This window comes from Chrysochloris asiatica, unplaced genomic scaffold, assembly GCF_000296735.1.
Source record: "Chrysochloris asiatica unplaced genomic scaffold, ChrAsi1.0 scaffold00087, whole genome shotgun sequence".
Taxonomy (NCBI): Eukaryota; Metazoa; Chordata; class Mammalia; order Afrosoricida; family Chrysochloridae; genus Chrysochloris; species Chrysochloris asiatica.
In genome coordinates this window covers 7,235,844-7,297,965 of record NW_006408605.1, presented here as the reverse complement: position 1 = coordinate 7,297,965, position 62,122 = coordinate 7,235,844, and the positions used below count along the sequence as shown (strand labels likewise).

At 42.1% G+C, this 62,122-nt stretch overlaps 1 protein-coding gene and 1 pseudogene across 1 annotated transcript; one reads left to right on the top strand and one right to left on the bottom strand.

The window, feature by feature from the left end:
• Positions 1 to 4,830: 4,830 nt before the first annotated feature.
• LOC102827905 lies at positions 4,831 to 5,338 on the bottom strand (annotated as a pseudogene).
• Positions 5,339 to 9,359: 4,021 nt separating this feature from the next.
• ETF1 (eukaryotic translation termination factor 1) lies at positions 9,360 to 35,016 on the top strand. The gene is made up of 11 exons (XM_006866123.1): positions 9,360 to 9,563; positions 9,724 to 9,827; positions 26,214 to 26,389; positions 26,669 to 26,808; positions 30,537 to 30,675; positions 31,009 to 31,199; positions 31,901 to 32,030; positions 32,608 to 32,763; positions 33,404 to 33,468; positions 34,309 to 34,456; positions 34,648 to 35,016. The coding sequence occupies exons 2-11, from the start codon at positions 9,742 to 9,744 to the stop codon at positions 34,728 to 34,730; spliced, it is 1,314 nt and encodes a 437-aa protein (XP_006866185.1). The 5' UTR covers positions 9,360 to 9,563; positions 9,724 to 9,741; the 3' UTR covers positions 34,731 to 35,016.
• Positions 35,017 to 62,122: the final 27,106 nt, after the last annotated feature.

Below are 62,122 nucleotides of genomic sequence, written 5' to 3'. Positions count from 1 at the left end.
AATACTGTTAACTGATGGAACATGGAGGGGATTATAATCAATGTAATGAAACAAGGTATACGATTTGCTGAATGTAAAACTGATGATATGCCCAGTAAACTTTCACTCAATCCACAATAAAAACCTTAAAAGAAAAAAAAAAAACTAAAAATTAAAAAAAAAAGTGAATTGACGAAATGAAGCAATAAATGAACTGGACTTAAAGTTTCAAAAGCCATCTTGAGAGAGCAAAATCAAGTATAATAAAGTGTGCAAAGACCCAGAATTAAAAAACCAAAAAGAAGAAAATGGTTAGCATCTTTCAAGCTGAAAGAATTGAAGAAAAAATTCAAACATTAATTTACAATATTGAAGGACTATATAGGCAAAATTTTGAATGGCCCAGAAAGCATCAAAAGAAGATGGAAAGAATACACAGAGTCACTTAAAAAAAAAAAGTTATGTTCAGCCATTTCAAGAAGTATAATATGATCAAGAATCAATGGTACTAAAGGAAGAAGTCCAAGCCATACTGAAGGCATTGGCAAAAATCAAGGTTCCAGGAATTGATGGGATTAAAATTGAGATCTTTCAACAAACGGATACAGCACTGGAGGTGCCCATTTATGCCAAGAAATTTGGAACACAGTTACCTGGCCAAGCAATTGTAACCTACAATATGCAGATGATACAACCTTGCTTGCTGAAAGTGAAGAGGACTTAAAACATTTACTGATGACGATCAAACAGCACAGCCTTCAGTATGGATTACATCTCAATGTAAAGAAAACAAAAATCCTCACCACTGGACCAATAAACAACATTCTTATCAACGGAGAAAAGACTGAAGTTGTCAAGGACTTCATTCTTCTTGGATCAACTATCAACATTCGTGGAAGCAGCAGTCAAGAGATCAGATGACGTATTGCATTAGGCAAATCTGCTGCACAGGAAGTTTTTAAAGTGTTGAAGAGGAAAGATGTCAGCTTGAGAACTAAGGTGCACCTGACCCAAGCCATGGTATTTTCAATAACCTCATATGGATGCGAAAGCTGGACAGTGAATAAGGAAGATTGTAGAAGAACTGATGCCTTCAAATTGTGGTGTTGGAGGAGAATACTAAAAATGCCATGGGCTGCCAAAAGAACCAATAGATCTGTTTTGGAAGAAGTGCAGCCAGAGTGCTCCTTGGAGGCCAGATGGCTAAGCTTCGTCTTTCATACTTTGGACATACTGTCAGGAGGGAACAGTTGCTGGAGAAGGATGTCATGCTGGGTAAGATGGAGGGTCAAAGAAAAAGAGGAAGATCCCCAACGAGATGGATCGGCCAGGTGGCATCATTGATGGCATCAAGTGTGGCAGTGGTAGTGAGGTTGGCCCAGGATCGGACATTGTTTTGTTCTGCTGTGTGTGGGGTCGCTATGAGTCAGTTCTGACTTGATGGCACCTAACAACAACAACAGCACTAAATAAAGCCCTAGCCATAGTTCTACCCCTAACTCTTTACTTCTAATTCACCCAATGCCCCCAAAACTACTGCCTTATAAACCCTTGGGATAATTATGCCCTGTCCTATACAGTCACTTTGAGTTGAAATTGACTCAGTAAATGGTCTGGTTTGGCATTTAATGTAGTTTAGGTATGTAAACACCTAACATTTTGAATCCTAAAAAGCCATACATTGCTAACAAAGTTGTTACTAAGCTAGGTCTAATGGTAAGTGCCGTCGAGTCAGTTGACTCATAGTGACCCTTTATAGAGCATTTAAGTGGCTGGTGAGCTTGAACTGATGACCTTGTAGTTCAAACCAACTTGCAGTCCAGTGCATTAACCCACAGTGCCACACCAGGACTCCAATTATTAATGTGCCAGCCACTAAAGCAGGATACTGGTTCCTCTTTCCACCAAGAAAACAAATATCACGAATTGTATTTTGGATCTTTTCTACCTTTAGTTTCCCAACTTCATTTTCATTCTGGAGAATGAAGTGAATAGTTCCTCAGTTCTCAATATATGAGCATATACAAAATAGCAGAAGAACTGAAAAACCAAAAGGAAACTAAGAAGTTAAGGGAATAGTCTGATGACTTCTTACAACTCACAACAGGAATACTACTAGGTCACAGTGTTTTTAATCCAACAGTAGTCCCCAAAAGTACCTGTAAAATGTCAGTGGTGTCAGACCTCATATAACTTCAAAAGATAAAACAGAGTGAATCAAGATCAACGTCAGCCCAGAGATGATTCCTATGCCTTGGAAGTTAGACACACCTCCTCTCTTCAAACTTTTTACCAATTTGGACATCAGCCATCCCTCCCACAGCATTCTACTTACTCTGCTGGGTGTGATAGTTGTTGTTGTTAAGTGCCGGCGAGTCAGTTCCGACACATAGCGACCCTGAACAGGGTTTCCAAGGCTATAAATCTTTACAGGCACAGGAAGCCTCATCTTTCTCCTGCGGAGCAGCTGGTAGTTTCCAATTGCTGACCTTGTGGTTCACAGCCCGATTCGTAACCACTACGCTACCAGAGCTCCTTTCCTTACAATGGCCTCACAGAACTCAGAGACCACATTCAGAGTTATGGTGTTTACAAGGGAAGTAAAGACTACAATTCAGGATTAGGAATGACTCAAAATTGTTTTTCAATCAAGACAGCTTCTTCTCAGCTGTGCTAGTAGACAGCCTCCTCTCTGGTCCAAGTCCCTTAGCCTGGACTCTGCCCTGTTCAGGCAGTTTTTTAGCTCCACAAATAAGTGCCTGGAAGGCATCAAGGCAAGAAAAGTCAGCCCATCAGGGAAAATCCCCTTCTAGGACTGAAATTTAAAGGGAGTTTAGTATGCTCATTGGTGACCACCTGGGTCTACTTACTAGCCAAAGTAGGGGAAATACAGCAATGAAGACATGGCTGTTCAACCATGTTCCACTGGCACTCACTGACCTTGAGAAAAGATGAAGGGTTGGCTGGTTTGAAGTTTAGGAAGATGTGTGAACTCCGGAGCCCATGAGTCCTGACCTAGCCCGTGGGTCTCAAGGCTGAAAGTGAGACAGTCAAGTGGTCTGAAGTGCAGGGAAGTGTGCATGAACTCCCAAATTTGCAGGTAGTACCCAGTGGTTAATGCACTGGACTGCAAAGTTGTTTGAATAGCAAGGTCAGCAGTTCAAGCTCACCAGTCAATCCTTGGAAACACCCCCTAAACAGGGTTGCTATGAGTTGGAACTGATTTGATGGCACTTAACAAAATTCAACCTAGATTGGTTAGTTGACCAGAACTCAACCCAAGAAAGATAAAGATGTTTGATGCTGTGAACAAGTGCAAATTGCTACAATGTAATGAACTTTTGCAGTGACTCAAAATTCCAAATGGAATAAGGACTTTATTATACCTTGTTTCCTGAGTGTATTAGGTTGATAGGGATGAGAAATTTAGACAATAGCTATCAAAAATGGGGAAGGGGCTATAAAGGCATGAAGTGGCTGACTTGGTAAAGCTTTCATGAGTGTGCTTACTTTCAGAATGAGAGGGATAAGGTAAAATTCCCACTGAAGTTTCCATCTTTTCCAGATGTATCTGGTGAAAAGGGATGGGGGATGAGAGCAATACGATACTATGAATCAGTTGTAATTGTCAGCAGGATTAATTGCTATTGTCACAACTCTAAGGAGCTCTGGTAGTACAGTGATTACAAATTGGGTTACTAACCCAAGGTCAGCAGTTAGATACTACTAGCTGTTCCATCGGAGAAAGTTAAGCCTTTCTGCTCCTGTAAAGATTTATAGCCTCAGACACCATGTGTAGGGTCACTATGAGTCAGAACCAACTCCATGGTACTCAGCAACGACAACTAAAAGGGGGAATAGTTAATTTTGCATTTCAGGAACAGAGAATCCCTGGACCATCAAGAAGAGTATGAATAGACTGTGAGATCCCTACCTAGAAAAGTGGACAGTAACAGCAAAGACTGGCATGGAGAGACAGAACATTTGCAGGCTCTAGGCCCATGGACTGAGAAAGACTATGTACCTGTGGGTAGGAGGCTGACTGGTAGAATGTGCTCTTTGGGCATTTAAATGAATATATACTTTTTGTGGCAACAATAGTGAGGTTGGCCCAGGATCGGGCAGTATTTTGTTCTGCTGTGCATAAGGTCGCTATGGGTTGGTACCACCTTGTTGTCACCTAACAACAACAAAATACTTTTTGTTTTGTATGCGTACATCAACTGTTTTTGCTTTGTTCATCTGTCAAAGATAAAATGTAAACAGAGAGCCCAGGAAGGAAGTATGATACTGTTGTTGCAATGAGGGGATTGTAATCATTGAGATGAAACAGTAATTTGCTGAATGTAAAGCTGATCTTGTCTGTAAATCTTCACTCAATTCACAATAAAAAGAAATTTTTTCAAGTGCTCGGAGGCATTCTACTTTGCCAGTAAATTTTGGCCCAAAGTCATGTGGTGGATTAGAGCCCCTAGTTGCCTAAGGCACTCAGTTCACTAACTTCCATGTGTCAGAAAACTCAGTGTGTGTTCTCACACCAGTCCTAATATTGATGACATCAATTCTCCCCAACTTGCACTATCTCCAGTGTTACAGCTCTCAGCTCTGTCTAGTTCTCAGCCAGTGGTCTCAGGTCCAAAGAATGTGCTCTACTCCTTACTTTCTTTCTGTTTTTGTTGTAAAAAGCAGCTTTATTGTTTTCATTTGGCCCTTGGCTTGAGAGAAAAAAGGGCTCCACGGTGTTGACAATACTGCCTCTGTGGCTGGAGAGCAAGCTTCATATAGAAGGTCTGAGGAGAGCCGGGGAAAGCTGAAGGCCCTTCATGGGTTGCCGGGCTTCACAGGCTCTTCCTAGTAGTGCTTGAGGGTGATGATATTCACCAGCATTACCTGGAGACCCGCCATCCTGCTGAGGTCAGTTAAGTGGTTGCATATCTTCTTGATAATTTTCACCTCCTCACTGAGGAAATGGTTCTCCAATAAGTCACAGAGGTGGTGGTCTGTGTGGGTAGCATCCACAGCGTGCAGATCCAGAAGGGTCTGGTTCAGGTTATTTGCTAGGGCCAGGGCGGCTTCCATGGCATCCAGGGTTCCTCCCCACTCATCCTGGGACGGCTTCTGCACATCCTGGAAGAGAATGTGACCACCGTGCTGGTTTTGAAGTTTCAAGAGACACTTGGCACCCTCGCACTTCTCCTTTGCCAACTCACGGAAAAAGTGTCACACCTTCCAAGACCACATTATCACGATCGAAATAGAAGGCCAGAGAGAGGTAGGTGTAAGAGGCCTGCAGATGAACCAGACGGGTGACGCCGGCCTCCACTTCAGCAGAACAATTCTGATGGATCTGAGAGCTCATGATTAGTCAATGATTTGGACCTAACCACACACACACAAAAATGGTGCCTAGCTGATCCTGGTATAACAGGGAATGGCCAAGATGGTCCTGGAGAAGAGATTGTGCCTAAAGAGGATTTTAGAGGTGGTCCGAGGCTGGAGGTCGGGGAGTCACTGGATCTGTCCAAATACTGATGAAGCAAGAGACAGATCCAAGGGACCGACCGCAGAACGAACTTCTGACTCTTCTTTCTTGGGATTATTGTTGTTGTTGTTAAGTGCCATTGAGTTGGGATGGCTCATTTTAATTCTAGAAGGATGACAAAACCAATCCCCTTGTTAGGGTTTATGATAGGTAAAGTTTTGTGTCACCTTGGCTGGGTCAGGATTCTCAGTGGGCTAGTAGTTAAGATGTAGTTATCACCTCCAATGCTTAGATCTACTTTGATACAATTAACCCCATTATGTTATCTGATGTGATCAGTTCTGATCTATGTAATTATCCTATGTGTTTTATATCCTCATTTCTATGATACTAATGAGATCAGATGCAATCTACAGGATTAGGTTATATATTGAGTTAATCTCTTGAGATTATAAATAATAAAAGGAGAGAGAAATGAACAGAACTCAGAGGGACCTACTACCATCAAGACAGAAGAGTTGCAAGTGGCGTGTGTCATTTGGACCTGAGGTTTCTGCACTGTGAAGCTTCTAGACCCAAGGAATGATTGATGCCAAGACACATGCAAAGCTCCAAGGAATATTGGGTCAAGAGATGCTGAAAGCAAACAAGTACCTTTCCTCAGCGCCAACAAAGAGAAAGCCTTCCCCTAGAGCTAGCACTCTGAATTTGGACTTTCAGCCACCCAAACTATGAGAGAATAAATTTCTGGTTGTTAACGCCATCCACTTGTGGTATTTCTGTTATAGCAGCATTAGATAACTGAGTACTTTTTCAAGGTACTGGCCCAACAAGGGCTCCATGTACTTCATTTGCACTGTTAGCAAGCTGTCTAATTTCCTTGGTGGATCTCAAGCACCTTATTTGCATAGTCTCATCCAATCATTTTGTGGGATGCACCAGATCATGAAAAAATCATTATTAAGTGCTGTTGAGTTAGTTCTGACTCAGCAACTCTGTATAGAGTGGTTTCTTATAAGCAGCTGGTGAGTTTGAACCACCAACCTTGTGGTTAGTAGTCCAGTGCCATATCAGGACACCGGAATGGCTAGAAGGGCCATATAAAGGAAGCATAGAGTGAGAGCATAGGGAGGATCGTAGAAGAATTGATGCCTTTGAGTTGTGGTGTTGGAGGAGAATACTGAAAGTGCCATGGACTGCCAAAAGAACCAATATATCTGTTTTGGAGGAAGTGCAGCCAGAGTGCTCCTTGGAGGCCAGGATGGCTAAACTTCGTCTCTCCTACTTTGGACATATTGTCCGGAGGAAACAATCGCTGGAGAAGGATGTCATGCTGGGTAGGGTGGAGGGTCAGAGAAAAAGAGGAAGACCCCCAATGAGATGGATCAGCCAGGTGGCATCATTGATGGACTCGGGTGTGGCAGCGGTAGTGAGGTTGGCCCAGGATCGGACATTGTTTCGTTCTGCTGTGCATGGGGTCGCTATGAGTCGGTTCCGACTCGATGGCACCTGACAACAACAACAAGAGTGAGAGCCACTTAGGTACCAAATGTTTCAAGGAGTTTACAGCTCTGTTCTGGTTATTTCCCACACAAATTCCAAAATCTGTGTTCTTCAAAGTCTGTAGCCACCCCTCAGCCCAATTGGAAGACCATTTACCGTTAAGACAATTCATTACTAAGTACTGTGAATGCCAGACAGAAGTCATGTAAAAGTAAACATATGATAAAAACATACAAAATGAAAGCTAAAGAAATTCCATACTGGGAAATTCACTTCCCATGTGAGAGAAGACGTCCTTTAAGAAATCTGAGCCCCCACGCTATGGAAGGAGTCCTGGTAGAGGGCTACAGAGTAACGCTCTGGACATAAGTTCAATTTGAACTGCACGGTCTGTGGTTCAAACCCATCAGCTGCTTTTGGAAACCCTATACAGGGTCGCTAAGAAGCTCTGGTAGCGTAGTGGTTACAAATCGGGCTGCGAACCTTAAGGTCAGCGGTTCGAAACTATCAGCCGCTCCGCGGGAGAAAGATGAGGCTTTCTACTCCCGTAAAGATTTACACCCTCGGAAACCCTTACGGGGTTGCTATGGGTCGGAACCGACTCGACGGCACTTAACAACAACAACAACATACAGGGTCGCTATGGGTCAGAACTGACTCTATGGCACTTAACAACAACAACCACAACCCTATGAAAACAACCTAACAAGATGGAGTATGAACACCAAACATGGAATCTGAAAAACCAAATGTTGCTGTGTGGCTCTGTGCAAGTCCCTTTCACCTTTCTTAAGACTCAACTTCCCCATCTATGATATAAGGGTAATATCCCTCCCCCATCTCCAAAATGTTGACAAAGTTGAGATCACATGCAAAAACGCCTCAAAGTCTATACAGATCCACTTGCCTGACATTACCACTTGCATATAACATCAATATTTACCCAATAAGCAAGGTTGTTGTTAAGTGCCACTGAGTTGGTTCCAACCCACAGATGAATTTATTAACCTGTAAAAAACAATTTCACATTCTCTCACATCAATGATTCTATTTCTAGGTATGGCTGGCATCTGCTGCTCCCAATTAATTCTACAGCACATGCCTACATCATCAAAGCGTCTTTTTAAATTGCAATCCCTAACAGCGACAAAGTATCCAGTAAGAAAGGTGAGTACAGGTTTATTTGTCCTTACTTACTAATCCAAGCCCTGGTGTGGCACTGTGGGTTAAGGTGTTGAATCGCAAGGTCAGCGGTTCAAGCTCACCAGCTGCTCCTCGGAAAGCCTATACGGAGTCATTATGGGTCAGAACCGACTAGATGGCACTTAACAAGTCGATAATGCACTAGATCACATAGTCGGTTTGAACCCCAAGGTCAGCAGTTCAAATTCACCAGACACTTCTTGGAAGCAACTTGATGACAATAATTCACGTTTTTCACAACAAAGATGCAGTTAGTACCATCAGTCAGTACTGGCTCATAGAGACCCAGCACATGATTTCCAAGGAGCGGCTGATGAGTTTGAGCACCACACCTGGACTTCGGATTTATACAAACGTATAAAATCACCAAGACACCCAACTAGGTAAGACTACAAGCTCCGTGAAGGTAGACAACTGTTGTTTGGTTCTTCCCTGTATCCCCAAGAAACAGTATGTAATACACAATTTGCACTCAAATATTTGATACAAATCAACTGAAGTAGGTGAGGGGAGCCATAAAGTAGTCAACAAAAAAACCTAACTCACAAAAAGAAAATTCTACTTTATAAAGCTGTCCATTTAACTTCAACACGCTCTTTCAGCCATTTCCCCCCCCTCCCCCCCATCTCTACTCCTAACAGCTCAGGTCTCCAACCTCAGGAAGTCCCAGCCTTAGTCCATCCCACAAAATCCTAGCAATGAGGCGTTTGCCTCTTCGGCCCAGGGGGAAAGGGTCCCGACAGGGCACACTGATCCGGAATCTGAACGTCGCGCAGCTGTGACAAAAGAAGGCCAGAGAACTTCGTTATCCAAATAGCGGAATCAAATAGCTTCAGGGTCCGACTACCCAGCCTCATGTCGTCGCAGAGCTTTAAACGTCCACTCCATCATGTAGGAGGACTAGAACAAACGAAGACCCTTGAGCCTCGCCCTTTAAGAACTAACCCCCACTCCCACCCCCAACCCCCTTTAGAGCCAAGCTGGGCCCTGAGTAAATCGTCGCGATATCCATTGGCTTCCGCCCGCTTCCTTCTCCCGGCTTGCCGGGCCGGAAGGGAAAACGATACTCCCGCCCCCGTGATCTACCTCACAAGGCAGCGCGGCTCCAGCTGTGGCCAATCGACGGGCCCATTGTAGACCACGGCTAAAAGAGCCAATGGAGAGTTGCGGCGCTCTCAGAGCTTTCCCACTCCGCACCCGCCGGCCTCTCCCTTCCGCCTGCCGCCTTCCTCTCCGCCCCTGGCGGAGGAAGTGATGTCACAGGCCCCATGTGAGCGGATTGCAACACATGCAGCTGCCTGGAGAGAGGGAGCCGGTGTCCTACGTCAGAGCCGCCGCCGCCGCGGAGCCGCCGCCGGGGAGGAGCTGCCGCTGCCGCCCAGGACTGGGCCCTTAGGTAAGCCAGGGGGAAGGAAAAGCCTGCGACCAACGCGGCGGACCGCGCGGGGTGGGGAAAAGAGGGCATCTCTGGGTGGCGAGGAAGGGGGCCGCTCTGCCCCAGCAGCGGCGCTAACTCTGTGGTCCTGGTGTCTCCGGGCCCCGCCGGGCCGCTCTAGGGAGGAGGAGGCGAGAAGATGGCGGACGACCCCAGTGCTGCGGACAGGAACGTGGAGATCTGGAAGATCAAGAAGCTCATCAAAAGCTTGGAGGCGGCCCGCGGGTGAGCGCCGTGTCCGGCACCCCCCCTCGTCCCCTGCTGCTTCTCGGACCTCTCAGGATGGCCGCCCCCGCGCCGCATGGCCAGATGAGGAGAATCAGGCAGTAACCAACTCCCGCCTTCTAGACCTCTGGGTAGTAGTCCCTAACTCAGGGGTGAGGGTCTCCGCGGTGGTCTTTAGATTTCCTTCTCCAACCTGGGGATAAAGGTCCGCGCTTCTGGGTCTCTTGACTACTCGACCCCCTCGTGGTAGTCCACCGCTACTTTACTTTCCGCCGAAGCCCCGGAATCTCTCTTTACTCTTCGGGCCCCAGGTGCTGCCACCCGACTTGGGCGCTGTTCGGAAGAGCCGAGCCTTGCTTTCGAAGCTCTTTCCCAATTTATTTTTTCTCTTTTTCCTTCCTTTCACGTTTCTAAGCCTTCATTAAAATGGCCTCCCCCTCCCAGGCCTAGATCTAAGGCCCCGGTGGATGAAGTTTGGATGGGGCAGGAAAGAGAGGTGGCCAGAGACAACCTCTCTCTGACTCCTCGATTTATCTGGGTCTTAATCTTCAAGATGAGCCCTAAACCCTCTAATTATTCTGGAGCTTTCTGGTATTCGCTGTTCAGGACTCACCTGTACTGGAAATGCCAACAGCGTGAATGGTGAGGGGAGGGAAGGTTTTGGTTGACGTATCTAGGTCTTTATATTCAGAAGATCGGGATTGTAGGATCCCTGTTGACTTTTCTCTGGCACAGCACTTAACAATAGCAGCTATTGAAGTGCCTACTGTACTAATATTTGTTGAAATTCGGATCTGAATTAAGTGGGTAAAGAGTTTCTTGTAAATTTTTGTAAGAAATTGTAGGTGTGTCAGTTGTGGATATAATAAACTAGATTAAAACTAGTCACCTATCCTTTCCCCCCCAGTGTTCATTTGAGAAAGGTGTGCCCCACGTATTTCTGTTTGCTTGATTTATTTGTGTTTTATTCCCGGTGATAGAAACTTTTTATTTACAGGAAATGGCAAAAACAACAACAACTTCTTGGAGCATTGCATGTTGATGTGTCTGAGCATTCTTAAAATAGCAGGGTGGCTTTCCCCAGGCCATGAGGAAAGTTGATTTCAGCACAAGAATTAGACATTTTGGTTTCCAGCCCAGGTTTGTCATTGACCACTAGATTTGCTGTGATAGGTTGACCATTCTCAAGCTTTTCATTGTTACTGCCATATGAATTGAATGTACGAGCTTGATTCCATTGAAGGCTCAAAGTTAGCACACTGTTTTATGCCATGGTGTTTTGTTAATAAATTAGTGACAGATTTGTAGTGTCTTCTGAAAGTTGACCTCATTCAGTAACTTGGACTTCGGCTTACTCACTAGGGCACTATAGAAACAAGTGATTATAATATGAATTGAAGGAGCAGCTATTTTTTTATTCCTGCGGTTTCGTTTTCTTTGAACTTAATAGAATAATCAAGCGTTGTTAATGATCTTATAGGCACTTGAACACAGATGGTCGGTCCTGTGTCACATTGTAAAGTGAATAATTATCCCCCAAGCGTGAGACTACTGTATTGGGGTGGGGGAGTGTAATATAAATCTTGACCCATTGTGCACCAGGAATTAACCAGACTCTTCAGTTTCACTGGAATTTCTACTGGGTTACTGGAAGCCTTCAATTGAGCATTGGCTTTTGTCGATTTTTTGTTGTTGCATTGTTGTTTAAGTTAGATGTGACCTGTACATTTTTTCTTACTCATCTGGAGCAGGTTAGATGACAGTTTATTTTCATAGGCAGATTTGACATCAGAATTGCATACATTATTTTTCCTAGAGGAATCTAAAAAATAAATTCACACCCTTAATTTGTCTGTTATTTGAGTGGAGTAACATTGAAGATAACACTGCTTAGCAAGTAACAGCATTCTTAAATTTGTTTCTGAGCTCCTTTTTAAATCTTTTAAAGGCTTCACCTTCTTTTTTAAACAAAGTTGAGTATAAGGCTTGCTAAAAATGACGTTCTTGAACAGTTTTCTCCTGAATGATATATTTAACGTGAACATTTTAGACAGAATTAAGCTGTCTGATATACCTAGGAGGGAGTCTTTTAGTCAAAATCTTGTTTTTTCTTAATCCCATGAAAATTTTAAGTCTTGGTTATATTAAGGTCAGATGTTTTGGATTTTTTTATGATTGCTTTGGAGATGAAAGGTCTCTATCCCCAGTGGTGTAGAATTCTGGATGTGAAAGTCAGGAATTGATTTATATACAGTAGCTATCAAGATAAACTGAAATAAGTGTAGTTTTGAAATTGAGGTAGTATGTGAATTATTTGATACATGGCCCACGTATAATATGTACCATGAACAAGAGTAAGCACAGTTTATTGAATGGTTAGTATGTTATACATACTATGCTAAGAGATACTTTATTTCGTTTAATTCTTACAATAGTATTGCTTCCATTTGATCTATAAGGGATTGAGGTTGAGAGGTTTAGTAACTTGCTGCCCAAACGCTGCTAGTTGTTGTTATTAAGTACTATTGAGTTAGTCACCAACTCATAGCAACCCTGTATAGGGTTTCCTAGGAGCAACTGGTGTATTTGAATTGCCAACCTTCTTGTCCTCAGTCCAATGCTTATCCTGCAGCACCATACCAGGAATCCAGATTTTTAGTACTTCCCTGTTTATGAGTACTACTGGTTGACTTAATGAGGACAAATGTGTACATAAGCCAAAGCTGGAACCAGGGTTGCAGGTATCCTGAGTAAGGAACTAAAGCAGGTGAACATATGTTACAAGAAAGGTAGGGGACATTTAGGAGGATGGGTGGTGTATGGCTTTTGCCTAGATTGTTTTTTGGTATCCTTTGGTGTGTTTGTTCTCTGTTTTGTGTATGGACAAGAGGTGGTCCCAGAAACTGTGTTGAAAGCTTTTTGTTTTAGGGTGGTAAAATCATAACCAGAGCTTTTCTAGCCAAGAACTGTCAGTGATGAGTGTGTGACAGAGGCACAGACAAATTAATTGGGCTTTTGTCTGTTCGAATTTTTTATATATCTTTAACCAGGAACCTTGTGTATTAGCTATAATGAGGGCTCAATCAAATAACCCTCAAGGTCTTCCGCCTGTGCTTGTAAAAGTTCTCACATTCTGTTCATTAAAAGTTAGAAGTATTGTGAAATTATTGAATAGATTATTTCTTAAATATTATAGATCAATGAGCAGCACAGTGACTCCATATGATAAGCGCTGGACTGCGAACCACAGTGTCGACAGTTCAAGCTCAGCAGCCACTCATTGGAGACAGATGAGGCGTTTATGCTCCCTCAAAAATTTAAAGAGCCTCAGAATCAGAAACCCTTCGCTATGAGTCTGAACTGATTCTACAGCACTGAACAACTACAATATAGATAAACATAAGGGGGCTTCAAAAAGTTCTAGTCTTGACAGACTTTTTATTGTAATCGCAGATAGACTTATCCTTCCAAGGGAGGAAGGCTTACTCTGGACACACTCCTAGGTAGACAAAAGTACCTAATTGGAATACCATTTAGGGAGAGTGCAATTAAAGTATACTGCATGTGTTGAAGTACTTTTCCCAAGGGAAATTTGTTGATTAATAAAACATTAAATATGATAAAAGGAATGTTCTCTATCACGAGATTTCAGGTACTTTTATTATTACTTTAGTTCTCAATATCCTTTAAAGGCTTCTGTCTCCATAGAACAAACTATAAAGGCCTTGTCTTGGTGGCTTCTCAACACCTACCAAAGGCAAGTTATTCTTTCTAAGTTTTGGTTCACACTTGTAATTACTGACAGTAAGCTTCCAGATGGATAGTGACAGTTAAGTGAGATTATGCAGGTGAAAATGCTTAGCATCACGTTTGCTGCTTGGGAGTGCTACCTTGATGGAGAATTACATGGTTCAGGATTAGGATACAGATGCCACCACCATGTCTGTGCCTTGAGAAAAGGGAGAAAGAAATGAGAGCAGAGAATTGGTAAATGGAAGAGGAGAGGTGAATGCATGTGGGAGAGTACAGTCCTCTCTAAGTGCCTGCCTCAACTCAGAACTAGTACTAACAGCCCTTGTATTCTATGTAGCATGTGTTCTGTGTATTGTGAACCTAATGAACAATCATGCAGTCTTTGAATTTCAAGTCTTAACAGACTTCTTATTGTAATTGCAGATACACTTATCCTTCCAGGGGAGGAAGGCTTACTCTGGACACACTCCTAGGTAGGCATGAGTACCTAATTAGAATACCATTTAGGAGTCCTGGTATGGTGCTGTTGGTTAAAGGGGTGAACTGCAAGGTCGATAGTTCAAGCTCACCAGCTACTAATTGAAAACCCTGTACAGGGTCTCTTGAGTCAGAACCAACTTGATGGCAATTGATAACAACAACAATGTAGGTTATAGGCTACCTCTCCTGCCCCTGAACCCCAAGTCCCAAACATACACACACCCTAATTGGACCCTTTCGCAGAGAACTCTTTGTTTGAGATCGGAGTTGTGTCAGCTTTGCAGCCAAACTAAACAGTTAAATCCTTTTTGGAGAGTGAGAAGTAAAAACTTCTTTCTCAGGACTCACAGTTGAAACTGACCAATTGAAGACCTGGACAGCAAAAATTTCTCTATATCCTGAATATTCTCTAGGGATTTCAGAATGGAACCTTCTCCTAGGATACGTTCTGTTAGTCTCTTAATTCTTCAGCAGTCTGCTGTCTTAGTGATGGGGAGTGGGGAAGTTTAGAGCTCTTTTCTCCAACAGATTGAAAAGATCATGAGACTACAAGGTTTCTCATTGGAGCAGTGTTGTTGGAGACCGTGATGACGTTATCTCTGATAAAGAAAGAACTTTGACTTATACCATTTGACACACTTTGAACCCTTGCCTACTGTCTTCTATTTTTGTCACTTTCTGAAAAGGTAACCTTTTTCTTTCTTTGAATTAAGTTTTTAAAAAGTAGTAGTTTTATTTATTTGTCACCTCCCAAAACATAATTGAGTTTGATTCAAAGGTGTGGTTTCATAACTATAGTTGCATAGTTTTCATCCTATATATTTTTTACTGTCTTTATTTTTTGTTGCTGTCCTTCCTTACCAGGTTCTAAGTAAGGACTTGGCATTTTCAGGTACCTGGCATCTGCATCTTGTCATGCAAATAACCAAGGGTTGCTGGGCTTCTACTTTTCTGCTGTACCATTTTCATTTGATCCTCTAAGGCAGGCTTGTTGTTAAGTACTGTCAAATCAGTTCCGACCCATAGTGACCCTGAATAGAGTTTCAGAGGAGCAGCTGGTGAGCTTGAACCACTGACCTTGTGGCTCAAAACAACTTTGAATTCCAGTGCATTAACCCATAGCACCCACCCAAGTTTAGGAGCCTTTTTTCTACCTAAATTAATAACATCATTTGTGTGCCATGCAAAATTACCAACTTGAAAATTAGCCTGCTGTATTTGGTCAAACATTTCATTAACGCCGCTCCTCGGAAACCCTATACCGGATTGCCATGAGTTGGAACCAACTCGACGATGCTTAACAAAAACAAGGTGATGAAGTCCTGGTGTAGCGCTGTGGGTTAATGAATTGTTCTGCAAGGTCCATTTGGAACCACAAGGTTGGTGATTGAAGCTTACCAGCTGCTCCTCAGAAACCCTATACAGGGTCGCTATGAGTCGGCGCTTAACAACAACAACATGATGGCTGAAACTGGTTGTCATGGCAGGGCCAGATCAAATGATTTCATGGGCCTTATACAGCCCGCAGGCGGGTCGTTCCCCACCCCTGCTCTTAAGGTCTCCTTACTGTTAACCAGTAGCCAATAAGCTTCATCGAACATCTGTGGTGAGTTGGGTAGTAGACATTTATGGAAAAAAATGTGAAATAAAATGAGGATGTGGTCTGAAACACAACTCTGGAGTAATAATAAGAACCATCTCCCACCCCATATTCCTAGATGCAGAATAACGCATAGTACATGTTTAAGAAAGGTGTGGTATGAGCATATGATTATGGTCTAGCCTCTAAAGGGAATTGAGTCTTAAACAGGATTTTTTTTTTTTTTTTGGAAATAGGATCTTAAATGAAGTGTTGGACACTTCACACAAAGAAAGATTGTGTTAGCTGCCATTGAGTTGGTCCTTGATTCATGGCAAACCCATGTGCTTGCATAGTAGAGCTCCACAGGATTTTCTAGGCTGTAATCTTTACAGAGGAGTCCTGGTATGGCATTGTATAAGCATTGGACTGCTAACCATAAGGTCGGCAGTTCAAACCCACCACCTGCTCTTCAGAAATCCTGTATCTGGGCCCTGTGAATCAGAACCAGCTGGATGGCACTTACCAGTAGCAAGCTTTACAGACGCAGATAGCCAGGCCTTTCTCCTGTGAAGCTGCTGGATAGGTTCAAATCCATCTGCCTTTTGATTAACAAGCAATCAAAAACTTTGTGTTAGGTACTGGCAAGTTGATTCTAACTTACAGCAACCCAGTATGACAAAATAGAACTTGTCCCACAGGGTTTTCTAAACTGTAATCTTTACAGAAGCAAGTTGCCAAGTTTTTTTCTCCTGCTGAGGTGGCACTGTAAGATCAGCAGTTTATCAAACCAACTTGCTACACCTTGGAAACCCTATACAGGGTTACCATGAGTTGAAACTGACTCACTGGCCCTTTAACACGCCATTGAGTGGATTCTGTTGGCAGTGAGTTGCACCAGGGCTCCTTTATACCGATATATAGTAGTCTAGTCCAGGGAGACTGTTACTTAGAATATTATTTGACTGATACTGTATCTTTGTTGCTATGTTGAAGTGGAACTATAACTGATTTGCAACTTTGAAATTGTAACTGAAATTCAGTCTTGGTTAAAAGCCAGTTAGCCTAAAATTAGATTCAAAAGCTTTGTGTTGGTTGATGGTCAGTGAGCTGTCACAGTGTTGAAATGGTGCAGAGCTTTTATATATGTGTGCCACGTTGGCATGACCAGTTGTCCCAAAATAAGCTTGTCTTTCAATCTTAAGTAAACTTTAGTGTGCAAGTAATGAAAATATTCTTGTATTTATTCCCAAACATTAACTCCTTAATGTCTGTGACGTTTTCCACTTTTTACTGAAAAAATTCTTTCAGGCTAGTCCCATTTTCTGGCATATTCTGGTTTTATGACTCTATCTAAGGAACGATTCAGAATTAGGGATTTATGACTGAAATGTGGTTTAATCAAGTAATGGGCCAAATTTTCTGAAAATAGATAAATTGCGTGCTTTTACCTCTTTTACTCACAAGCAGCTTATTTCATGGATGAAGAAAATGAAGGAATCCTGGTAAGGTGCCATAGGATAAGTGCTCGACCTCAAGGTTGGTTTGAGCCGAAAGGTCAGTGGTTCAAAGTCACCATCTGCTCCTTAGAAGCTATATACAGGGTGGCTATGATCGGAACCTGCTCGACAGCACTTAACAACTATAGAGAGATGAAGTCGTTTACCTAATAATCAGTCTACTAAGGGGTAGTGCAAGAATCTGTTCCTATTTTTCGAGCTTCAGAACCTGTTAACACTGTCTGGCTCTTTGGTTATCTTTTCTTTTGCTAAAGAGAAACTTTTCCCCTTCCATTCTGAAAAGATAGCTCTTGTTCTAGGAGATTCGCAGTTTATTAGAGGAAGCAGGTATGCTGAGACCCAAGAGCAGAAATAAAAGGGAAACAGGCATGCTATTTGCAAATACACTTAAGGAAGAACATGGTGTAGTACTAAGCATGTTTGTTGTTAAGGAGCATTGATGGTGAGGGAAATAACTTTCTGTTAAATCTCTCCCTAAAAGCTCATTTGTGTATTAGGAAGATTAACATGAAGTGTGCTACTTTGCTTTATTTGAGAAGTATTTCCATAGTGATCAAGAAAGATAGGTGGACTTCTAAGTCCAAGTGCTGTGACTCTGTTACCTAGCAAGGACTCCATTATTTACAGGGTTTTCCTTAGAGGCTGGTGTGGCACTGTAGGATAAACACTGGGCTGCAAGGTCTGTTTGAACCACAAAGTCAGTGGTTCAAATTCACCAGCTATTCCTTAGAAACTCTATAGAGGGTTGTTGTGAGTTGTAACAACGTGACGGAACTTAACATCTAGAACTTGGGAGTCCTCATGCTCCTTGGAAACCCTATACAGGGTTGTCTTGAGTTGGAACCGACTCAACTGCCCTTAACACAAAAACAGTATATAGAACCTTATTGTCAGTGATGATGGGTCCCTAACACAATCTTTTCTCCCATCTGCTAATGGCATCTGACCAGGTCACTTTCACAAATCCAATTTCTGATAACTTTGTCTAGACACTTTAACAGCCTCCCAAGGATTTACCAAGTTTTTAACTGAACTGGTTTTCTGTTTGGTAGATTTGAATCAATTTCGTGTGTCTTTTGAGAATAAATAAGGAAGACCTTATATTTTATGCTAGGAATTAACCATTTGCTCATTCATCCAATGTCTGAGGTCCCCAAACACAAAACCCCAGCTATTTTTGTTGTTAAATGCCATCAAGTCAGTCCCAGCCCATAGTGACCCTGTTTGTTTTAGGGTTTTTGAAGAGTGGCTGGTGAGCTTGAAGCTCTGACCTTGCAATTAAGCACATTTACCCACAGCATCACACCCGGACTCCAATAACAAGGAGCTTTGTTGGTGGAGTGGTTTGACTGCTATTTGAAAGGTTGGCAGTTCGAACCCAGTGCTGTTCCATAGGAGGAAGCTGTGGCATTTCTGCTCTGTCCTATGGCGTCACTATAAGTCAGAATTCATAGTTGTGGGTTTGGGTTTGGGTAAACCAATAATATAGTGAAACTGAGGTCCAAAGGGACTTATGTAACTCTCCCAAGGCCCACACACCCTTTAAAATGGAGGAATTAGGGACATGAGTGATTTTAAGCTGGTGATACATGTCATCCTGGTAGCTCATACTTTCATAGAAATGATTTGGCTGAGATTTGAGGTTGAGTTTTTTGAGCAGTGAATGTGAATTGGACAGGAGACCTATGGTGGAAACCTTGACCCACCCTCCATTTCCTAGGCACCACTCAGTTCACAAACAATATCAAAGCGTCTTTGTGGATATATACTCAAAGTCAGTTGGGACTCACAGCTACCCAGAATAGGGTTTCCAGGGAGCTGCTGATGAGTTTCAACCACTGACCTTGTGGTCCAGTACATTAAGCACCGCACCAGGACTCCGGAGAGATTCTGGGCAGTCTTAAAATGTTCCTGAAAGTAGTACTGTTACTTAGGGGTGGGTGGGAAATGAATGGCAGGGCATTTGATGGGGAGTGGGTGTTCTGCCTGATAAAAGTTGGGTATCTCCGAGCTGTCAGAATTCAGTGCAGTTGTCTTATTGCTCGAGTAAATGACAGGAGCTTGCCTGTAGCAAGTGGCCTCTCTGGGTTCTTCTTGTGTTGGTGGGGGCAAGGTCTGGAAGCCCTTTTCCTTTAGCTGGCCTTGGTTTTATCCTTCTTTAAGGCACAGAAAACAAACCAGACACAGTGGTTCCTAACTCTTAATTATGCATTTTATAATTGTTGGTGTTTGAAAATTCACATATCGCACCCCCAACCACCACCACCCTCTATTTAAGAACTTGAGTGGGGGAAGGGAGGATCTTTTGTTTGTTTGAGCATTTATTTTTGTTTTGGTGTTTTAGAAACCTCTCCAAGGATTCTGGGATTCTCGTACAAACTGGTCAGTGGCATTTTTTTCCAGCTTTTTAGTCTTCCTTTCCGAAAGGTTCTCAAGCGTTGGCAACAATACACATTGGTAAGATCTTTGCAAAGCCTGTTTACTGTTCGTGTTTAGTTTGTTTACAACTACTACTTCCTCCTATCTCCCAGTAGTTTTCTTTCTCAGGAGTTTGTGTTCTGGGTTGAAGATTGATGCATGTTTTTTTTTTATAGGAAAACTGGTGAGAGCAGAGACCCTGGTAACTTTGCAGGGCACATTGTTTCATGTTGTGTCTTATTATGTCCGGTTTTTCCCACCTGTATGTGAGTCATTGCTGTACCTCATGATTCATTGGAGCTACTTGAAAGAGAGCCTTTTGATTTGGGAAAAGGCAAATAATAAAGCAAAAGAATGGGTGAAAACCATTAAGTTTTTTAAAGGTTAGAGTTTGTGTGGCCAGCAGCTCCTTCCCCCAAATATCCATTGAGTTGATTTAGACTCCTCAGTACAGAGTAGAACTGCCCCCATTGCATTTTCAAGGCTGTGATCTTTCTAGAAGCCGACTGCTCCATTTTCTCACAGAGCAGCTGGTAGGTTCAAAAGCAAACCTTTTAGATGGAGGCAGAGACGATGATGTGGAGAGATGGAGCAGCGGGGGACGTTAGTTAGACCCAGAGAGGGAGAGGGGCTGTGTGCTGACGACCGGGTGGCAGGCTTGCGGGGTGGTATACCCTTTGGTTGGTTGATGATGCATGGAGGGGATTGTAACCATGGCAATGAAATGATATACAATAGGATAAATGTAAAACTAATGTTCTCCCATGTAAACTATCACATAGTTCACAATAAAATATTAAAAATAAAATATATATATTTTTTAAAGTCATCCTTTTGTTTGGCAGCCAAGTAATTAAACCACTGCACCACAAGGACTCCAGCCACTCCATGCTGCTGCTGTATCCCATCAAGTCAGAACCCTGTACAGGGTTCCCAAGGCTGTACATCTTTACAGGATCAGAATGCCTCATCTTTCTCCTGTGGAGCAGCTGGTGGATTCAAACTACTCTACTCACCATGCAAAAGCATAACCCACTTTAGCCACTCCTTAGTGTGAACTTTTTATCTCAATCTCCACTGAGGGTTATTCTCTTACTTGAACATAAAATTTTTAGTTTCCTTATTTTTATTTCAGTGTTTACACAAACTGGTCTGACAACTTTGGGTATATATTTTAATCAGATTCAGACATCTCACCCCCAACCACCACCTCCCTCTATTCAAGAGGAATAGAGGGAGGAAAGAATGGAGGAAGGGAGGATCTTTTGTTTGTTTCAGCGTTTATTTTTGCTTTGGTGTTTTAGAAACCTCTCCAAGGACTCTGTGGTTCTCTTGGTAGTGGGGGTTGAGGGGTGGATAAGGCAGGCAAGTGTGTCTCTTGGTTGAAAACTTTCCTGGAAAATCTTTAACCTGCTTGTTTTAAACCTAACATATATGAAATATAAAGAGTTACAAAGTCTCCTTTTAAATTATAAAGAAGCATCAGTCTAATAATTTTCCCTCCTCCCTATCAGGTGTCTTAAAATTAAGGTTGATTCAGTAACTTAAGGTTTCCCCCACAATGAGTAGGGAGAGGAGATACACAGGGAAAGTGTTGACAGGTCATCTTTTATACTGTAGTTCAAGATTAAAAAAATAGTAAGTGGCCAAGAGTAACTTTTGAGTAGTAGTTCAGATTTACCAACTTGGTAAAAGCTTACTATACAAAACTAAGTTTTTGTCAAGTTACACTTGTATTTTTAAAATGGACTCTTTTAACAAGGTTATGTTATTAAGTGTCTTTGCTACTTTGTCCTTTCTGGAATGTTACGTGAGTGTGAGTGTTAACTTGCCCGCATGATGCTATACAGTAAGGGTGCTTAATAAAGGTTTATCTTAGCCTATCTGCATTGGAAAGTAAATAGCTGCTTACGGGCACAGCTTTGCCCTCCACATCATCAACTTGCTTTAAGGATTTCCTTCAGACATTCTGGATTCACTCAGTTAATTTGTTCCAACAACTTCTTTAAACCTCAAACTTTCCATCCTTTGGGGTTTGATGCCTGGTCACTTCTCAGCTCTGAAATTTCACCAGTTACCCTAGGGCCCCTTCTATCTACTCCCTACTGGTTGCCTCTTTGCCAGTTCCATCTCTTAGGAAACTACTTTGTAAGTCAAAGTATGTCGCTTTTTATTAAAAAAACAAAAAACTGAGTCCTTTAAGAAATAACTCCATTGGTTCCTGAAGATTCTTAGCACCTCTAAGATGTTGGCACCTGGAGTTGGTTCACCTTAAAATGAGCTGTTGTTGTTGTCGTTGTGAAGTGCCATAGAATTGATTCCTACCCATAGCGACCCTGTATAGGGTTTCTGAGGAGCAGCTGGTGAGCTTGAACCGCCGACCTTACAGTTCGAACGGCTTTGTAGTCTGACGCATTAACTAGTAAAATCAGTATTTGAACTTTTTTTCTTCCCACCTCATGTATTTTTTCATGTTTGCACAGGCATAAGTTGACAATCCTCGCATGGAGACAGGTAGGTGAGCACCTATAATCTAAACTATTTGCAGTTGAAATTTACTTGCCCGGTGCTTCCAGTCCCTCCCAGAGCAAACTTTTTCTCCTCCTTGGTGTATTGTTTGACATAACTTCAGACACACTCATCAAAAAGACTGCAGGAATTCCACTTTAAAAGCCTACCTATAGCCAGATAAATGATTGTAGAAAGCAGTGTGCTGTGTTTGGTCACTTAAAAATAGACTTCAAAAAGCAAACAATTAAAAAAAAAGTTATTGTTATTGCTCTCTCCCCTTTATTTCCTATAATGAAAGAAGACGTCTGTATGTTTCATTTGGGAGTTCTCTTTCCATACAGTTCAGAAACTGGAACCTGCCACAGGCAGGATTATATATTTTTTTGATCTTGTGATTTCTGAGTACTTAGTCTTTGCGTGGGAAAGTTCCTTTTGTATAGTTATGCCATGAAAATTAAAACTCAAATCATGAGAAGCCACAAACGAGTGGGTATGGCTGTGTATAAGCAAGTATTCTTACTGAATCACTCTAGTTTTTGTTAGTAATGTATTGGAAATTTTAGCTGATTTAAATAATGGTAACAGAAGAGGAGTCCTGGTGTGGCGCTGTGAGTTAATGCACTGGACTGCAAATTTGGTTTGATCCGCAAGGTTGGCGGGTTCAAACTCACCAGCCATTCCTCAGAAACCCTATACAGGGTCGCTATGGGTCAGAATCGACTCGACAGCACTTAACAACACAATAATAGAGAAGAGGTGGTGTTTTATATGAAGTGTATCTTGAAAGTGACTTTGTTTTACACTCATTCTGCTTGTTTGTGGGGACTACCAAAGCTGCATGTCATAAATTTCCTTTTCTGAAGCGGCAAGGACACTTACTTCCCTATCCAAGGGGTGGCAGCAGAGCACACACCATACTCTCCAGTATACTTTTGAGCAACTTGTCGTTTATTGGGGAAAGTATCCAAAAGGTTATGTGTCAGACACCCAAAACAAAAATAACACTGGTTTTTGGAGGTGTTAGTCCACTGACTGCTGAGAGTGACTGTTTTAATAATGAAAGGACTGGATAGCCAACTTGTCTGTAAAGAAAACAGGGAGGACCTGTGATATTTTATCACTAAGAGAAATTTCTAGAGGGCAGGGTCTCATGTAGATGAAGTGTCTTTCCAGTACTGAGGAGAAAATGAGCAATGACGTGTGTTTGTTAACTTTCTTTTGCCATATTAATCTATGTTGCCAAGGACCTGGTTTCAGATTTTCAAACATTAAACATTTTTAGCTACAAAGCTGGCATAATGTTTTCTGTGCTTTCATTTGTTTCACTCACTGTGCCTGTTCCCCTTTCTTAGTAGTTACTTGGAACATAAGCCCATTTGACTTGATATTGTACTCAGCTTTCCAATCTCTCTCTTTCTTGCCAGCTTCTATTGAACTCTGGATATGTGAAATTATCTATTAAATTTGGCATATTGGACTGCTGTGACACTGTTTAAGCTCAGTAATTAGGGGAAAGTTGAGACTTCTTGGCAGCCTTCCCATTTACTCTTTTCTTTGCCCCTACTTGTTCTCCCATGACACTAATAATTATAGCTATTAAACATGCCATGACCCTCAAGGACCTGATCTATAAAGTAACCTCAGAAAGTAGCTTTATTACATTGTAGACTTATTAAGCATCAGGTAGAAACGGTTTGTAAAGTGACATCACATTTCTTAAGGTGCCTTGGCGCTCATACCAGTTCCTTTGCCTGCAAGATCATGTGTGTGCTCACACTTGTGTTTAATTTGCCAGTTGCTTTAATATATAAAATTTGTTGAAAGTTTTTTGATTTTTTTTACACAATAAGTTGACTTTTTTCTTAACTTACTATTTTGTGACAAAAATCAACACTTCTCAGGAAAACATAACTTACTGGCATTTCTAGAGTAAGCTATCTGGTTGAGAGAAATAAATACAAGAAATAACCCATTACATATTTTCTGTAGATACCTTTGTGTTTTCGCTTTAATGGCTTCATTGAGATGTGAATTAACTTACTTTCAAGCTTTGTCCAAGTTGTAGCACATATCATGAAGTACATTCTTTTTTTATGTTATGGTTAAATTTTATTAGATTGTGTGGCTACATCGCATTTTCTTTGAATAATCTGGTATTCATGTACACGTTTTTGTAGTGAGCATGTTTTCATTTTCTTGGCTGTATAGCTAGAAGTGGACTCTTTCAAAGTGGCTATGTCTTTGTTTCCATCAATGATAAAAAATTGCAGATTCTCCATCTCCTTACCAACACTTGTTATCTGTCTTTTTGATGATTATAGTCATACTAGTGGATGTGAAGTGATTTCTCATAATGGCTTAGTTTTTATTTTGCTGATGAGTAGTAATGTTGAGCATCTTTTTATCTTATGCTTTTTGGCCATCTGTTTATCTTTGGAGAAGTGTGTTGTGATCTTTCACCTTTTATTAAATTAGGTTATTTGTCTTACCGAGTTGTAGGGGTTCTTCACATATTCTAGATACAGGTTCCTTAGTGAACTATGATTTGCAAATATTTTGTATTCTATGTGTTATCTTTCTTGATGTGTCCTTTGAAGCACAAAAGAGTTGGGGATAATGGACAAAAACACATGTTTTTAAAAAACAGTGAACTTCCTGGATAATTTGGACACTTTATTAGGAAAAAAGAAATAAACTCAATATTGCTGAGTGTTTTTAATTTTTAACACAATTGCTTCAAATAGAGTTAGGAATAGTGAAATGAAGTGTTTAACTGATGGTGCTGATAAATACCTTGGTAGTAGTGTGCAGGTGAAAAGATACATTACTTACTTGGCTACCTAAAATGGGGGTAATAAAGGCTCAAGAGGGAGTATAGTTTAAAAGTGTGCAGGGAAAGATAGAGTCCACACTGAATAGTTTTTCATCTTGTCTGGATGGGTCTGGTGAAAAGAGATGGGGATAAGATTCTTATGATTCAATACTGAGTAATTGTTATAATGACAAATTGTGACTGTCACAGTTGTAAAGGTGTAGAAGTTTTGTAACAAAAACGGGAGAGTAGTTAATCTTAACAGTCTGGAATCAGAGGACCGTAGGACCAGCAAGGGAGAAGAGCACAAGTGAGATCCTATCCAGAGAAGCCGCAACACCAGAGATATAGGTGGAGAGAAGGAGAAGCTTAAGAACTCTAAATTCATGGAAACAGAGGGACTTGAGAGCTGGCCTTCGGGAGACAGTTTTGCAGAATGTGCCTTGGTGATGTAAATTGTTACATATGCCCGAGTGTTGTTGTTTTTAAAAAAACAACTAAAATGAATAGAGAGAAACACTGTTTAATTGATGATACATGGAGGGGATTATAATATTTGTAATGAAACAAAGTATATGATTTGTTGAATGTAAAACTAATGATGTGCCCTGTAAACTTTCACTCAATTCACAATAAAACCTTTTTAATTAAAAAAAAAAGTGGGGGAAAACAAAGATACGTTGCTAGCTTCCTTACTGTGTTTAATGAGAAAGACTAGTGCCTGCTCAAAAGAGTCATCGGTCATGTGTGTGTGAGAGAGAGATAGAGATTTTATAACTAATATTTGTATGCATTTCAAGGCTCTCCTTTTCCATTACTAAGGTACTTAGGATGCCAATCAATGATTACAGGTTTCTTGGTGTGTCTGGAATTTTAAGCAAAGTGAGGAATGTTGATGATAGTAAGTGCTGTTTCATTTGGAAAGATAAATTAGGGAGAAAATTCTGTCTGACAGATTCAAGAATTCTCATGCTTCACTTTATGTATCATCCTGCTATGATAACTTGCACTGAAGAGCCCACTAGATTATAAATCTTCACCGAGGATAGGACTTTCTGTCAGATACCAGCCTTTTGATGCTCCCTTACCAAAGCTCCTTACTTTATCCTTGTGAGTGAAGTATTCCCTAAGCATCCCGTCAAGTGCCTGTCTTCTTTATGTAGCCAATCCCCTTACTGCTTATTCAGATACTTGTTGAGCAGCTAACAGCACTGGTCATCTCATTCTTGCTCCCCTGACTAATGAAAAGCATGTAACTTAAACTATATTTATGTGGTTCTTGGCCCTCTAATGAGTTACTCTTTCTTCCACAGCAATGGCACAAGCATGATATCGTTGATCATTCCTCCCAAAGACCAGATATCACGAGTGGCAAAAATGTTAGCAGATGAATTTGGAACCGCATCTAATATTAAGTCACGAGTAAACCGCCTTTCAGTCCTGGGAGCCATTACATCTGTACAACAAAGACTCAAACTTTATAACAAAGGTAATCTGCAATTTGATAATATCCTTTCTCTACTTTGAAGTGTTTTTGTTGAAAGTTAAGTGGTATTTCCTACACTTTTTAAAGAGAGATAAATCCTACCTGAAGCATCTCAGGAAATTTCAAAATTAGGGAGAGAATTCTAACTGCAAGATTTAGAAATTCTTATGCTTTGAATTATGATATAGATGGGCAGGGATCATAAGCTGTGGAAACGTATTCTATTAATTCAGGAAAATTGGCTTTGGGTTTAAGTAGAGATATTGTTTATATTCTTTGCAGTACCTCCAAATGGTCTGGTTGTTTACTGTGGAACAATTGTAACAGAAGAAGGAAAGGAAAAGAAAGTCAACATTGACTTTGAGCCTTTCAAACCAATTAATACATCATTGTATTTGTGTGACAACAAATTCCATACAGAGGTAAGAAATTCAAACACAGAACATTTTCATTACCCCAAAAAGAAATACCCCATTTCCCCCGGCTACCCAAGACATAATTGACTATTACTACTTTACTCTTTGCCTGGGCGTTTCATATCAATGGAATCATAAATGTGATCTTTTGTGACTTTGTTCCCTTAGTATAAAGCTTATCTGTGTTGAAACATGCATCAAGACTTGATTCTTTTTTATGGCTGCATAAGCTGTTGTGTGGATATGCCACAATTTAATTTACCCATTCATCAGTTGATGGACATTTGTTTTGTGTCCCCTTTTTGGCTTCTCGGAATAGTGGTGGTATGAACATTTGTGTCCTGGGTTTTTGTGTGGATATGTGTTTTCATTTCTCTTCGGTATATACCTACGAGTGGATTGAATTGCTGGGTTATATGATGCCCTCTGTTTGCCCTTCTGAGAACTGCCAGAGGTTTCCAAAAGTGGCTGCACCATCATTTCCCACCAATGATGAAAGTTTTAATTTCTCCTTACCCTCACCAATTATCTGTCCTTTTTAAAATTATTATTTTAGCAATCTTAGTGGATGTGTGTGGTGGTTTCTCAGTGTTTTTGATCTGTGTTTTCCGAAAGACAAATGATGTTGAGCATCTTAATGTGCTCAGTGTGTTTATTGACCATTTATCTATCTTTGGAAACTCTTTATTCCAATCTTTTGCCCAGTATTAAGTCAGGTTGTCTTTTATTTTTATTATTATTATTATTATTATTATTGTTGTTGTTGAATTATATAAATCTCTTATCAGATGATATGTGCAAATATTTTTCTTCTATGCTGTGGGCTATCTTTTCACTTTCTTGATGGTGTCCTTTGAAGAATAAGATTTTAATTTTGAGGAAGTCCAGTTTATTTTTCTTTTCACATATGCTTTTGGTGAATCCTAGTATGGTGCTGTGGGGTAATCACTGGACTGGTAACTGCAAGGTCAGCAGTTTAAACATATCAGCCACTCTCAGAAACTGTATATATCTGAACTATTCTAGCTCTTACATATTTAGACCTATGATTATTATTGAATTGATGCTATTGAGGTATGGGCCCACCTTCATATTTTGAAGATGAATATGCCGTTCAGCCCCATTTTATGGAAGGGATATTCTTTTCCCACATTAAACTGACCTGTTAACCTTGTCAAAAACCAATTGAAGATGAACGAGATTGTTTATTTCTGGACTTCCTAATTAAATTTTTTACATGGTTTTAACTCCAGAATCCCAGGTCACTAGTACTAAAGTACTTGAGAAAAGCATGTTTTGCAAGGCATCTATTTGAATGAAGGTGTGCGTGTATGAGAAAACCTTGTGTTTGTATTGTAGGTGTGTAGAACTTTCTTAAGGAGTCCTGGTGGTGCTATTAGTTAGGCATTGGGCTATTAACCACAAGATCAACAGTTCAAACCAGCTGCCCATAAAATCTTCTTTGTCAGACCCTGGAGTGGGGAGAGTGGAAACTCACAGGGCTGTGCAGATGCAGGCTTGGCACTTGCACAACCCCAAGAGTGAGTGCTTCCTTAAATTTTGTAGCCTTAAGCATCTCCTTTGTGTTACGCTGGTCTTGGCCCTGTTGCTTAACAAAGGAGAGGTTTTCTTGAGTTTCAATCTACTTTTTTACTAATTTGTTCCTTCTCAGTTTGTGTTTAAACTGGAGAAAGCCCCATTATTGTGTTAGGGTTGTCAATATCCCATTCAAATCCCTAGGTGAAATAAGGGAGGAGGTCTTTGAAAGAAGTTTCAGTAAAAATGCCATTTGCTAGAACATTTTCTCCAACCAACTCTTTGGGAGAACCATGTTTCTGTGATCTTATTTAGTCTGACACCCATTAGTCAGCAGGTTTGAGGAGAGTGCTAAACTTGATTTTGGAGCACTAATTAGACACAAAGAAATGGCTACTTGATCACCATCTCTGTATACCTTTATTTCTTGTACCCTTGGTTTTTAGCTCATAAATAATAAATCTTTAATATGTTGTTAGTGTCATGAAGTCTTATGACTCGTAATGACCCTGTATGGGGTTTCCGAGGCAGTATCTGTGAGGAAGTTGAAAGTCTCCTCTTGCTCTCGTAGAGCAGCTATTGGGCTTAAACCATTGGTGTTGTTTGCAGTCCAGTGCTTATCCTACAAGAGTCACTGTGCTCCTAAATCCTTAATGTTGTTGTCAAGTACAGTCTGTTCAGTTCTGGCTCATGGCGACTCTGTATAGAGTTTCTGAGCAGTGGCTTGGTGAGTTTGAATAGCCAACCTTGCAGTTCAAACTGACTTTGTGGTTGAGCACTTATCCTACTGCACCACATCAGAATATAATCCATTTTCTTTGTTGTTGATTTTTGTTGGTTTTTTTCCTAACCAAACTTTTGAGTGACAGAGCCGCCATAAGGTGAACTTTAATGCTGGAAAGGAAGCCTCATTAGAGTGACCTAAATCAGTCAACAGTGAACAATTGGGAATTCATAGCTGACTCCTAGTTCAGTCTCTTGCCTTTCATCGACTTAGGGGAAAACTTCTACAGTGGAATTAGAACTGATATTTGACACAGTTTACAATGGATAATTTGTGCTGAATTAACAGAAATTTTGATTCCAGTTGGATTTTAGTCTACTACATAAAAGATTGAGGTTGTTTTTCTTTTGGCTACCACAACCTCTTCCTGATACAGGCTTCGTTGGAGACGCTCTTAGCTCCTCTGCTGCATTTATGTTTTATTGTGAATTATGTGATAGTTTACATGGGAGAGCATGAGCTTTACATTCATCCTATCGTATATTGTTTCATTGCCATGGTTGCAACCAGCCAGAGGGTATACCCTGCAAGCCTGCCCCTCTCTCTCTCTGGGTCTAGTGTCCCCAGCCACTCCATCTCTCCACGTCATCGTCTCTGCCTCCATCTCTGGCATCACTGCTTCTCTGCGTAGGGTCTTGCACTCCATCCACTCTTCTCCCTTGATGGGTCCAGGGACCTCTGCTCCTGAACTGCATAGTCAATCACTCCCCTCCTTTTGCTACAAAACGTCCACCTTTACATTTCCAACCCTTACATTCAGTCCTCATAACATTTATTCACCATTGTACCACACCTTCTCCTTTAATCAGCCCCGCTTAGACAGATTGGATACTACTCAGTGGAGAATCTACCTTTCTCCGCGCCCTCTGGATCTAGGCGCCCTCTTGAAAGCTTGCAAGCCAGTCACTTCTTGCCTTTGTAGGCTCCCTCCCCCGTTTTGGGTAGCCAATGTCCAAGTTGCCCATCCCTGTCTACTACTAGAAGACCTTTTTGTAGACTTTCTAGTGTGGTTTTTGTACTTATACTCTATAGAGTTGATTCATAAGATATTCTGACTTACTGTAGTGGATAGCACTGAAGGGTAGACTCAATTTGAATTTTATGCTCCATATAAACTATCAAATCAAGGACTAGAAAGAAATTGAGCACTATGATTTTGAATCAGGTTTGTATTTACTTACATGCCCTGGTCAGGTATAATGAAGGACTTTATATAAGTGACATCAGTTATTTTTCTGCAACTGGCTTGAGATCTCCATATTTATAGCTGTGACACATATAAATTATTTCACAAAGTGGTTTTGTCATAGTGCTTATGAATGGGTTGAGATGGCTTGTATGTATCCTTTTGGGGGGTTGTCTTGACCTTAGCAAAAAACCTTTGGGACTTACTGTACATATGTTCGCTTTTCAGGCTCTTACAGCACTACTTTCAGATGATAGCAAGTTTGGCTTCATTGTAATAGATGGCAGTGGTGCACTTTTTGGCACACTCCAAGGAAACACAAGAGAGGTCCTGCACAAATTCACTGTGGATCTTCCAAAGAAACACGGTAATATAGGAGGAGAACATGTGAACCCACTTGTGTTTAGTAATGATGAAACAAATACATAGGGGAAAGTAAGCCCAGATGATGTGAAGAGAGCATCATAGAATGACTCACGCATGAGTCAGTGATGTTTGTGGGTTTTCTCTTGACATCAGAATTGGTGGTCACTCTCTGAGAACAAGTAATAGTTTATGCTAAACATTTTTGTTAAGGGAATAATGATGTTTCCATTTAGCCTTTTCTTGGGTAACAGCATGGCTTGATTAACTTATCTTTTAATTAGGAAGCTCTCTTGTACTTAATAACTTTTTGTCTCGCCACTTTTTTGTGTCAAAGGTAGAGGAGGTCAGTCTGCCTTGCGTTTTGCCCGTTTAAGAATGGAAAAACGACATAATTATGTTCGGAAAGTAGCTGAGACTGCTGTGCAGCTGTTTATTTCTGGGGACAAAGTGAATGTGGCTGGCCTTGTTTTAGCTGGATCAGCTGACTTTAAAACTGAACTAAGTCAATCTGATATGTTTGATCAGGTAAGTGAGAAACAAGTGCTCCGTTCTCTGAATCTACATGGGAATAGGCAAGTGTGGCCTTTACAGTGGTGGATTCCTGTGTTAAAAACCTAGCTTTGGAGGATTTCCAGGTTTTTACTAGAAAATATTCCCCATGCTTTTGTAGCCATCTTTTCAATCAGCTGTTTTTAGGTAGGATCATTCTGAGCCCTGTGGAGGTCCCCTGGTTCCGTAGGTTGCTATAATTGACTTAAAAATGGAACTTGATTTCACGGAACGGAGAAAGAAAGTAGCTTTCCTGTCTTTTTCTGGTTTGTTCATGAAGCAGTGAGCCTCTTAGCACTATGACACAACTGATTAAGCCTAACGTGTTTAATACCAGAAAGATCTTGTGGTTTATGACAGTTTTAGCCATAACACATTCCCAGAGTGTTCATGTGGAGGAGGTGGCGTTATGTGGTAGAAGGCACATCATAGAAGAAGCTGTTACCTTATTTGGCAAGAGCCTTTCCTTTGCAGGAAAATTATTTTTGCTTGTGTTTAGTGTGGTATTTACTCACTGAAAGAGCAGTGCTTGAATAAATTGGGACTTCTTTCTCATATTCTCTCTTGTCAGTGACTGTGGTATGCTGGACTTCGCATGCCATTAAGAAGTAGTGGGTCTTGGCAGAGGTGTTTTTAATGTACTAATGAGACTTTCTCTTTTTTTTAAATTGTGGCAGAGGTTGCAATCAAAAGTTTTAAAATTAGTTGATATCTCCTATGGTGGTGAAAATGGATTCAACCAAGCTATTGAGTTATCTACTGAAGTCCTTTCCAACGTGAAGTTCATCCAAGAGAAGAAATTAATAGGTATCAGTGAAATGCAGCTAATTTATCCTGTGGATGTTTTTATGTCTATATGATTGTGTATGAAAGTGATGAATAAACAAGAGTAAGATGTAGCCTATATGCTAAAATCTTATCACTGTGTAGTGGCACAGTGGGTTAAGTGTTGGGCTACTAACCAAAAGGTCATCTGGCAGTCCAAGCCCAGCAACCAGCTGCTTAATGGGAGGAAGATGGGGCAGTTTGCTTCTTTAAAACTTATCGCTAACAGAAATCCTGAAGAGCAGTTCTACTCTGTCTTATAAGGGTCTGCTTTGAGTTGGAATCTACTTGATGGCAGTGGATTTATTTTGCTTTTTGGGGGGCGGGATGGGGGTAACAAAGATTAATGTGATTTTTATGTGTGTCTTTGTTTCTGATTTAACTGAACATACACTCATCTCAAATTGGTTGCACATTTAGTACTAACTTTTATCTCTTGGGAATCAGCTTTTGGAACTTCAAATAGTGGTATGGTTTTTCTCTGGTTTTGAGTATGAGACTCTTACCTGCATGAGAAACTTCAGTACATAAGTTCTTCTTGCCCTCTCTCTAATCACAGGACGATACTTTGATGAAATCAGCCAGGACACGGGAAAGTACTGTTTTGGAGTTGAAGATACACTAAAGGCTTTGGAAATGGGAGCTGTAGAGATTTTAATAGTCTATGAAAATCTGGATATAATGAGATATGTTCTTCATTGCCAAGGCACTGAAGGTATGAGAATTAGAAAAGAGGTTGTTATTTGTTACTGAACTGTGCATTCAGGATTACTAGGGTAGGAAAGGGAGGGTGGAGAGGAATGGCAGGTTTCTGGTTAATCAGGAGGTAGATAGATCTTACCCTTTGTTCCCCCCACTTCTTCAGTCTGGGTTTTTCTGCTCACACTATTAGATGTCTGCTTGTGATGTTAGTTGTTGTTGAACAGGCTCATGGTGACTATTGTCTAGTCCTGTTCCAGCTCCATGATCTTTGATATGTTTTCTGTCTTATTCATCTTAATGAGGGTTTCCCTCATTTTCACTGGCCCTCTACCAAATGTGATCCTTTTTAAATGATTGGTCTTTCTTGGTGACCTGTCCACAGTGAACAAGACATTTCACCATCTTCACTTCTAAGAAAGGATGCTTAAGATACTCAATTTCATGAGGTCCAGAACTGTACCATTAGTGACTGGTGTTTTCTTATGATAAGGAGCAGTGTGCTTGGTAGATAGCACACAGTGCACGCTGACTGACAAGCTTACAAAGGTTTCTAGGATGAGATCAGGAGCCCTCTCCCTAACCTTGTCTCATGGGGCTTACAATGCTTAATATGTAAGAACCAAGTTAACATGTTTTTCCCCCTAATACTACAGAGGAGAAAATTCTCTATCTAACTCCAGAACAAGAGAAGGATAAATCTCATTTCACAGACAAAGAGGTATGTGATTATTTTCTTGGTTTGGTGATATATGCAAGCAAACATAAATTTTATGTGTTCTAGCAGTGTAGGTAGAGTATATGCTTCGGTAAACCAAATAGCACATTTGTTGGGTGGTCGGTGGAAAGGGGCTTAACTCATGCTTATTGCAAACCCTTGAAGTTTTGAAGTACTGGAGTACTCATGTACTTGTGATGCTATAGTGTGAGCACTATACTGAACGTTGGCGGTTCAAACTCAACAGTTGCTCCTTGGAAACCATGTATAGGTTATATAGGTTCACTATAGTGTCACAACTGACTCAATGGCACTTGACAACAGTGTAGTAAACAAAGGACAAAGTATTTTCATCCTTTAGTAGGGAGAAAGGTCTGATTGAATAGTGCCTCTCTTCTGTTCTGCAGTCTCTCCACTAAAAATGGCTCCTCTGGGCTTAGCCTAAATGTATCAGTACAGATACATTTAAGTGGTTGGTTCCTCAAATTCTGAGTAAAAAGGGGCTTAACTCTAACTAGGCTACTTCAAAGAACAGTTCTGGCGTTCGTTCAAAGAGCTGCTTGAATGAGTAGTTACAGCCATCCTTACTATTAAGAGTCAACAACAGAAAGCTAAAGTTTAAATTTCATTGTGCTGATATTTAATAATTGAGGCTAGAGCTTTGAGGGTGGTACTGTTTGAAATAATCAGAATTTCTATACTGTTAAAATTATGTCACCAAAAACCAGAATTCACTGACAGTTTTACACACACATGCATGAGAATGGTGACTGGCATAGGAGTGAGCTAAATCTTGGGGTCTCCTAATCCTGTTGTTTATGTATCTCATGGTTATCTCTGCAGACAGGACAGGAACATGAGCTGATTGAAAGCATGCCCCTACTGGAATGGTTTGCTAACAACTACAAAAAATTTGGAGCTACGTTGGAAATTGTCACAGATAAGTCACAAGAAGGATCCCAGTTTGTGAAAGGATTTGGTGGAATTGGAGGTGAGTAGCAAGTCAAGGTGCTGAATTTAAACCAGGCCAAAAGCTCTGATGATCAAATGAGTTGCTTCAAATGAGAATTGCTTGCCATCTTTTAAACAGGCAGCACATGGCTTCAGAATTGGGGTTTTTTGGGTTTTTTTTAATGATCATTGGACTTTTTCATTAGAGCGACTCTTGGTTTGTTTTCCCAGGTATCTTGCGGTACCGAGTAGATTTCCAGGGAATGGAATACCAAGGAGGAGACGATGAATTTTTTGACCTTGATGACTACTAGGTAGTCGACATGGGTCCGGCAATACGTGCCTCACCCTCCAGCATCCAACCCAAGGAGCATACCCGTGGTGGAATCCAAACAGATCCCTGCCTTACAATTGGAACATTCTCAGAACTTAATCCATGAGCATTGGATATTGAAAAGAAAACCGAAACAAAACCAGACCCAACCCTACACTTTGGTTTGTCATGGTGTCAGCGAAGCAGCCTACAACTAAGTACCTAAATGCCACTATGGACTAATTTAACAGAGAATCCCAGTTTTTACTTTTACTCAATGGTGAAAATTGGTTGCTCTTGTATTTTATGGGGAAAAAAAATGATTTTTTTAACCTTCATACATAGAAGCAAAAATACTTTAACTGCTGTAAACCTTCAAAAGTTAATAGAAGTGACATCATACTGGTTTGTTTCTTATTTTGATTGGAGAAAAATTAAATTGCTGCATTTCGCAGTGACCCATTTACATGGCATTCTCAGCTTAGACTGCATAAGAAGAAATATAAGTGGTGAAATGTTGGAACCATTTCTCTCTTGGTCTCTGTTTAATGTTGAAAAGGTGAACTAATAGGAGACATTTTCAACTTCACTCCCTTAACACCCCTCCCCCTCCAGACTGCCAGTTTCAAGAATGCAAATTGCATTGCAAAGTCAAACTAACTCCTGAAGCAATTGGGCCAGTGCACTGTGTCTTTCCATCTGTTTACCGATGCATTTGTGCCCAGGTTTTGGGAGCCCTCAGCATCAATTGTTTTGACAAAGGTTCCTATCATTTTTGCCTACTAGAAACCAGTTTGGATGGGTATGATGCGGCTTCTGTGCTTCTGCTGGGATTGGGAGAAATAAAACATGCAATTTAAGTGGAAGCAAAGATTTAAAGAAACTTTTATTTTGCTTGGGTCTATCCTTGGTAAAAGGGAGGTGGTTGTGTTTTCCTTGTGTTGGATGGCATGAGATTATGTGAATGTTTTGATTTTAATAAAATGAACTACAAGGTTTTTCACAGGAACGATGACAAGACATGTATGACTGTGCATGTAATTATAAACCCCTGACCTCCTGGTGGGGTTGGAGCATCTGTTTCACATATGGGACTTACAAGCACCTCTCATATGAGAAATTATAGGAGTGGGTGGGAAGGGCAGGGGCGGGAAGGGATGGGACACAGCTTCTGGCACCAAGGATTAACCATGTTGGATCCAAAAGTGGGCCTGAAAACCCTGAAGTTTATGCTTCACAGCCGGGCTATAGATTGGGACTTGAACCCAGCTGATGTGCAAGGTCGAGGCGTGCCTGAAGTGGTGACAGTGAACAATGTGTAGGACGTGCCCAGTGGTAGCAATGGAAAAAGAAAAAAAAAAGCATACTAAATGGACTTTGAAGGACCAAAGGTTTCAAAAGTCGATTGGTATCACCCCCACGCTGACTAGGGTGGCCGTGGGTACATTTGGTTTTCAAATTGGGTACTTTTAACACGTAGTGCCTGACTGCTGATCTTCACTGACTTTTGACTCAGTCACTCGTAGCTTTATTGGTCTGAACCAGCTCCTTGTTCCCAGGTTACAGACCTGCCTATCTATCGTTCCAATAATCCTGTTTCACTTGAATGAAGGGAGTATGTTTTTAAATGTAAAGTTTCTGGTTCTCACACTGTACTCTGAGGTCCAAAATGACTGTCAATGTGTAACTTGATGTCTCAACCCCCAGTGAGGAGAGTCAATTCTTTCTTTGGTGTTCACCGACGGAGGCTTCACCAGAACAGGCTTTTGCTTTGGGCTCTGCTGTTTGTTTGCAGAAAACCCAAGAGCGAGCACACATGCTCTCTTCGCAGCAGTACCTTAGGGTTTGGCCATTGTAAATGGGTCTAATGTGATATGACAAGACCAGAGAAATTGGATGTAAATTTACAGTTTTTGAATATGCTTGTTATTTCACATGATACATTTAGGGTATGCAGCTCCTTTTGTAGTTTTTATTTTTACTATTTAAGTTTGGAAATGATGCCAAATTTTTGTATTTCTTTAATCAATGTGTTCTCTTCAGTGATATATATTGCATTATATATTGATGTGTGTATCAATATATACTGATATGTATTACACTTCCACATAAAAACACATAAGAGGGGTGGAAACCGTAGCCTTCGCATTCTCTAGAGCCTCTGCAGAAAGATCCTAAGCAGCAAAATCTTGGTGTTGTGATGTACAGAAATGGAGAAGAGTATTAAACCATATTTAAGAATATCCTTTGTGTGTTTGAGATTCTTTAGGGTTGCCTGGAAAGGCCTGCGCTGTGGAGACTGAGGCGTGTATATCAGTTTAGGGGCGGGTAACAAACCTCAGATTTGTGTTCTTTTTAACTACATTTGCCTATGAAAAGTGGGGTGGGGGTAATATGCAAAAGCCTATCAGAGGTCATGATCCCAAAATTAATGTGAGGGGAAGGAGTTTTAAGCTGCTGGCCCTATCCTAATTTGTATATGGAGTTGGGGGACTTCAAAAAAATTCATGGGGAAATCCCATTCTCTCCATTTTTCCACAAATTTTTGAAGCTCCTCCTTATGAGGGTAATAAGGCAAAACACATTATTGCTAGGATTTCAATTCATACATGCACCACTTTAATCCAAAACAAAGTGTTTAAACCTGTCTCCAATCAGTGGATGGCTGCAGACAGTTCTCAGTAAACAAAACATTTACCTAGTTGGTGTTAGTGGTTATGTGCCATGGAGTTGGCTCCAACTCAGCAAATCTCGTATAGGGTTTCTAAAGCTGTAGATCTTTACAGGAACAGAGACCCTTATCTTTCTTGTGCAGAACAGCTGGTAGTTTCAAACTGCTGACCTTGAGCTTAGCAGCCCAACTCATGATCACTATGCTACCAGAGCTCCTTTACCTAGTTGGGTGCCTTCAAAAAAAAAACCCGTGGCTTTCAAGCAGGCTTGCTGAAGAACTTTTTTCCTTCAAATATTCTTGTGCAATAAAGGTTTGGTGATGTGCCAGGGAGTCTGTTCCAACTCAGGGTTTCTGGGGCAGTAAATCTTTATGGGGAGCTGTGGTGTAGCACTGTGGGCTAATGAATCAGACTGCAAAATCGTTTGAACTGCAAGGTCAGTGGTTCAAGCTCACCAGCTGTTCCTTGGAAACTATACAGGGTTGCCATGGGTTGGAATTCACTCAACAGCATTTAGCAAATCTTTATGGGAGTAGAAAGCCTCATCTTTTTCTTGCTGAAAGACTGATAATTTTGAACTGCTGACTATGCTACCAGGTTTTATAGCAATACTTTTAAACTTAATCCTTGTATTCCACATGGACTCAAAAGGAAACTTGTGTTTTTTGAGGCATTTTGTTCTAGGTGATTCTCGGCATCCCAAGAAGGTAGTGATGTATCCCATTTTATAGGTGGTGATAACACAGACCAAAAGAGATTTGAGTTGCAGCTCTTGAGTAGCAAAGCCAGTTTTTTATCCCAGATGTGATATCAAAGTTGATTCTCTTTCCACACCTGATTGTCTTCAAGCCCTATAATAGAATGAATGGTTGTGGTGTGCTGTGGAGTTGATTCTGACTCATAGTCTGCATAGGGTTTCCGAGGCTGTAAATCTTCATAGGAGCAGAAAGCCTCATCTTTCTCCTACGTAACCACTGGTAGTTTCGAACTGCTGACTGTGAGGTTAGCAGCCCGACTCATAACCGCTACGCTACCAGAGCTCCTTTATAATAGAATAGGTAAAAGCAAAAACAAAGTCCCAGTCCTTTCCCTCCATGATCTTACTGATGTTTATTACATGTTAAGTGCTGTCCAGTCAGTTCTGACTCAGCGACCCTCAGACCCCAAGAAGTGGCTGGTGAGTTTGAACCACCGACATTGCAGTCCGACAGTTTATCCCCCAGTGCCTCACCAGGACTTACTATGTGTAAAGTCACCCATTTTATGTCTATCCAAGAGCAAGTCTGGCTGGTCCAATGGAGCAGGACTCCAAGAGCAGAAGTCTCATTTGCTTTCCTGAGGGTGGGGTGTTTCTGTTTGGGAGTCTAGGAAGCTTCGATAAATCAAGGTGGTGCATGATTGGCTTGCTTCCTTCCAGAGTTGAGAAAACATGAAATTAATCATGGCAATTCTGCCACTGCCTTTTCCAGCTTGTTTTCACACCTTTTCTCATTGCTCTAAATGGTAGTCCTGATGAAACCCACTCACCTTCTTGAACATGTCTGTGCATGACAGGATTTTTATTCACTAAATGCATCCCTAGGTTCTGGTCTTCAGGTCAGCCGTTGGAAGATAGAACAGTGGTGCCGGATGTGTGGGCTGCAGCATCTGCCCGTCTGGGCCTGCAGCCACTTGCCATTTTTCATTCCCTAGCTCCAGTTCCCATGCTGTGGTGCTCCCAGACAGGCACAGTGGATTCAGGGCTTCATGCCAGGGTGAAATTTCAGACTCATGCCAGCTTCTCCCTTGTTGCCAATTTGCATGAGTGCCAACTGCGTCTCCCACCTGCCAATCCCCACCCTGCCTGAAGGAGATTTCACCTCCAGGGACACAGGAACCGGCCAGCCAAGGAATGTGGAAGTAAAACACTAGAGCCAGTGAAGCAGTGCTCAGTACTTCCTGTGACACTTGAAGTACCACTGTTGCTGAGGACATAGCTGAGCAACTGGAACTGGTGGTGGTGTTAAGTACTATCGAAGTCAGTTCCGACTCTACAGGGTTTTGTATTTGGTGGATGTGAACCACCTTTAGGTGCTATGGTTGCTGAGGACATAGCTGAGCAACGGGAACTGTTGGTGGTAGTAGTGTTAAGTACTGTTGAGTCCTGACCCTGTATAGGGTTTTCAAGGAGTGCCTGGTGGATTTGAACCACTGACCTTGTGGCCCAGTGCTTATCCTACGCACCACACCAGGACTCTTAATAGAGGAAGTAGAGATACCTAAGCCAGGACTTTCTTGGAAAATCAACTGGCAAATTCTGTTTCATGTATGGTGAAACCCAGGAGTCCTTCCTTGAAACTGACTGGCAGGCTCATCATGGGGCTCAGTTAAGAACCCAGGGTAAGTAGCCTGAAGAATATATCTCTGGTGCCAGCTCTGCCACGCATTACCTGAACTTGTAACTTCAGCTAAGACTTCTATCTCTCAGTTTCCAACTGTAATGCTATCAGGATAGTATAGTGGTGAGCAAGAGCTGGGTTCTAAATCCTTTGAGACCTTGGCCAATTACTTAATCTCTGGGGCCACTATTGCCTTACTTGTAATAATGCCTACTAAAGATTTCAGTAAGGATTAAATGCAATGAAACATACACAGTATAGTGCCTGGCATTTGGCAAAGCATATGAGAGCTGCTCTGATCCACTACCAACCTTGGCAGTTGGGAGTTAGCCAGAGTGCACTTGCTCTAGCGACCACAAGGTGGTGATAGAGTTAAGGATTTAAAAAAAATTAAAATGCAATGAATGGATTCTGACTCAGAATTCCTACATAGGAGTTTTGAGACTGTAAATCTTTACTAAAGCAGAAAGCCTCATCTTTCTTCTGAGAAGCAGTTAGTGGGCTTGAACTGCCCATCTTGTGGTTAGTTGCTGTTGCAGGGTTTCCTAGGCTGTAAATCTTTATGGGAGCAGAAAGCCTCATCTTTCTCCCACCGAGCAGCTGGTAGTTTCGAACTGCTGACCTTAAGATTTGCAGCCCAACTTGTAACCACTACGCTACCAGAGCTCCTTGTGGTTAGTAGTACAGCATTTATCCTAGTGTCAATTGTTAAGTGCGGACCAGTTGACTCCAACACATAGCCACCCTGCATAGGCAGGTGGATGTAAACCGCTGACCTTGACCTTGCAGTTCAAACTAATCTTGTGCTTCAGTGCCTTCTCCTGCCGTGTCAATAGTGACTGTGAACGACCATTTGCTTCTGGTAGGAGATTTCTGACAAGTTTGAGGTGTTTGTGTTTGGGGCAGCTTGTTTAAAATATGGAGAAGTAGAAAGGGCAGACTACCTAAAATAGGGATGAGTGAAGAGAGGAGAGCTCCAGCTCTGGCCAGTTTCCTTCTTACCACTCAATGTGGACACTGAGCTCTCCATCTGTAAAAGAACTAAATCCAGTCACTGCCATCTAGTCGACTCAGACTCCTGGAGACTCTATCTGTTGCACAGTAGACCTCCACGGGGCTTCCTCAGTTGTGGTCTTTACAGAAGTAGGTTGCCAAATCTTTTTCTTGGTGCTGCTGGGTGAGTTTGAACCACCAATCTTTAAGTTAGTAAGTGCCACTGAGTCAATTCCAACCCATAGTGACCCTTCATAGGGTTTCAGAGGATCAAGTGGTGACCTTGAACTGCCGACCTTGCAGTTCAAACGACTTTGCAGTCTGATTCATTAACCGACAGTGTCACACCAGTAGGTTAGCACAAATCATTTGTGCCATCCAGGGGCCTAAGGTGATGACTTGATTAAGTACTTAACAGCTAAGCAAAGGTTGGCAGTTTGAGCCCACCAGTCACTCTGTAGGAGAACGATGTGGCTCTCTGCTTCTGTACAAGAGTTACAGCCTTTGGAAACCTATTGGGGAAGTTCTCATCCTATAGGATTTCCATGAGTTGGAATGGACTCGGCAGCAGTGGGGTGGTGTTATATTTTTTGTACAGTTACTAAGTACCAGGCACACTGCTAAATATGTCACATGTATCATCTTATTTACTCCTTAGAAAAACATGAGATAGGTGATTAAGAACCACCTGCACAAGTTCACAAGCTAAGTTGCAAAACTTGAGACTCAAAATCAAATCAACTTGGTCCCAAAGCTAATGTAAAAGCAGATCATTCCTCACTCAGAGGGAAGAGAACAGTTGCTAGTACAACTGAGATGATGTGGACTCATCTCACCAACCCCTACTGTGTTTTCAGAGACAACTTAGAATCCGGAAGGCTTCTATCTAGCATTCTGTCATGTGCACGCACACGCACACACACACATTTAGACTGATCAGCCCAGCTTAGCTACAGCCATAGTTGAGACTGGATAAAAAGAGTTTTTTTGTACTCTATTATTAAGTGCCGTCAGCTCTGACTTAGAGTAGCCCTATATAGGATTTCCAAGTGGTTGGTGAGTTTGAACTGCAGACCTTGTGACTCAAACCACTGCTTACCCTACGGAGAGGGCCAGTAATTTATCCTCAAGAGTAGAAAGTACACAAAGGGAATTTTCAGATCCCATGGAAGACCGTAGAATTGATTATTTGGTGATGGAGAAGAATATTAAAGGTACCATGGACTGCCAGAAGAACAAACAAATCTCTGTTGGAAGAAGTACGGCCTGAATTCTCCTTAAAAGTCAGGATGGCCAGACTTCGTCTTTCATACTTCAGACATATTATGAGGGACCAGTCCCTGGAGAAAGACATCATGTTTAGTGAAGTGGAGTGTCAGTGGAAAAGCGGAGGACCTCCAGCAAGATGGATTGACACAGTAGCAGCAGCAAAGGGCTCAATGATAACAACTGTGAGGGCGGCGCATGACTAGGCAATGTTCCATTGTACAAAGGTTCATTATGAATCAGAACAAACTCGACAGCATCTAACAACAACATGACATCTTAGAAATACCTGTCCATAAAAATACTCGTTAGGAGAACAGTTAGCACAATTGAAACCAGAACACAGAGAAGGGAAAAGATTTTAAATATGGTTGATGATGTGGACCAGCAACAAACTACCAACACAGTAGAGAAGCCTCTGGAAACCTGTATAGGGTTTCTGCAGCTGTAAATCTTTGTGGGAGCAGAAAGCCTCATCGTGTAGTTCACAGTCCAGTGCACCTACAGAGCCACCATACTAGGTAGGAGATTTCTGACATGTTAAGTACCTTGGAGTCGCTTCCAACTCACAGTGATCCTGCACAGGGTTTCCAAGGCTGCAAATCTTTACAGGAGCAGAAACCCTCATCTTTCTCCTGAAGAACAGCTGGTAGTTTCGAACTGCTGACCTTGAGGAAAGCAGCCCGATTCGTAACCAGAGCTCCTTTGGATGAGCATACTTAATGTGAAAATTTGGAATGACGGAGCTTCCAGAAAGATTGCATTCTCATGATCAACATTTAAATATCTTGGGAAATGTAGAAGAAACAGACTACTACAGAAATTGATGAAACAATTTTACATGAAGAGATACAAATCAACTAAAAGGAATAGTCCAATGTTCTTCATTCAGGGAGATGGTGTACTAGTTGTCCTTCCACTGAGTTGGCTGAAAAAAGAATTGGCCAAGTGTGGAAAAGAGGAGACTTTGGATAAGTTGCTTCTTTATATTCAAAAGAGAAACCTGTATAAATTTTGATATTTAGAAATGAGCAAGGATCTTCCACTCCTGAAATGAGTTAATTTACAGACAACTTGCAAGCTCTTAAAACTAAATGGCATTTAATTTTTTTTCCAACCCTTCTAATAAATGTAATCATAAAATGCAAGGGGGGGGGAATTAGAATATGGACTGTAGAGAAGTATTACATCAATGTTAAATTTCCTGAATTAAGGAAATGCTTTAGAATTTCAGAAATATAGTCCAAAAAACACCTCATAGTTTTAAAGATGGTCACTTAGCTTTTTGGTTTTCTTCACTTCCTGTCTTTCACCTACTATTTAAATATGTAGATTTTTTTTTTTTTTTGAGGAAGGGAAGATTCTTAGAGGGACTTTTTTCTCTCCTTGTTTTAGCTCATGTTTTTTTCTCTAAACTTATTTATACATACCACTTCCAATCATGTTTCTTTCTCTAAACTTATTTGCCATGTTGTTACTTAATTCTTAAAACAACTGATAAAGATAGCATTTGAGTTATAATTGGCTTACAAGGCATTTAAAACAAAGCTTTACTTTGATTCTTTCTAATTTGATTTTGAATCAATTTAGATTTGACTCTTGGAGGTCAGCATTTACAACCGTTCTACTGCAGGGTTTCAAGTTAGAAGAAATCCCTACTCTGAGGCAACAAGTGGCACTGTGGTTGGAGGCTGAGGCCTGGGGGTTGGTGGGACCCAGACTGAAAGACAGAGCAGAAGCAGGACCAGCAGAGGAGCTTCTGTCATGTGCCTCTGGTTTAAATCAGGGCTTGGTCCGGTGCTGGGTGAGAGGAGGTGGTAGGAAGAATAGGACTTCTTGGTGAGCAACCCTGGAGGTAATGAAAGAAAGCATCCTCTCATCTTCTCAGTTGTACCAGCAACTGTTTTATCCCCTCTTGAGTGAGGAATGATCTGCTTTTGTATTAGTTTTGGGACCAAAGCAATTTGATTTTGAGCCTGGTATGCACGGTGCCATAGGATAAGCACTCAACTTCAAGGTCAGGTTTAACCACAAAGTCAGAGGTTCAAACTCACCAGTTGCTCCTAGGAAACCCTACACTGGATCACTATGAGTTGGAACCGACTCAACAGCACATAACAGCATTTTGCCACTTAGTAACGTGAACTTGGGCAAGGTCAATGCCAATTACCTATCTCATTACATTTTTCTAAGCATTAAATAAGATGATACATGTGACATATTTAGCACTGCACCTTAGGTCCCTGGATGGCACAAATGATCTGTGCTTGGCTACTAACTTAAAAGTTGGTGGTTCAAACTCATCCAGGAGCACCATGAAAAAGACTTGGCAACCTACTTCTATAAAGACCACAGCTGAGAAAGCCCCATGAGGTCTATTGTGCAACAGATGGAGTCTCCAAGAGTCCGAGTCAACTAGATGACAATGGCTGGGTTTAGTTCTTTTACAGATGGAGAGCTCAGTGTCCACATTGAGTGGTAAGAAGGAATTTGGGCAGAGCTGGAGCTCTCCTCTCTTCACTCATCCCTACTTCGTTTGGTTGTCTGCCCTTTCTACTTCTCCATAGTTTAAACAAGTTGTCCCAAACACCTCAAACTAGGAATTTGGAGCCCATTCTTAGAAAGGACTAGAGTCATTATACTCAAGCTTTGTCTACAACCATATCCTTATTTAACTCCTCTGATGCCCAATATTTTCACTTCTTATACCAATTGTCATCAGGTCGATTCTGACTCACGAAAACCCCATGGGTGTCAACAGAATTGTGCTCCACAGGAATTCCAATGGCTTCGATCTTTCAGAAGATTGCCAGACTGTCTTTCCAAGGCATTTCTTGGTGGGTTTAACCAACCTTTCAGCAGTTAGTAGTTGAGCGTTCAGCCATTTATGTAACCCAGAAATTTTAACTTCTCAGGAAATCAAAACATCACTTGAAAGGGCCTTGGACCTGACCTACTTCAGTCCCCTCATTGCCATGGAAGGTGAAGCCCAGAGATCAACAGAACGGGTTATGGAATTGATAACAGCAAATTAGCAGATCCAACATGATGTTACAACTCCAAATCAGTGCTCTTACACATGGATGAGCTTGCTATTCTTCATCTAAGCCCTATTCTCCCCGGTTCTTACAGATGAGAAAAGGGAGGATCTGAGAAAGCAAATGAGTGTGGCCTGAAACCAAAGACAGAGCTGGGAGGGGAAAGGTGGCCAACATCCAGGTGGAGTTATGAAAGCTGTTTTGAAGTCACTTCCCTCTGAGTCAGGGATTGGCATGAATGTGTAGATTAACTTGCTTCTCCAGCCCCAGAGGTTCCAAATTAGCCCCATCTAGATTTCCCTGACTGCCACAGACTTTGGCTTCCTGTCCCATTATGCTGAGATAATCTATCTTCTGCTTGGAACTCCATTCCCACCCAAAATAAACCTAGATGACAAACCCATTTCCATGGAAGACAGGAGGCCACGGAAGGAGGGAGAAAACTTCTAGCAGAAATGGCAAAGGTATTCTGAGGTACAAAGATTCAGAAGGGGAAAGTGTGGGCTCGGGACTGAGGAAAATTCAGGACTTGAAGCCTAGGGACACTTGTTCTATACTGCATGGCTGTCAAGATCCAAGTACATTCCCAGTTTAGGCTTGGAGGTGGAGATGAAACAAGTACAATAGACCACAGAGTTAAAAGCAACAGAGGTAAACACTGAAGAAAAAACAAAAACAAAAAACATCTCGGCACAATCTCCCTTGGAAGGCCTGCAAAAGAGTATGGTGGAAAAAAGGGGGGGGGGGGGAACGCAGCAGTTCTAGTTCTGAAAAGGTTATGACATTGCCTGAAGAAGAGAAAGTTGAGGCTCCTCCTAATAAAATTGTATTCCTGTGCTTAGAACTAGAAGCCCTCCCTTATACCCATCAAACTGATTCTGAAGCAAAGGAGTGTGGAGGAGGCTGAGCTCCTCCCTAGGGAACTGAAGCCTAGAAACCCTCAGAAACCCAGTCTCTTCCAGACATATCCCACTGCTACCTCTGTTCCTCAGCTGGACTCAGTTTTACCCCAGTGTGAATCCTTCATTCAGTAATCATTTATTGACATTAAGCTCCCCCCCACCCCGACCCTTTCCAGCTCCACACAATCACCAATCTATTTTCTGTACCTATGAATGTATTCTGGATATTTCATTTATATGGAATCATACACTATGAGGCCTTTTGTGTCTCACTTTTTTTTGAGGTACAACCACATTGTAGTGTGTATTCATATTAATACTTCATTCCTTTTTATAACTAAATATTCCAATCTATGTATATAGAAAGAGTAAGAAAAATAGACCCTGGGGATTGCAAAAAAAATAAGCACTTAACTGTTAACCCAAACTGTCTGAACTCAGCCATAGGCACTTCAGCAGAAAGATCTGGTGCTAGGCCTCTGGAAAGTCACAGCCATGCCAACCATATGGAGTAATACTTGAGGTCATCAGGAGCAACTGGAGTTTAACCATTCAACCACTAATGGCTATCTGGTTTACTGCTATCTTTTGAATACTATGAACAGTGATGCTATGAACGTATCTATACATGTTTCAGTTCTCAGGGTATATGCCTAAGAGTGGAATTGCTGAGTCATACGGTATCTCCATGTTTAACATAAACTTTTCCACAATGGTTCAGCCATTTTACATTCCCACTATCACTGTTCAAGGGTTCCAATTTCTCCACATAGTTGTCAGCATGTGCCATTTTCTGGGAATGTTTTGTTTTTTAATGGTCATCCCTAAAACATACTAACAATCATGAAGATGCCACCAGATTGGGCAACACTGTGCTCTCTTATACATACGTTCACCATGAGTCAGAGCCGACTTAAGGGCAACAAACAACACTAATGATGTTGAGCATCTTTTGATGTGTTTGTTGACCATTTATATGTCTTTGGAAGAATGTCTATTCAAGTCCTTTTGCCCACTTTTTTAATTGAGCTGTTTTTGTTGTTGAGTTGTAAGACTTCTTTATATATTCTGGCTACTAAACCTTTTGAATATATAAAATACTCTTACAACTCATCAACAAAAAATATCCTGGGTACCAGACCTTTATGCCACCACTGGTCTGTCACTTTGTCATACTGTGGAGGCTTACATGCTGTGGTGATAATGGAAGCTATGACACCAGCATTTTAAATACCAGCATTTGTTGTTGTTATGTGCCGTGGAGTCGATTCTGACTCACAGCGACCCTGTATAGGGTTTCCGAGGCTGTAAATCTTTACAGGAACAGAAAACCTCATCTTTCTCCCGCAGAACAGCTGGTAGTTTCGAACTGCTGACCCTGAGGTTGGCAGCCCGATTCATAACCACTATGCTACCAAAGCTCCTGAGATGCTAAAACTAATGGAAGAAATGAGGAGGTAAAAGCACAGAATGGAAAATTTCAAAGGGCAATTCAAGAAGACAAAGTCAAACATTATAATCAAATGTGCGAAGACCTGGAATAAAAAAAAACTAAAAGGAAGGACACAGCATCTCTCAAGTTGAAAGAACTGAAGAAAAATATAAAGCCTCGACTTGCAATACTGAATGATGCTATGAGCAAAATATTGAATCATGTAAAAAGCATCAAAAGAAGATGGAATAAACAGAGTCACTGTACCAGAAAGAAATGGTCAATGTTCAACCATTTCAAGAGCTACCCTATGGTCAAGAGCCAGTGGTACTTAAGGAAGAAGTCCAAGCTGCACTAAAGGCACTGGCAAAGAACAAGGCTCCAGGAAATGATAGAATCAACTTGAAATCTTTCAACAAGCTGATGCAGCACTGGAGACACTCATTCATCTATGCCAAGAAATTTGGAAGACAGCTACCTGGCCAACTGTCTGGAAGTGATCCATGTTTGTGCCCATTCCAAAGAGAGAATGTGGAACTCATCAGACAATATCATTAATACCACATGCAAGTAAAATTTTGCTGAAGATAATTTAAAAATGGCTGCAACAGTACATTGACAGGGAAGTGCCAGAGGTTCCAGCTGGATTCAGACAAGGAAACGGAATGAGAGATATCATTGCTGGACATCAAATTGATCTTGGCTGAAAGCAGAGAATTCCAGAAAGATGCTTATCTGTGTTTTACTGACTATGCAAAGGCTTTTGGTTGTGTGGATCATGACAAGCTATGGACAATGTTGCAAAGAATGGACATTCCAGAATAATTAATTGTGCTCATGAGGAACCTATACATAGACCCAGAGGCAGTTGTTCAAATAGAACAAGGGGTTACTGAATGGTTTAAAATCAGAAAAGAGACGTGTCACAGTTGTATTCTTTCAATAAATAAATTGAATATTTATTCAATCTGTATGCTGAGCAAATAATCCAAAACCTAGATTATATGAAGAACGTGGCATCCTGTGATATGCAGATGATACAACCAAACTTGCTGAAAGCAAAGATGATTTAAAATACTAAATGATGAAAATCAAAGACCACAACCTTCAGTATGGGTTGCTCCTCAATGTAAAAAAAACCAAAAATTCTTGTTAAGTAACATCATGATAAATGGAGAAAAGATTGAAATTGTCAAGTTTGTTTTGTTTGGATCCACTGTCAACACTGAGAACAGCAGTTAAATGAAATGACATACTGCATTAGGCAAATCTGCTGCATGACACCTTCCAAGTGTTCATGAGCAAAGATGCCAGTTTGAGGACTAAGGTGTGCCTGACCCAAGCCATGATAGTTTCAATATCCTCATATGCATATGAAAGTTGGACAATAAACAAGAAAGACCATGGAAGAATTGATACATTTGAGTTATGGTATTGGAGGAGAATATTGAAGGTACCATGCACTGCCAAAAGAACAAACAGTTCTTTCTTGGTGAAAGAAGTACAGTCAGAGTGCTCCTTAGAAGCCAATGTGGTGAGACTTCATCAACAAAAAAGAAGCCGCCCAATGAGATGGACTGGAGTCCTGGTGTGGCGCTGTAAGATAAAGCAGTAGGCAGCAGGGCAGGGTTGGTAGGCTTTGAAATGTGTGCTGCATACTACTTCCACTCCTTTCCCCCTTCTCCCCATTCTTTCAGCATCGGATGCTGTGTTCTCAGCCCTCCAACAGAGCTTCAAGATGACCTTAATGCAAAAGTTTGTTTGGTGTAACACTAAAGTAGGTGGTTTGTGTGTGGGTTCTAATAGGTATGCATATCAGAGCCTTTACCAATATCTTTCTGGATTCCTTATTAGATTGCAGAGATGGAATGTTCATTATTTTATCAGCAAGGAATTAAAATGTTTATAAATTCTTCTTGGCTTCAATCATGAATGAACATTTGTTGTTAGCAATTTAAAAAAGAAGAGATGATCATGTACTGTCTGCTGAGGTTTAGTCAAGGAAGATGAGAACTGAAGGACAACTAGTGGCTTCAGAGACAGGGAGGTTCCTAGTGACACTGCTGCTCAGTAGCCCTCAGAGCCCAGATGTCATCTCCAGTCCTCTTAGCCACTGCCTGAGGACTTTCCCAAACTTTGGCAGATCAGAACAGGTCCCTCTCATTAAGCTTCTAAGGAGGATTCCCTGGCAACTCTCCTGGCTGTCTGTAGTATCTGCATCATGGGGCCAGGCCAGGGAAGCAGTAGACTGCAAGTGGCAACCAGAGGGTCAGGCCAGTTGGATCATGTTTGTCTGTCTCATCTCATTCACCTCACCCACCTGGATGCTCAGAAGCTACATGAAGGTAGCCTTATGCCAGGCTAAGGTTCCTATCACATCTCTATCACTTTACTCAGGGCCTTGGTGAAAGGTACTTAACAGCTGAGGCTGTTTTCCAATCTGTAAAACAGTGATTAAAGGTGACAATGAAGTGTGTGGAACACTCCACAAACAGCATTAGCTATCACAGATTTGTGCAACAACTCTATTCATACCAGGTACTACAGCAGTCAACAGGCAGACATAGTCAATGTCAACAAGGAACAACACAGGACAGGACAAAGGGGGTGGGGCAAAAGTGGCATCCAACCAGTCTTGGTAGAGAGGAATTGGATTTCCTTTTAGCCAAATAATTTGTTAGAAGACAAGATTGGTGCCATGGACAAGCGAAGCCTTGATTGAGCTGACAAGTACAGGAACATAATAAGATAGAAAAAAAGCATGGAATTACCAGGAGACTGTCTTATTGGGTGTAGACCCCTTTTGCAAACTGCCCCAGTTTATCAGTCCCCAGGTTCCAATGTCTCCACAGTGTAGAGGCCCAAAAGCTAGGTCCCAAGGCCACTGGATTATCAAGACAGGAAGCAGCCCAGGACCCCTAGCACTTCATAAGGCCCTCAGGAATTCAAAGTTCCCCACCCAGAAGAGATTGCAGGGCCTACAAAGCAGAAACACGGGGCTCTGGCAAATTCTGGAGCAAGGGAAGAGGTTGCCAGGGCTTCCCAGCTCCTTTCAAGCCTCCCCCTCCTTCCCTTCCCCTCCCCTCAGCTATAAATAGTTTGCCTGTTTCCAGCAGGGGATCTCCCAGCCCTTGAAGAACAAGCACCGCCTCCTCACCCCTAGCTGCCCTCAGCCTAGAACAGGAGGGAGTGGTGATTGGCAGGGAACAGAAGGAGGGAACCAAAACTGAGAGCCTGGTCTCAGTGAACTACATTACCCACAATCCTAGCACACAGGAGGTCGCTGAAGGCCTGAATCCTTGAGTGGGAAAGCAAAGAGCTATCCTTGCGCCTGTGTGTGCAGCCCACAACCTGAGATTTTTCTTCCTCATGCCTAAACCTTCAATCCCAAATGTTAGAAATCATTTCTTCTCTGTGTGCCTAATTTGGGGCACCTAGACAACCTGGGGCTTAGCTTTTGGCCTTCTTCAGTGTGTAGGTGTGTTTGTGCATGCAGCCCACATACACCACCCAAAACTGAAAGCCTGTGAATGATTTTATTCTAGATTAAGACCAGAGAGTGCTTGGTGTTAAACGCCCTTTCCTGTCATATTCCCTCACCCCAATCTCAGCCGCCCTCTCCTGTCTTACCTGATGGAGAACACACACGGCAGGGCTCACAGGTTGGTGTAGAACACCTGGGCTCTGATGATGTGCTGTGCTTCTAGAAGACCTGAAGGTATGAGGAACTGCTACCGGTGTGGTCTCTGCTGAGGTCTGGTTTCTTTCTTAAGCCAGAGCAGGTCAGGGTGACCACAAGGCTTGGCCAGGAAGCTCTGTTGCTGTTGTTAAAGTGCCATTGAGTTGCCACAGCGACCCTTTGTAGGGTTTCTGAGGAGCAGCTCTTGAACTGCCAACCTTGCAGTTCAAACGGCTTTGCAGTCTGGCGCATTAACCCATAGCACCACACCAGGACTCCAGGAAGCTTTGTAGGGAGGGCCTTATGAGGGCTTGCTGGTTCCTGCAGTGGGTAAACCAGAGCTGTCAAGCCAAGCAAAGGAATGCAGGGCACCCAGTGGGTCCTACTCCAAACTGCAGCCCCACTGGGGATGTACTTCAGCCCCAGCTGTAGCTCCTCCCTTTTGCGCTAACCTCCCCTACATTCAGAATCAAACTACCCATGTAACGTTCTGTGGCCTGTGAATCTCCAGACCACGAAGCTACAGCAGGTGGAGATCGGTGGAATTGTGACAAGCCTACAAGCTAACAGAATGGCATCCCTCTTTCCCTCACTCAGGTGCAATAATCACTATAATTTACTCAGCACTTACACTGATAGGCACCAGGAATACAAAGACATGTAAGATCATATCGCATTCCCAAGACATGAATATTGTGTTTCGTGTGTAACAGACTGTGAGGTGGAGGGCTTGGGAGGAAGGAAAGATTTCCGCGAGCAAGCCCTCACAAGAATAGGGTACCAGTTAGTTCTACCAGAAAGGGATAGGAAGGGCATTCCAGACAGAGGTGACAATTTGAGTAAAGGCAGAAAGCAGTGGGAAACAGTAAAGCGGAATGAATATGGAGAGGAATACAAGCAGTTATAAATCACCAAAGACTAGCTTGTAAAATGCAAAGGAAGGAGAGGTGAGGCAAGGAACTACAGGCTCCAAACCTAGGAGTTCGGCCTTCAGCTCCAGAGCTAGGAACCGCGGAAGGGTTTCTAACAAGAATATGCTGTGTCAAGGTTGGAGAAGAAAAGTGGGACAAAATATGAAACCGGTGTGGGGCAGTGGGAACCTCAGACCTGGAAGAGGAGGAAAGCATGGCGCCCACATTTGGATTCCCTAGCCCGCCTGTCCCGCGATAGTGTCAAGCTGGGTGCTCCCAGCCCCGGGCGCCCGCCGGCCGCCCCCTCTTTGGCACCGAGTCCTCTAGCTGCTGGCTCCCGGGGGCGGGTGGACCCTGACGGCCAGGCTCCCCGCCCGCAGCCGCCCGCGGGCCGCCTGCCAGACGCGCCGGGAAGGAAGCGCCTTGTATGGGCCTCGGGCAGGGAGGAAGCGCCTTGTAGGGATCCCGGAGGAAGCGCCATACAAGGCAATGGGCGGGCGGGGGCGGAGAGCCCGCCCGAGATGGAGACCGCTTCCGCCGCCGAGGGCCGCCAAGTCCCCGGGTCGCTTCGCCCCCGCCCTGCGCCTCAGTCCTCCCTCCCAGCACACGCCCCCCGGCCGCGGGCCTCCCAGTCCCCGCTTATTGCCGCCCCCGTCTTTCCCTTAGGCATCCGTTTTTGCAAAGAGCCACGGGGATGGGGGAAGGCGCAGGCCCCTAGGGTGGAGCGGGCCCCTCCGTTGAATCGAACCCGGATTGGACTCTTGACCGAGCCCTGGTGGAATCCTAGCTCACCAAGCACTCGCTCAGTAACCTTGGTAAAACGCACTCGTCTCAAGCCTCCGTTTCCTCTTCTGAGGGTTGTAGAGACATAAAGAGAGAATGGCCGTTAAGCGTCTCCTGGTGCGGGCATGAATCACGTAGCATTGTAGGCGGGGGCGGCTTTCCCAGACACCAGCATACTGTGCCCCGTTAGCCTGCTCAGCAGCCTTGGTTCCTGGGAAGTCTGGAGAAAACTTTAAACGGGGAGCCGTTGGCTTCAGTAGAGATCTTTCCAGAAGAAAATATGTTAACCTTGAGATCTAGGGTTTTCCTTTGCAGGCTGTGGACATGGGGTTTCCTTCCAGCCTCCACTTTTCTTACATGCTGGTTGATTCTGGAGAAAGCACTTAACCCTCTGAACCTCAAATTTTTCTCCTAAAATGGAGATAGTAATTCTTGATTTGCAGGTTTGTGCTGATGATTAAATGAATTGTGTGTTTGTGCGTGTGTAAAGTGCCCCCAGACCTGTTGTTGTTGTTAAGTGCCGTCGAGTCGGTTCCGACCCACAGCGACCCTGTACCTGTAGTAGGTTCTTAATAAACGTCAACCCTCAACTCTATGTGCACTTCTGGATTGAATCTTGAGTGTTGGGCGAAGGGAGATATGAAAGGTTTGGAGGCTTGGTTGTTATTCCTGGAAGCCTAGCCTGTTGTGGGAGACTGTCGCTCCTTTCCAACCTGGTAAGGCCTTACTGCCAAGATTTGGTGCCTTTACGAGAGCCTTTGTGGCCTCGATGCTGTTCTTTCTCAATTCAGCCATTTTCCCATAATCTGCAGTCCCTGCTCACTGTTCTGTAATGGTTTAGAGAGGTCAACAGGGATTTGATTTTCTCTGCCTAATCCAGAGCATAGGTGACCTCCTGGACCTTCTGGTAAGGTCAAAAAGAACCTGTAGGAAGATAAAGTTCCCATCACAGGCAGATCCTGGTATCTAGGACACTATCCCCTCCCACACCTGCTGTCAGTACCACACCCACACATTTCAACAAGAGATGGGTATCAATCTCAACAAAAACATTTCCAAATCCTCCCTGATAGGCCCTGCCCTGCATTCATCAGTCCTGCCTGTCCTGGAGTCCCACTGAAATCTAACCTGAATCTTCTGTCACTCAACATCAGCCCCATCCTTCTGTGCAGCAGTTAGCAACCCCTAATGGGTTCCAGGCAAGTTTGTGGACACACAATAGATGTGTATCACCCACGGCCTTGTTTCCTTTCATCCCTATTGGGCAAGAAGGCTGTCGTTGGCATGGTAACCTTCCCTGTAAAAGTGCAGGCCTCAAGGATATTTTTCAATTCCAGCAGGGACGCAGCTCACAGGGTGACATGTAGCTGTGTCATTCTGGCCTTCCCCAGCATGAGAACATGGAATTGGTAGCACAAAAGAAGGAATGGTTCATGGAGGGCAGCAAAGGGCTTAAAAGAGATGCTGATTGGATCTCGGAAGAACAGGTTCCTTCTGCTCTGCAAGTCGATCCACAGCCACCCAGAGAAACTAGTTCTGAAACCCAGAATAGTTAGGGAACCCTCAGGATCTCATGGTGAATGCTAAAGGCACATATTCACTAAAAGAAGTTCAACAAATAGCAGGATGCCTGCTGCTTGAATTTTTAGAATAAACTGATAAATCATAAAGCTAACCTCCAGAATCCAGGTTTTCTTTCTCCTCAATCCTGTAGAGTAAATGAATATTTATTAATCATCTCCTGTGTTCCAGTTCCTCACACATCACTTCAACTCACTTTCCCCTAGAGTCCTATGAAGGAGATATTAGAACATCATTTTACAACAGAGCAAAAATCTTAACGACTGGACCAAAAATCACATGGCCAAGAAGTGACAGCATCAGGACTGAAACCTACCTAGACCTTGAGATCCCAAATCCCACATCCTTTCTACTGTGCCCTGGGTTTATTTGTATTTGCTGCTATGCTACAGATACAGATCTCCTTCTCCCTAGGCCTTTCTAGGAAGACCTCAGGAACAAAAGATGGCATCGGCATCTGTCTCCATGGCCTGGGTGATTTCTGTGATCCGTTGTGTCCCCACATAGCATGACTGCCACAGCATCCTCAAACCTCAGCCTTCCCTCTGCCAGCTGCCCTGTCTCAGTCATGGAGTTTCCCCAGCAGAGGGCAATCCTAGAGAAAATGGTTCCAGCTGCCAGCTTCATCTAGACAAAATCGCATTAGAGCCAGCCCTGGCTTCCCTCAGTCCCTCTAGAGTGAGCACATTCAGTTCCCCCGCAAAAAAGGAGGGGGAGTGATGCACAGAGAGAAAAAAAAGAAACTTCCATTTCTTTCTCTCCCTGGCTGGGAAGCACTTGGCCTCATCTTGTAGGTGGGGAAGATTAATACTGATCCTCTCAGGATTAGACATTTCTAAAATGAACCCTTGGGCAGAGCTTTGCTAGGTAGACACTAGTAATAAAGCTTTGGGTTTGAATATGATAGGGGGTTGCTTCCTCCTCTCCTCATAACTCCTTTTCTGCGTGTGATTCTTCTTTCCTCAGGTCTTCTGGTCTTCTTTGAATTGTGTTCTCCTTGAAAGATACATTGAAAAATACAGAAAAAGGCATGTTCTAGCAATTGGAACAGGGATGAGGGAGAAAGCCTGAGGAAGAACTACTGGACCGTGACCTCAACCTAAACAAGGAGAGGTGTTAATAACATTAATAGTGAATAGTTCTTTATATTGTATCAGCTACTGTTTATTTTAGGAGCTCTGGTAGCGTAGTAGTTACAAATTGGGCTGCAAACCACAAGGTCATCAGTTCGAAATCACCAGCTGTTCCTGGAGATAAAGATGAGGTTTTCTGCTTCAGCAAAGATTTACAGCCTCAGACACCCTATACAGGGTCACTATGAGTCGGAACCAACTCCACGGTACATAACAACAACAACACTCTTCATTTATTATGTCATTTAATCCCACCCTCAGGTGGATTCCACTGATATCCCTATTTTAGAGTTGAGAAAACTAAAGTTTATCAGCTCTTCAGTAATAATGGTGGTGGTGGTTATGTGCCATTGAGTCAGTTCCAACTCATAGAGACCTTTTATAGGGTTTCCAAGGCTGTAAAACTTTGCGGGAGAAGAAAGCCTCATCTTTCATCTGTGGAGTGGATGGTAGATTCAAACTGCTGACCTTGTGGTTAGCAGCCTGACTTGTAATCCATTATGCTATCAGGGCTCCTTCAATAACAATAACTCCAAATTAATGGGAGTGGGCCAAATTCTCCACAGACACTATCTCATTTGCATAAAGCAAAGAAATGGACCATTGTGTCTGTTTTCTATAGGTATGTGTATGGAAATGTTTTAGTTCCCTAGGGCTGGCATAACACAATACCACAAAGTCACAGGCTTTAAAGAACAGAAACTATTTTCTTACAGTTGTGGAGATTAGAAGTCCAAATCCCGGTACGAACTCTTTCTCCTAGCTTCTAGTGGATGCTGGAAATCCTTGGCATTCCTTGGTTTGCGTCTGCCTCCATAGTTACGTGCACCTTCATTCTTCATCGAACTCTCCATATCTCTTCTCTTTTATAAAACACCACTTGATTAGGATTGTTGTTGTTAGGTGCCATTGAGTCGGCATCAACCTATAGCAACCTTATGCACAGCAAGCAGAATGAAACACTGCCCAATCCTGGGCCAACCTCACTACTGTTGCCACACTTGAGTCCATTGATGCTGCCACTTGGCCAATCCATCTCGTTGGGGGGGGTCTTCCTCTTTTTCTCTGACCCGCCACCTTATCAAACATGGTATCCTTCTCCAGTGACTGGTCCCTCCTGACAATATGTCCGAAGTATGAGAGATGAAGTTTGGCCATCTTGGCCTCCAAGGAGCACTCTGGCTGCACTTCTTCCAAAACAGATCTATCAAAGGTGTTCTTTGATTAGGACCTACCTTATTCCAGTATAACCTCATGTTACCGATAACATCTATAATGACCCTGTTTTTTAAAGACGGTCAAGTTCACAGGTCCCAAGGATTAGAACTTCAATGTATCTTTCAAGGGGAACACAATTCTAATCAAAACAGTCAGATATTAGAGTGGATCTGTGTGACTTGGGGCACACATGCTGTTTCCTGACTCACAAGGCTTTCTTTTCCTTCTAGGGCTCCGCTCAATAGGCTATTGTTAGGTTCTACCTAGTTGGCTCCAACTCATAGAGACCCAATGTACAGCAGAACACTGTCTGGTCCTGCACCATCCTCACAACTGTTTGGTTTGAGGCCATTGTTACAGCCACTGTGTCAATCCATCTCATTAAGGTCCTTCCTCTTTTCACTGATCCTCTACTTTACCAAGCATTGTGTTCTCCAGTCTCCCTCCTGAAAACATGTCCAAAACAGCTTGAGACCTCAGGAATCTGCCCACACTAACCTTCCCCTAGTGCTCACAACATAGGTGAAAGAGAACCTGGCTAAGAGCATTCACTTTAATTCAGACTTGATCCCAGAGTTTTATAAAGCCTGGGCAGATAGGCACAAGTACCGGGGTGCCTTGCTGCAGTGTGTCCTGAAACTGTGGCTGTCAGTTAACCAGAGGAGACCTTAAGAGGCCTTTACAGCCTTGAAATTTCCCTAAGAGATGTGAAAATGTCCTCAGGAGGTCTCTCTAAGGCCCAGGGAGGTACTACTATAAGAAGAGAATGAAGAACTCAGCAGTTTCAATCAGGGAGATCCAAGAGCTGCAGCCTGTTAGTGAACACCCCATCATTGAAGGCATTCAGCCAGACGGGCTCCAAGAGGCTCTGCACTGATACAGCATGACTCCATTGTTCCCACCCCTGCTTTGGGGCTGTGGGGGTGGGAAACAGTTGAAATTCTGAGTCAGGAAAGGTTCCACATCACTTTCCCTGGAACGGAAAGCCAAGGATGCAACAGTCTGTCTGGAGAGGAAGAAGAACTGGAAAGTGAGAATAATGCTCACTTCCTTTTCTACCACATTTTATTTTTAAAATATGTTATTTACTGGTTTTCCATTATAAGAATGATGCATGTTCATCGCAGAAAATACACATATTAGAAATAATATGTATTCATATATGAGTGTTCCTATCTTTTTCCTTTCCTTTTATCCATCCATCCAAAGGTTTCTAGCTCAAAATCCATATTCATGCCCTAGCTAAGAGAGTTTGCTTTTTTCCAGTCCAGTGCTTAGATCTCTTGGGATATAAAATCAAAATTGTAAAGGGATACTGGTTAGAGAGAAAGAATATGAGCCTGAGAGGCTGACGATCTAGTGCAATCCATTAAATTCCAAAAGTGGGAAAAAATACAGGGTAAATAATCTGGTTTCTTCAATAAATAAATAACGAAAGGTACTATTATGGATGAAAAGACATCAAATGTAAAATGTGGTCTTTTGGGGGTCTTGATTCAAACTAAGGAACTTAAAATATACTTACTGAAGTATTTTTACATATGAAATTATGTAATAGCTGAGATTAGCTTCAAAATAATCCAGCGTGTGTGGTGGGATGTTGGTGGTGTTCTTAAATGCCATTGAGTCTGTTCTGACTCATAGTGACCTTGTATAGGGTTTCGAAGGCTGTAAATTTTTATGAGGCAGAAAGCCTCATTTTTGTCTCACAGATCAGTCGGTGGGCTCAAACTGCCAACCTTGTAGTTAACAGTCCATTTATTCCACTGGATTAAGTGTGACGGTGTGGGGTGCGGTGATAGAGATGAAACAAGATTGGCCATGGATATTGGTTGGCTTGATTGATAGGTACAGAGAAGATCATTACACTATTCCCCTCTATTTTTCTGAATGCTGAAAATTTCAACAATAAAAAGTCTGAGAGATCCAGATCTATTCATGAATCTAGGGCATATTTAGAAGTTATATCTTACTTGCAGAAAAATTCAATAATTGAGTTTGAGTGGACTCATACTTTATCCTTTATCAAAAGCTGAAATTAGAAAACAAGTATAAAACCTAGATGTGTCCAGTCTGAATTATTATTATTGTTGTTATTGAAATTACTAAATCAGAAGTGGACCAGGGGCACCAGTGCTCTTGAAGAGGCAGGAAGCAGTGCAGCATTTCAAATACCCAGGAGCATGATCAAAGTTAAGTTGTTAAGTTGTTTGCTGTCTCTCTAGCACCACATTTGTCACTACTGCCTATAGGAAAAGTACAACTCCTTGAACTGGCACTGAGGCCCTTCACAAGCTGGGCCCAACCTGCCTTTCTGGCTGTATTTCCTGCCCCTCCTCTTCTTGTTTCCTGGACACACCACCATTATTAGCACTGGCCTTTCACACCTCCTTGCTTTTGCATTTTCTGTTCCCTCCACCTGCAAGTCCTTTTCCTGTGAACTCCCAGTCTTCCTTTTACACCCTTCTAGATTTTCTTCTCCTTGCCAGTAGTTGTCACTGCCATTTCTGTACACATCTCTAATATATCACATTATCACACTGTACAATAAATACTTATTTCCATATCTCCTCCCTCCCAATTCTTTGCTGTCCCAGAGTATGCACTCTGTCTTCTTTATATGCTCAACGTATGGCATACGTTAGGTATTTGATCAATGTTTTCCAGGTAACAGACTGACTGACTGACTGAAGGAACAAACTAGTCTCGGAATGGATCAGTTCTGAGTATGATCCCAAGACAGTTATCACACTTGTGCTTTCCCTTGCAAGAGTGCCCACTAGCTCAGGACTCTAAGGAAATGAGCCTGACCAAAGAATAACTAACAAGACCACCTGCTTAGCAACAACACAGTATTAAGCAGAAGAAAGAAATTTAAGAGAACAGGGTTTGTGTGCATTGTATGTTTAAAATGGGATGGAGAGATCTTGTCACAAGCAAGACCTCAAGAGATCTCCAGGAAATAGTTTAGGAACCTTGGTAAGCTATTATAATAACGACTTCCTGATTTTAAAAAACCTTCAGCCCCAAAATCTAGAAGCAAGCAATAGTTGCCTGGTGGTTCTCTCCTGTTAGTTCCCAACAGATGATCCCCCTTGAGGGAGGATTAAACAACCAAGTTACATTCACTCAAAAAGAATTTACAGCCCTAAGTCCTGAAGAAAGTTTTCCCTTCTTTATAATTTAGCATGGTTTTTCAACACCTATAGTAGGAGAAAATGTTCCATCAAACAACCTTCACAAAGACCCTCTACATCACATCTGTTTTTGGAAAATAATCAGTTGCTTATATCAAGACTTGGAATCCTATTATGGTACTAATAACAAAGGTTAGTGGTTTAAACCCACTAACTATCCTTGGAAACCCTACACAGGGTTGCTGAGAATTAGAACAAGGTTCTGGGAATTGATCGATTACAAATTGAAATCTTTCAACAGACTGACAAACTTCTGGTGGCACTCACTCCAAGAAATTTGGAAGACAACTACCTGGCCAACTGACTACAAGAGATCCGTATTTGTGCCCATACCAAAGAGAGGTGACCCAATGGAATCTGGAAATCATTGGACAATACCATTAATATCACATGAAGCAAAATTTTGCTAAAGATAATTCAAAAATGGCTGCAACCGTGCATTGACAGAGAACTTCCAGAGGCAAGCGGATTTAGAAGAGATATGGAATGAGGGATATTATTGTTGACGTCAGATGGATCTTGGCTGAAAACAGAGAATACCAGAAAGATGTTTATCTGTACTTTGTTGACTATGTAAAGGGTTTTGATAGTGTGGATCATGACAAACTATGGACAGCATTGAGGAAAATGAGTATTCCAGAACAGTCAACTGTACTCATGAGGAATCTATACATAGACCAAAAAACAGTTGTTCAAACAGAACAAGGGAACACTAAATGGTTCAAAATTAGTAAAGATATGCACCAGGGTTGTCTTCTTTCACCATACATATTCAACCTGTATGCTGAGCAAATAATCCGAGAAGCTGGGTTATATGAAGAAAAATGTGACATCAGGATTGGAGGAAGACTCATTAACAACCTGCGATATGCAGATGATACAACCTTGCTTGCTGAAAGTGAAGAGGACTTAAAATACTTACTGATGAAGATCAAAGACTACAGCCTTCTATATGCACCTCAACGTAAAGAAAACAAAAAGTCCTCACCACTGGACCAATAAATAACATCAAGATAAATGGAGAAAAGATTGAAATTTTCAAAGACTTCGTTTTGCTTGAATCAACCATTAACACTCATGGAAGCAGCAGTCAGGAAATCAAACGACATATTGCATTAGATGAATGTGCTGCCCGAGACCACTTTAAAGTGTCCGAGAGCAAAGATATCTGTTTGAGGACTAAGGTACACCTGACCCAAGCCATGGTATTTTCAATAACTTCATATTCATGTGAAAGTTGGATGGTGAGTAAGAAAGACCATAGAAGAATTGATGTATTTGAACTATGGTGTTGGAGGAGAATATTAAAAGTACCATGGGCTGCCAAAAGAACAAACCAATCTGTGTGGCCAGAAGTACAGCCAGAGGGTTCTTTGGAAGGCAGCATGGCCAGACTTTGTCTCTCATACTTCAGACATACTGTTATGAAGGACCAATCCCTGGAGAAGGATATCATGTTTGGTAAAATGGAGGGCACAGTGGCAGCAGCGATGGACTCAAATGTAGCAACAATTGTGAGGTTGGTGCAGGATGGCGCAGTGTTTCGTTTGTTGTGCGTAGGGTTGCTATGAGTCGGTACCGACTAGATGGCACCTAACATAAATAATGTGTCAGAACTGACTCTAAGGTACTAAATAACATATCAAGCCTTATTTCTTCCCCCCGCCCCGCCTGCTTTTTTTCTTAAATTGAATTAATTTCTTCTGATAAAAACGCTTGCTCGTTTTGGAAACACAGAAAAGTACAATGCATAAAATTTTAAATTCCCATAATCCCACCACCTAAAAATAATGTCCATTAGCACTTGCTGTATATGTGTGTGTGTGTTCACAGTACATGAAGTTTTACATCTTAATTTATGAGTAGTTCAAGGGGCCTCAAAAAGATTTTGGAGAATTCCGTTTTCCATGAACTTTGTGAAGCATCCTCATATACTCCTGTTGTGAGCATTTTTTCCTATCAATATTTCAGAATATGGTTTATAATGACTGAGCTCTGGTAGCATAGTGGTTATGAATTGGGCTGCAAACTGCAAGGTCAGCAGTTCGAAACTACCAGCTGTTCCGCGGAAGAAAGATGAGGCTTTCTGCTCCCGTAAAGATTTACAGCCTCGGAAACCCTGTATAGGGTCGTTATGAGTCGGAACTGACTCCAAGGCACATAACAACAGCAACAACAACAATAGTTTATCATATGCTGTAACTATTTAT

Coding starts and splice junctions, on each gene's coding strand:
- ETF1 (XM_006866123.1), top strand. CDS start 9,742: ATGGCGGACGACCCCAGTGCTGCGGACAGGAACGTGGAGATCTGGAAG. Junction 9,828..26,213: donor AGCTTGGAGGCGGCCCGCGG/GTGAGCGCCGTG, acceptor TTTCTTCCACAG/CAATGGCACAAGCATGATAT. Junction 34,457..34,647: donor AGGATTTGGTGGAATTGGAG/GTGAGTAGCAAG, acceptor TTGTTTTCCCAG/GTATCTTGCGGTACCGAGTA.